Source organism: Lissotriton helveticus, chromosome 6 (genome assembly GCF_964261635.1).
Source record: "Lissotriton helveticus chromosome 6, aLisHel1.1, whole genome shotgun sequence".
Lineage (NCBI taxonomy): Eukaryota > Metazoa > Chordata > Amphibia > Caudata > Salamandridae > Lissotriton > Lissotriton helveticus.
Window position 1 is genome coordinate 1,487,954,702 of NC_136067.1, and position 72,089 is coordinate 1,488,026,790.

The following is a 72,089-nucleotide window of genomic DNA, read 5'->3' on the forward strand; positions in this document are numbered from 1 at the left end:
CAACATCGTGAAGGAGCTCTCCAACCCCCGATGACATCCCACCTTCGCAAGACCTTCGCGACTCCCTTGCCACCTTCTTCCATCGCAAGATCGCCTACATCTTCAATGCCACGACTGCCCCAGCAACCACTGAGACCTCCGCCCCATGACCACCAACCGCCTGCTCTCCTGGACCAACATCAACCACGAGGACACCATAAAAATCATGAACACCATCCACTCTGGATCACCGTCAGACCCATGCCCACACCACATCTTCAACAAAGCCAGCCCCACCATCGCACCCCATCTCCGTAAAACCATCAACATCTCATTCGAGACAGCAACCTTCCCGGAAAGCTGGAAGCACACCGAGATCAATGCCTTACTCAAGAAACCCAAGGCAGACCCCGAGGACATGAAAAACTTCTGACCTATCTCCCTGCTCCCGTTTCTGGCAAAGGTCATCAAGAAGGCCGTCAACAAACAACTTAGAAGCTACCGTGAGGAGAACAGCATCCTGGACCCATCCCAGTCCGGGTTCCGCAGCAACCACAGCACTTAAACTGCCCTCATCGCCACCACCAAAGACATCAGGATCATGCTAGACAATGGAGAAACCGCGGCCCTCATCCTCCTGGATCTGTCAGCCGCCTTCGACATGTTCTGCCACCGCACACTATGAACACGCCTTCACGACGCCGGGATCCAAGAGAAGGCCCTGAACTGGACCACCTCCTTTGTTTCCGGCAGAACACAGAGCGTCCGCCTCCCACCCTTCCGCTCCGAAGCCACCAAAATCATCTGCAGCATACCTCAGGGCTCATCCCTCAGCCCAACGCTGTTCAACATCTACATGGCACTGCTTGCCCACGTCGCCCGACTGCACGACCTCAACATCATCTCCTACCCCAATGACACCCAACTGATCTTCTCCCTCACCAAGGACCCCCAGGCTGCCAAAACCAACCTCCACAAAGGAATGAAGGCCGTCACCAAATGGATGAGAAACAGCCGACTGAAGCTGAACTCGGACAACACGGAGGTCCTCAGCCTTGGATCCACCCCCTCGGCCTGGGACGACTCCTGGTGGCCGACCGCGCTAGGAACAGCTCCAACACCCACCAACCACGCATGCAACCTAGGGGTGATCCTCGACTCCACCCTCTCCACGACAAAGCAGGTCAACACCCTCTCTTCCTCCTGCTTCAACACCCTCCCCATGCTCCGCAGGATCTACAAGTGGATTCCCACCAAAACAAGAAGGACGGTCACCCAGGCTCCCGTCAGCAGCAGACTGGACTACGGATAAGCCCTCTATGCAGGAGCCTCCGCCAAACTCCTGAAACGGCTCCAACGCATCCAGAACGCCTCCGCATACCTGATCCTCGACATCCCCCGCTGAAGCCACATCGCACCCCACCTGAGAGACCTGCGCTGGCTCCCCATCAACAAGAGGATAACCTTCAAGCTCCTCACCCAAGCACACAAGGCTCTCCACAACACCGGACCAGCATACCTTAATGGCTGACTTAGCTTGTACACCCCTACCAGCCAGCTCCGCTCCACCAACCATGCCCTCGCCACTGTCCCCCGCACACGAAGAGTGATCGCCGGTGGCAGATCATTCTCCCACATCGCCACCAAGACATGGAATACCCTCCCCACCCGCCTACTGCAGACCCAAGACCTACTGACCTTGAGAAGACTTCTCAAGACCTGGCTTTTCGAACAGTAGCAGCACTCCCCACCCCTTAGTGCCTTGAGACTCTCAACGGTAATTAGTGCGCTTTACAAATGCTTTGATTGATTGATTGTCCCCCTGCAATGTTCTGGAGAGATGCATGTTAACATAGGTTCCCATGTATGTTGACGCTTTGTAGATGTTGACATGCTGACTGCATGTCAATGCACATTGTGACTGTTTAGGTGGTGCTGGCTATTTGACGGCAGACAGTGGGTTTTCCGAGTACATGATGAATATGTGGTGGTACCCTTACATTGTCATCACACAGTGTAAGGCAATGCCAGATGTTAGTGGCCAGCTACTACTCACTAGCGGAACCTGTAGTGTTGTCTGTCCTGTGGTGCAGGTATTGCACTGTGTCCCACATTGCCGTCATTGGTGATGTTCTGTGGTTGCTATGTGTGTCTGCTGCATTGTGGGGTGAGTCGGCCATGCAGCTCAGATTTCGTGGACCCTTGTCCCTTTGAGGTGGTGTGCCTTTGAATTGTGTGCTTTTCGGGTGCTGGGATGTTTGCCACTTGGGTCATTTGTGCTATTGCACAGATTTGGTGGCCTTGTGCATTATATGTCTGCTGCCTGTATTGGACGGCATGGGTTGTATGTGGACATGGATGTGTCAGAGTGTGACCTGCTCCTTTACGGATGTGATCCACACTGGGACACGGCCATGTCGATCCGTGCACGAGTTCATTCATTTGGGTTGCTGCCATGCTATCAGTCATGCAGTGTCACTTGCTTTGTCAGTGTGGCTCACACAGATGCTGCTTGTCTGGTTTCTTCTCATGTGCATTGATTGGTGGTGTTGTTGGTTATTCGGATTGGACCCATCTGTGCACATGATGGATGGGGCCTACTTGGTGTTACTATGTATGCTGCTGTTTGCCAAGGGTATCAGGGACATGTTCTACTGTCATTGTGCATATACGGTGTTCTTCACATGATTGTGCATGTGTGCCATTGGGCCCATCTCCCCCGTCCCCCCAGTCCCTGGTCAGCACTCACCCTATTGCAGTTGGGTCAGGTCATATCCTGCTGTGTCCAGGTCCCTGACTCCTGCCACCTGCTTCACACTGTTGCCCGTGGCCACCATTTCCTCCAGCTCATCCAGATTGTACTGTGGTGCAGGCCTCCCACCTCCAGTCGCCGTTGCTGCCTTCCTGTTGGCGGCGAGTTTCTGTTTGGTCTGCTGCTGCACATCATGCCAGCGCCTCTTGAGCTCTTCCATGGACCTCCTCGCCACTCCGACTGAATTGACGTTGGTGACGATGGTCTGCCAGATTTCCGTTTGTGCTACCAGTGCCGCAGTGGAGATGACGAACAGTTGTTGGTAGTGTCCTATCACCTTCGTGACTATGATCTGGTCTTCCTGAAGACTGAACCCTGTCTTCCTCTTCTCCTTACCCTTCCCCCTCACACAGGGGTCCTGGCTGGTCCTCCGTGGGGCTCGGCTTTTCCTCTGAACTCCGTCCTGGTGCATCCATGGTCTACGCAGTTTGATTTGGTGTTGGCATGTTTTTTTGTTTTCCCGCATGACGCATGGGTATTGCAGGCCTGGTGCTGGGTTTCGCTGATTTTAGCATTGCGATTGGCCTCATTGCAGCTTTCTTTGCATTTGCGTTTCGATTTAATGTGGTATTGGTTTTAATGAGGCCAGTTGACGCGTTATCTGGTGACTATAGCATGGGTCCGGTTGCTGGTCTCTGCTTGCGCTGGGACGCCTCGTTGCTGAGGCAGCCATGCGCATTACAAACTCAAAAATAAATAAATAAATAAATAAATGGTACCACTGTGTTGAGAATGCTTGGTTGACACAGCGTAATTTTCCAGTGATAGACTGCGATGTTTGAAGTTGCGTTAAGTAACTTTTGCGATGGTTATCAAACTTCTTGAGAATATGCCCCATACCTCCTTAACTTGTAACACTTGTTGACTGCTTTTATCTGCCCTGGTTTCCTTTCCATTGGTAGTAACCACTGACGTGACCAATGTCCCTTAGGATGGCTCGTGCTGCAAGAAAAAAAAAACATTTAAGAGGCATTTAATGTGAAAAAAGGACAAATGCGACCTTTTAGCTTCAAAAATGGAAATTAATCTATTCTCTTACGCATAATTATATGACCCTTTGCATTATGCAAAGATGAAATATTGAACAGTACCTGACTCCTCGAAAGAAAGGTTTAGATTTCCTATATGCAAAAAAAAGGTGAAAATCCACGAAATGACAAATGATTGCCTTCATGGGACTATCTAGAAATATCTTTCCTAGGTCCCTAATGCAGGCCATCATTAGGGAAACATGGGCAACGACAGATATCAAAAATCTTAAACATCGAATAAGCTGTGTGAAGAATAATTGCACAATTCATGGTTGCTTCTTTTTACAATTATTTTCTGAAAATATGTACAACATCCATTGAGCATTAACTATGTAGATTTATTAACATCATTTGATTTAGTAGATAAATGATTTGTGTGATTTAAAATGGAACTCTTTGGAGTAACGGAACCTGAATTTTGGGACCAGTGTAAACCTTCCTCAGAAACTGTTAACCAGTTTAACGGGTGGAGACAGGGATGCATTCTTGCACCATTACTGTTTATAAAAAAATGCAGTAGCTAGTAAGGATGCCAGGGACCCTTGTGCAAGCATGCAAAAAGCCTCCACCTACATTAATAGTTAGTTAATGAATAGAGTAATTATTGGGGTGCAGAGCTACCCCACTGCACATGCTACACTATTAGTAGCTACACCCCTCAAAAATGTTTGGCCCAGCAAGGTTTTTCTTGCCTAAGCGTGTGAATCAAAAATCATATTACAAGGTCCATACAATTATGTTATTCTAATTCTTGCAACTCTCACTCAATAGTTTAATGTACAGTTTCAGTAAACACCCCCTAAAAATTAGTATTGGTAAGAAAAGGTGATGGTCTTTAAAAAAAAAAAGAGAACAATGCATAAGCATAAATGATAATTGCATAGCCATCAAAGCCAAACAGTAGCAGGAGCACTGTTTCAGAGAGATGCAAAAACGACCTGTAAATCCAAGAAAACACAATGGCCCTCACTACTCGCATCGTTTTTAACCACGATACGTTCTGTAAATCCTGGTACAGTGCATACTACAATTATGAGTTTTGAATTATGAGTTTTACTGGAGGGTCAAATCTGCCAATATTTGTCTGGGGGAAGAAATGCCCTATACTTACAGAAAATACGGATTTAGGTATGACAAGCACGAAAATCCACCTTATTCCCAAAAAGAACATAGAGGCATATTTACAAGGGGATTGCGCCACTGGGCCGTCACTTTTACTGACGTTCCAGTGGCGCAAGGCCCTTCACCATATTTACAAGTGCTGGTATACCACTTTGTGTGGCTTAATGCCGCTTTAAATATGGTACCGTTTGACACAGACATCTGCCTGGAAGGGGCATACAATGGGTGTTGCTGTGGGCATTCCACTGCAACGCCCATTGCTTTTTGATGCTGCAATGAGGAGAAATGCTTTGATGTCTCCTTGTTTTTGCTTTTTCTATGTGTGCTGCTTTGTGCACCTGCACTTAATTGGTTTCTGGTGCTTGGCACCAGCACTTAATTGTCAACACCACACTTATGACTGTCTACCACATGGTGGCGCTGCTCATCTAATTTAGAGAGGAGCAGAACAATGGTTGTTTATGAATACAATATATATAACATTTTACTAATACCTGCTTCCACACCCATTCCTTTAGCTTTGGGGACCTGGAATAATCTGAACTGTCGCACTTGCAGGCAGGAGAGATGGTTAATAGCTGTTTTGGTACCGACATTGCCAGCGTTGATGGGGCAATGGGTGGTGCAAGCTGCAGTGGCCTCCTGGTCAGGGCCCTGGCACTTATCATTTTACAAACTAAGCACTGCCTTTGGGTGCTTCCTTTGCAGGTATGATTGTTAAAAACAATTCTACGAGGCATTTTCCTCTTTGTATGTGTGCTGCAGAATGCAGCACGCATGTAAAGAGGAAAAAACAAGGACAAATTAATATATTTTTCCTCATTAAGCATCACTTGGGGAAGTGTACAGATTTTTTTACTTCTTCAGGTTTACATCTCTTTGTAAATCTGGGCAACGTCAAAATCCTTGGTTGTTGCATGGGAATACTGCAACACCCTTGGATTGCCTCCCATGCGCAGAATAAGGTGATGCAGCAATTTGTGCTGCGTCGCCTTACTCATGATTTATGAGGCCACTCAAAGCCATGCATGGTGGCTTTGCATGGCTTCGTGAATCTTTATGAGAGCCCTGTGTTATGCATGTACCACTTTGCGTGGTGCAAAAGTGACGCTTAAAGTTCTAGTCATCATAAAAGACGTTACTATTGATACATAATTAATTTCTAAAGAATAAAATAGTGAAAAAAATATTTTCAATTATATCACTATTTAGATCATTCATACTCCCTCCTCCACCCACCATATTACAGAATCCAAGTTTTGGATTCTGGAAGGCTAAGATGCACTTAGTTAGTTCGAGGGTATCCGGCGTTGTACATAAAAGTAGATTAAGGATACCTCACCGCAAAAAAACAGGCAATCAAGAGTGAAGTCAGACAACAATCAATCGAATCTAAATGAAATTGAGAAAGAGATATAGATAAACATGAATAGATAAGTTGAACACGTGAATAGGAGACAGATAGGAAAACATGGGGCCTTATTTATGAAGGCCTTGCGCCGCCGGTGCGACACTTTTAAAATGGGAAAAAGTGACGCACCGGTGGCGCAAGGCCATCATAAATAAGGCCCATGGAGAGCACAGTCTATTTTGAGAGGAGAACACAACAAGAAAGTGGAGGAATCGAGAAGAACGAAGAGGAGGACTAAAGCGGAAAGAAGGGAGGGCCACGAGGCATATGACAGCAGGTTACTCTTGTCATGATGAAAATAGGGAGCCAGAAATAAAAGAAAGACTGAATGTGGTGAACGTCTCTAAAGCGTTAGAAATAAGCTCAAAGGAGTATTAAGTCAGGCAGAGATGAAACAGGAACGTGTTCAATGTTCTTCAGAGGATCAGCAGGGATTCGCACTGTCTGAAGTTAATTGGAAGGGATTTCCATACGGATCAGGCAGCCCAAAAGGAAGATTGTGTAGTTGCTCTCTGGCTGTTAAACCTTTTAGTTTCCAAATTGGGTAAGACAGGTACTGTGCAAGGGAACATTGGCGCGATGCGAGAGAAAGGTGGCGGAGGGACGAGAGGTGCGTTGGGCCAAAATAGCACTATCAGTGCTGCATATCAGGGTTAATATTTGCACAGTGATTTAATTATTGATTAAATATAACAAATTATATTTCGATGTATTATATAATTTGATCATTTTGATGTGCTGCATGTCAAATGTTATTTTTAGAAATCAAAAATATGTTTATGTAAAAAAGGTTTATTAGGGATAGATTAAATATCTAGTCATAGCACCACTTGTTTCTCATCATGTATCTATTTTGCATTTGACGTAGGTCAGTTTTTATTCATAGCAGTCTCCTTTTTTCAAATAGATGACAGTTTGCCTGAGCTCAAACAGTAATTGATTTCTCAACCACGCGGATATTTAAACCGCTGTCTCCCAATCAGCGTACTAAACCATTTTGGGATACTTCATTACATTCACACATCTGTAGTAACAAATGGCAAACTTCATCTCCTTTACTTCATATGAGAAATAATATTCATAATCAGTTGAATCAAATGCACGGCCCAGAAGACTGAGCTATGTCACACACACCGTGAAACTAGCTTGTTCCGTGAAAAGAGTGAATGCTTCTTATTAGAACGGTGTCACAGCTTTCAACAATTAACTCTACAGGTCACATTGTTCCTGAACTCATTAATCATCTCTGGGCCTCCTTAATCATAAGACTTCATCAAATAAACTGTTATACTAAATCTGACCTCACCTGTTTAATTATGAGCAGGATTACTGAGAAGAGCACAGGTCTGGGTATCAATGTGTTCTTCTCATGCAAATATGTTCAGAGCAGGGAATTAAATTAAAATTCTGATTTTCTTGATCTGAAATCAGAAATTAGAATCTAATACACGGGAGTCTCCAATCCCCTTGCAAACGCCTTGCAGTCTTTTTATGGCGTCTCTAGTTACCTACAATAACGAAATGATGCAGCTATTCAACTATAATAGGTTATTACAGATGAGCTATGAAGTCGGAGTGCGGTCTGTCAGAGCTAGAAGTGAATGTGAAAGGTAAGTCACAGAACACAATTACAATTGTAGCTTAAACAATGAAAGGAGAGCTAGTTTTTACTTCTGATCCATTATTCTATCAGGAACACTGTTCAGTAAAAAGGAGATATTTATGGTAAAATGTTTATTTTTCCACACTATCTGTCATTACAGGAACAACAGAATCTCTCTGCATATTCTTACACATTCTGAGCTACAGCATGCTTTTACTCTAACTTGCATTAAGCTGATACTAATATATTTCTTGCCAGAAATTAAGAAATGTTTTTTGGCATATTTAATTGTGCTGCTTTTATTGTTCATGCCCGTACTATACTATCACTTTCATATGAAAGAGCAAGACATAAGGGGCCTCATTTATGAGGCCGTGCGTCACTTTTACGCTGCCGGTGCGTCACTTTTTGTGACACACCAGCAGCGTAAAAAATGTGCCTTGTTGCACCATATTCACAAAGTGACACATCTAGGTAGATGTGTCACTTTGTAAACCCCTGCGCTACATTATACCTACGCCAGTTATAATGTCTGCAGGGGGGACGTTCTGACGCAAGACAGGGTCATAGAAGTGACGCAGTGAAATCTATAAGATTTCACTGCGCCACTTTTAGGACTCAAATGCGTCAATTTCTTACGCCTGCCTCACAGCAGGCGTAAGACTGACGCAGGCACTTTCACATGGGGCTTGCCCCATGTGAAAGGACACATTGCTGGAGTTGCGTCACTTTTGTGACACACTCCAGCAATGCGTCACTTTTGCGCCATACAGATACGTCAGAAATACTGACGTATCTGTAACTCCTTGCGCCATGATGCATCATACTGTAAATATGACGCATCATTGGTCTCGCAAGGAGGGCGCAGTGAAAAGTGACGCATCGCTGTTTTCACGCAGCGATGCGTCACTTTTCATAAATGAGGCCCAAGGGATTTAAGTTGTTTTTGGGAAGGGTGATGGTAAGACTGTTTATTCTAAGGAATAAAATGCCCTCTTCCGTATATTGATCTCGGAGTTCCATGACCTTATAAAGAAATGTAGCCTTTGGCCTCAATACTCTATATAGGGTTTTGGAACTCCTTGGTGACTTGCAATATCCTTATTTTGTACAGCACAGAGATATTCTATCCCATACAATATCTTTAAAAATAGATCATAAGTGTAAGAGTCATTAACACCTGGCAATGGCAAGGAGCCATTAGATTCAAGAATGAGGTGTTGCAGCTACACAGCTCATAAGAAATTGCCGCTCAGGTCTTAATAATGAAAAATGAAGGTAAGATATACAGTTATTTCCCTCTGAAGACAAAACATATTTGTAAATTAGCAGCTAATGTTGAAAAATGTACTCAATGTGTAAGACACTAGTACATCAGAAACAAAAACAACTGAGTGATTTCATTAAGAAGACATGTGTGATCAAAATGAAAACTGCAAAGTAAATTGTTCCCTTCTTCATAGACTAACCCGCAATATTTCTGACCCACTGGTCACTTTCCAGAGGAAGCACAAAGTGTGCACAGTAAGAGAATGTGTTGCGTTCATGTATAGTATCCACCCAGAGGCAAACCCGAATCATGAAAACGATTGAAAGAGCTTTCAACAGAGCTGCTTCTTTTACCAATGTATACGCTTTCCACGAGACTCTCAAGGCAATTTAAACTATTGAAATAAAGGCAGATGAAAGAAATTGACCCTGATAAATTGCATAGTTATAGAATTATGAATTGTGCACTGTCCTGCCTTGCAATTTATAGCATTATTTGCCATTGTAAAAATGCTTATAGTGTTAATCAACAAAGATCTTCTGCAGGGATTTAATGTGTGATCTTCAGATGTACATCATAAATACCAACATCTATCAAACATTTTATTGTTACGACCATCTCACTCAATTTGAACATCTTTAGTCATTTTCTCCTTTAGTCTTGACGTCATGTTCGACTTTAATCCCTGCTTGGGCGAGTGCCTACCTAGGCACCCATCTAGAATCGATTAAAGTCCCCTGCCCAGACTATTGGAACCTCCACATATTGCAAGAGCTCAGTTTTCAGAGCCCCAAAGAATCCCCCATTGTATGTATTTTTTGCATACATGTATAGTAGGCACACTTCCATACTATTTAGTACTCCATGTAGCAGCACATATCTCCCCTCTATGTCCGATGTGTGGCTACATAGCTGAAATGGGGTCACATGTGCAACCGAGATAGAGAGACCCCTACCATATGAACAAGGAGTAGAGATACCCAACCCTCAATTTTCTCTGTAATTTCTGTGCCTCCTTGTCCATCAGTTGTCTCCTGTAACATTGCGATATGGACCCCTATCCACCTCAAGTAGGTATGTGTCCTGTATCATTTGATGAAGGCGTTAAGGACCCTCACATTCCATGTCAGGAAGCATGTGGGTCCCCCCTAACAGTCATCATGGATCTTTGTACCTGTCTCGGCTCCCACCCACATGCCTTCACCTCCCTCTATCACCCTGTCTCCGCTGTATCGTCAAGAGGAACAGGAGCTGCATAAAAATAAATCCCACCCAACAATCTCCTTCCTACCCCTCTCTCGGGTAAATGCATTGCAACCTAACTCATGTATCCCCATCCATGTCCTGTACCAACCCCACACTATGGGGTCGATTCCGATTCGGGAAAAAAAACGTCCGTACGATTTTTATCCGGAGCCCTCTCTGTACGAATCGTACCCGTCCGTCCGAGTCGCCAAGTACGATCCGCATTCCGTGAATCCGTCCGAATCGTCGCGATCCGTACGTATTGCAAGGCTGAAACTGTGAACCGTACGACTCGTACACATACCGTACGACTCGTACACATGCCGTACGACCCGACGAGTACGATCCGGACCGGAGTATGAGGACGCGATTCGTACGGTCCATGTCAGGTAAGGGCGAGTCATACGGAAAAGCACACAAATATATACACACCGTACGGTCCGTACCCCCCATGATCGCAGAGGTACGCACCGTACCCCTGCGATCATGGGGTGTACGAGCCGTACTCCATTGTACGATGGGTGTACGAGCCATACCCCCATTGTACAATGGGTGTACGAGCCGTACCCCCATTGTACGATCAGTGTATGTGCCGTACCCCATTGTACGATGGGTGTACGAGCCGTACCCCATTGTAGGATCGGTGTACGAGCCGTACACCGATCGTACGATGGGTGTACGAGCCGTACCCCATTGTACGATCGGTGTACGAGCCGTACACCGATCGTACGATGGGTGTACGAGCCGTACCCCATTGTACGATCGGTGTACGAGCCGTACACCCATCTTACGATGGGTGTACGGCCCGTACACCCATCGTACAATGGGGTACGGCACGTACACCCATCGTACAATGGGGTACGGCACGTACACCGATCGTACAGTGGGGGTACGGCTCGTACACCCCATGATCACAGGGGTACGGTGCATACCCCTGTGATCATGGGGGGTACGAGCCGTACCCGGTGGGCCGTTCCGTACCTGTTTCGGCGCGAACTCTGCTTTTACGGCTGTTTTCAGCTCCCGTAGAAAAAGGGTCGTACGGAGTGTCGTCAACACCGATCGTACTTCCTGGTTCGGAAATGGCTGCCAATTTACGTACGGACGTGGCATACAGCGTCGGCCGGAGTGAATCCGTATGTACTTTTTATTTGTACGGTGTTTGGTACGAGTCGTACGGAGTGGCGCTTTGGGTTAGGATCGTACTTGCTAGTTCGTACGGGGACGTTGTAGGTGTACGATTCGTACGGGAAAAAGGCTCCGTACGGCTAATCGGAGCACTTTTTACCGGATCGGAATCGACCCCTATGTGTAACTACAACAAACCTGTGACTGTACCTATGTGTGTGTCTGAACCCACTCCCCTCACAGCTATCCTGGGGTTGTGGTGTAGCTTGGGCTCAATTGTAGAGTAGCTACCAGAGTCACACTCCGACCCATGTATTTGTGCCTGTGGTCGCAATACATATTCCTCATACAATACAGTCACTGTGTCCCCTTACACAACCGCTTCAGGTCTGTGGCCCTTCCTGCACAAAAACAATCCTGCCTGTAATGCACACACTGTTACAGCATGGCACAAGCGTCCCTGCGTTGGTGCCTGGCAGCAGCAAGTGCACTAATAATAATAATCCTGTATTTGTAAAGCACACAGCTACCCGTAGTAGGTTTCCCGGCACTGGGGGCCGCCAGGAAGATTAAGCAACCTATTGCCCAGAGTCACATGGTGCTGGGCAGACCCCTCCCGCCGGGATCGAACCGTGATTCCCAGTGTCCAGCATCAGTCGCCCTGGCCGCTGCGCCACTCCTCTTCCCTAGCGCAGAATATGGCACAGTCCTGCTCTCTTCATTTGATGCAGTGCAGCAAGTTGTCTTGCAGAGTTGCATTGCGCAAATATTTATAAATATGGTCAAATGTTTTTAATGATATTGCTAAACCTCAAAATGCAAATCAATGAATCCAAAATTCTTCTTCTTTGCTGCTGCTAACTGTAATAAAGTCATGAATTTTAGCTTTAAAAAACAAATATTTACTTGAGCCATTCTCTGCAAAGCGCGCATTCATTTGCCTTTGGCTGTATATCAGGTTGGCTGCATCATATTATGCCTTTATGTATGTTGCATAGAACCTTGATTGAGTCCTTTGTGGGATATAGTTGACTTTAGCCAGGTTTTATGTCGGTGGACAACACTGACTGTTTTTTTAGCCTCACATGAGGATACTGGAGTAAATAAAACAATCTATAGAAACTATTACATCTGTGTAATGAAAGCTCTCTCTTTCAGAATTATTTTTCAAAGTATGCCTGTCAGTAACATGACTGATGAGTACTTGTATATACATGTTAATATAGTTAATTAAGCTGAGAGCAGTGAATATTCTATTTCTTGGCAATGGGTTTAAATGCCTTTACCCATTACAAGCAACGGTTACAGTTTTTTGAAGGCTTGGATGCCTTATGGGTCAAAACGTTGTCTAAGAACATAAAAACACATCAAAACGTTCAAAATATTGAGATCGACTTCTTAACAGTAAAGGGATGAAACTTTTCTGCTGGTCCATCATCTATCCATTTAGGGATTTTCCACAGTCATGGCCAGCTGAGCCACGTTTAAATCATGTGAATGTGGGTACATATACCTTTTGTTTGCTTGTGTACGTTGTTAAAACGATTTTTGGGGTTTCAGTCCTCATAATTCCCCTCCCCACATTGATCTTCTAGTCTGTTTAAAAGGTAAATCTGTAATTGTAAACCGAGTTTCTTGGGTGTGATTAATGTATCATGCTGTATGAGACGTTGCATTCCTCTATCACTTCGAGAAAAACTTGTGACTGCGGTTGGTACCCTTAGAGAGTTAGTTGTAGAATGATATTAACTTGCTTATTGAATTAAAATGAATAATTTTCTTAGTTACCAGGCATCCAATAGTAAAAAAACTGCGTGTTACATGGACACTGCCTAATATTTACCTAGTATACCATGACTACATAAGGCTTCAGAGTCTCCTACTGACTATATTCCCTTATCTCCAAAGAATGAAAGCACTTAAAAACAGTGCTATTAAAACCCTTTTTCGGACTTGTGGCAAGACTGGCAACCCAGTGGGGTGAACAGACAACCCCAATAGTCACTAGATGCTGGTCCTGTATATTTTACTCACAGAACCCTGATATTTGATATTTTATCCCAGTTTTGCTATGTTAAAAAAGTATTTTGGTAACACAAATTGCATTATAAATCTGTGAAGGGCTCCTAAATGTGACATTTCCCCACTGTGGCATCCCCTGAACCTCTCCATCACCCAAACCACAGCTGAAGTGCTGTGGACACTGTGCAACCAGAATATGTGGTTTTTAATCCCACCCTTCCCTTTTATCAAAGTGTGCGTTCCTCTGTAGTCATGTCCTTACCTAGACTCAAAACTTATTTCAGAAATGAAAATTATTGCACATAGAAAATCTAGAGACAGTGTTCAGTCTCAGGATATACTCACTAAAATGTCAAATAGTGGGAAAGATAGGGATCTTGAAAGGAGGAGTTCTGCGTTCCTGAAATTCTGAAATACGCAGTCCTTTATTGTGTATGTGTGTGTGTGTCTCTGAGTGTATATATATATATATATATATCCATACTAATATTATAAAGATAGAGCCCAAACCTTTGAGGCGGGTAATCTCAGTAACCACAGCACCAATCACAACACCCAATACAGCATTGGAAAGGGCAGTTGCAGCAGAAGGACATAGGCTATGCAGACGGCCACCATATACATTTTCTTTATTGTTTTTATTAACTTTTCAAGAAAAAGTGGTGTTCATCACAATCATACAGTGCAAGACATACAATTGTACCGTAGGACACCATATACATTTAAAAGGTAAAAGAACCATGCCAGCAAAGTAGTCCCTTGTGGGCGTGTCTCCGTTGTGCTGTGGGCGTGGGTTGGGGGCGTGACTAACGCTGGGGGCGTGTGGTACGGCCATCACATCGTGGGCTGTGGGCGTGTGCTGGGGGGGCGTGTGTCCGCCTTCATTTATTTATTTATTTATTTATTTAGAGGCTTATATAGTGCAAGACTTGACTCCCCGGAGGAGTATCTCTGTGCTTAGTTCACCCAACCAGAATAAAAAACAGTACTTCTCATGAGTGCGCTGAAAAAGGGTAGAATATTTAAAACAGAAAAGTCTTCAGTAGTTTCCTAAATTAGGTAGTTAGTGCAACATCTCAGGTTAAATGGTAGTTTATTCCAGAGACTGGGACCTAGAAACGAGAGGGCTCTGCCGCCCAGTCTCACCTTTCTAATGGGCGGGACCTGTAGCAGAAATTGATCGCTAGAACGGAGGGTGCATACAGGTTTATAAGGGATAAACTTTTCAGCCAGATACAGAGAGCCTGAGGCAAAAATGCTTTTGTGAATGACACAACACATTTTGAATTTAATCCGTTGTCGTATTGGCAACCAATGAAGTTCTTCCAAAAGAGGACGGGATGGAGTTCTGGATGGGGCATTAAGAACCAATCTTGCCGCGGTGTTCTGAGCCACCTGTAGCCTGCTCATCAAGTTGTCATTCGCTGATATGAGGAGTCCGTTACAGTAATCCAGGCGGCGAAGTATTAGAGCCTGGACAAGGGTTTTTCTGGAGGTGTCTGGCAGAAAAGGGAACACACGTCTCAGAAGTCCAATTACCCGAAAGCATGAACCAGCTGTTTGGTTGACGTGTTCCTTTAGGGACAGTCCTTGGTCCAGCCGGACCCCTAGGTTCTTCACCGTCTGCTTAGGACTAGGGACAGGGCCCAGGTCTAATGGCCACCAATCTGGCGACCACAGTAGCGGGGCCTCCCCGAATAACATGACCTTGGTCTTTCCTACATTACATTGCAGGAAATTCGAGGCCATCCATCGGGAGACCGCCCTCATGCCCTCGGAAAAAGAATGCTTGACAGCAGGAGTTAATGTCTGAAATGGGAATAACAGCTGAGTGTCGTCAGCATACGACACTGGGATAAATCCATAAGTTCTCATAAGGTCAGCTAGGGGGATGTATGACGTTACAACGCATACTTTTACAACGCCTACCTTTACAACGCATTTTTTACACCGCAACATCCATTACAATGCACACCATTACAACGCATACCATTACAACGAATTATTTAAAACTACCTTTACAACGCATTCCACTACAACGCATAGTACATTTACAAAGCATACCATTACAACGCATTACACTACATTGCATATAAGGTAAGTGTTGGATAGTGTAGGGGTTAAAATTACTATTCTAACTCCAGGGGGTGCAACAGTAGGGTAAGTGTTGGATAGTGTAGGGGTTAAAATTACTATTCTAACTCAAGGGGGTGCAACAGTAGGGTAAGTGTTGGATAGTAAGTTATGCATTGTAATGGTATGCGTTGTAATGACTGCGTTGTAATGGTATGCGTTGTAGTGGTGTGCGTTGTAGTGTCATGCGTTGTAATGACTGCGTTGTAAATGCATGCATTGTAATGGATTTTGTGTTGTAAAAGTTTAGTTGTAATGGTAGTGCGTTGTAAAAATTGCGTTGTAAACGTTGTATACCCAGCTAGGGGGGCCACATATATGTTGAAAAGAGTGGGGCTCAAGCGCAAGCCTTGTGGCACCCTCTTGGTGAGCTCCATAGGCGTAGAACGAAAGGAACCCAGGCTGACCCTTTGTGAGCGATCTGATAGAAAACTCTTCAACCAGGACAGAGCCGACCCCGACCTCCTGCAATTCTGATGGTATCGGTCACAGAGAGGAGCGCCAATTCTGTGCTATAGTTGGGCCTGAATCCTGATTGGGAGTGGTCTAAGCCTCCCGAAGGCTCAATGAAATTTGACAGATGGGTATTGATGTGCTTCTCCATCATCTTGCTCAGATAGGGTAAGAGAGATATAGGGCCGAGGTTGGAGCGGTCTGTCCATGGGAGAGCCAAGTTCTTACAGATAGGATTTACAAGAGCTTTCTTCCATTCCTGTGGTACTTGGCCTTCGTTGAGAGAAAGGTTCATCAGGGTCTGGATCATAGGGCAGAGTAGGTTGCCCAGAGAAATAATAATTTTGGCAGGCATGAGGTCTAGGGGAGATCCTGTTTTAATTTGACCCATCAAAGTATGGATATCAGTCTGACTGACTTCAGGAAAGGCAATGAGTGTTACAGTGTCACGTGTTGGGGGGTTGAGGGGTGTTATGGAGGATCTGCCCTTAAAATTAGTGGCCTTGATGATTTTATCACATATCATCTCTATTTTATTTAAAAAAAAGACAGAGATGTCATCACACAGTGATTGTGAGGAAGCATCCGCACTTTCACAAGCCACAGGTTTAATGAAGGCTTGTAGAATCCGGTATAGTGCTTTGGAGGAATTACCAGCTTCCGTCAGCTGAGAGGCGAGATGAGTTTTTCGAGCCAATCTAATATTTTTGTGATGAATTGACAAAGCATCAGAATTACATTTTTTGCTTTCATCAGAGTGCGTTTTCCTCCAGACTTTTTCTAATTTTCTACAAGCCTGTTTCTCCAATCTTAGTTGGTCAGTGAACCACGCCTCCTGGCGAGAGGTGGGACGCTGCTTGTACAATTTTAATGGGGTCAGAGAGTCGACCGCAGCTAGGATAGCAGAATTAAACTTAGATAGGGCTGACTCAATATTATCAGAAGCTGTGATGAGGGCCTGGACTAGTACCTTCTGGAGTTCATCCAGTGTCACTTTATGCCATTGATTGCGCAAAAATGAAGGAAGGGGGGCCGTATATTAGGTTTATCCAAACCTAAAAGAGAAAATTCAATTATGAAATGGTCTGTCCAGTTCACCTGAATCGAGGGTCGGCATGTAATCTTAGTGCAGTTGGAAAAGATCATGTCCAATGTATGACCTGCTAAATGTGTTGGGCCATTATTACGCTTTAAGAGTCCCAATAGTGGTCTCATGCTTATGTAATACAACACAACAAATAAATATAGACGAAATCGCTTCTATATTTTCAGAAGGACATGTCCAGCCGGACAGCGGTCTTCCAGGTTTACTTAATAAACACAATTCTTCAGAGAATAATTGTCAAGAATACCTTCCACAATGCCCCTGTGTGGTACACAAGCCTGTGCCCAGCACTAACGGGGTGAACACAGGTGAAAAAATAGGAAAGGTTCAAGGCAAAACAAACGTTTTTCTGTTATCATATAAATTTGTACAGAAAATATCAAGCTGCACCATTACATAAAATCAAGCAATCGGATTTGTATCGGGTGCATAAGCAAGTCGACGGCGTTTTGGTTTCAACAAGAAATCATAGAAACCATCATCAGGACAATTAAATACTTTGCCTTTACATTAAACCGCAATTTTGCCTATGAGAAGGAAATAAAAATATACTTTAGAAGCAGAATACATACAAGAATAAGTGAGGTGACTCTTTGTGCGCAGTGCACATGCTGATTCGTCAGGGAGTGATAATAGTCGTAACCTGGTTGTTGAGGCAGTGACAAAAATCACAAGTTTATAGCATGCGTTCACAGTTGCTATAATGTGCCTATAGGGCATTAGTGATTACAAAAGAATGTTGACCGCAGTGCCAGTGAACTAAATCGTGGTAATATTGTGTAATTAGCACTCGCCGACAAGTGAGGCTATTTCAGGATAATGGGTGCCCCGCACTGCTTACCGAGGCAGAGCGCGTGTGGGCACAGATAGTAATTACTTTCAAGAAGCCCGGACCAGTCACCCTGTAAAACGGAGGACGCATATTAGAGTAGGCCAGTGGTTTGGAACAGCCCGGCGGGCGGGAGGAAACAATAAAAGCAATCTTACCACAATAGAGCAACAGGTATTGCCGGTTTACACGATCGTAAACGGCCGACGCCAGGGCAAGCCTGAGAGGAAATAAAGTCTATTTAAAAACGGAACAGCAGACTAAAGCCGGAGTACCAACTAAGTCGCGGAAGTAAACTTACCGAGAGCTTCGGTCATGAAGTGTATCCCTGGCGTGCTCGTGTCCTGGAAACAGGAAGTGAAAAAGGGGTAGGGTGCGCTGTGATTGGAGCAGTGCACGGGAGTTAAGGGCATAAAAATAAAGGAAGGACTAAGTTCCAAGGGCCATATTGAGGTGAAACCTTATGTGAATACCATGCAGAGTGACAATAAAATATGGAATCATTTCAGAAATATGGAGTCATTCCAGGAAACAATAACAATTGAACATTCGTTTCTGAACAGCATGGAGAGGGGATTATTTCAGGAATTATGGATTTCAGGAAGCAATCACAATTGAACACTCGTTTTTGAACAGCGTGGAGAGGGGAAAAAAGGGTCAATTCAGATTAATGACGTCCAGTCCTCTTGCAGGTTCAGCCCGGAATTCAGGCTATCGGTCTTCAGTATCCACTTTAATTCCTCTTTGTTGAGCAACCGGCTCAGGTCACCACCTCTGGGTGGTACAATAATCTGTGCGATGACAGTCCAGCGGATATCATTCTCAGTGTGTCCCTTGTCCAAAAAGTGTTCAACCAAGGGAGCGTTAGGGGTTTTGCACCGAATGCGGCTGCGGTGCTGGGAAATCCGTAATTTGATCTTTTGTTTTGTCTGTCCAACATAGATGCAATCGCAAGGGCATAAAATCGCGTATACAAGATTACAGCTGTTACAATTAGTAAAGGTGCACAAATCATTTTTTACATCCCTATACACAAACTCTTTTCCCTCTATTGTGTAATCACAAACTACGCATGAACCACATCTAAAATGACCCCTCACGGGTGGTAATGACCAATGGTCATGCAGTGTAACATTCTTCCCAGATGTAGCAGGTAACGCTGCCCTCACTAATTGATCCTTCAAGCTCTTATTTTTCTTGAAGGCAAAGAGAGGGATTTCCCAGTCAAGGGGGCCCGAATTCAAAATGTGCCAGTTTTTCTTGATGCACTGCGTTACCCGGTGAGAAATGGCAGAGAAAGTGGTTACACAAACTGTTTTCACATCAGTAGTTTTCTGTTTAGGCTCTAACAGGGTGTCACGAGGACAATACCAGGCCCTTTTCATAGAGTTCTTAATCAGGCGTTTAGGGTACCCTCTAAACCTGAGTTTCTCTGATAAAGTATTTGCCTCTAGAAAATAGTCCTTTCCTGGATTTGAACATCCAACATCAGGAAGGGGCTTTATACACATCCCTATTTCGTAAACCCACAGAGAGGAATACCCTGCTCAGTTACAGGAGTTGTCACCCAAGAGCACTTAGGGACAGCCTTCCCTACTCACAGTTCCTAAGGCTTAGAAGGAACTGTTACAAGAAAGAGGACTATTGACTGGGAAATCCCTCTCTTTGCCTTCAAGAAAAATAAGAGCTTGAAGGATCAATTAGTGAGGGCAGCGTTACCTGCTACATCTGGGAAGAATGTTACACTGCATGACCATTGGTCATTACCACCCGTGAGGGGTCATTTTAGATGTGGTTCATGCGTAGTTTGTGATTACACAATAGAGGGAAAAGAGTTTGTGTATAGGGATGTAAAAAATGATTTGTGCACCTTTACTAATTGTAACAGCTGTAATCTTGTATACGCGATTTTATGCCCTTGCGATTGCATCTATGTTGGACAGACAAAACAAAAGATCAAATTACGGATTTCCCAGCACCGCAGCCGCATTCGGTGCAAAACCCCTAACGCTCCCTTGGTTGAACACTTTTTGGACAAGGGACACACTGAGAATGATATCCGCTGGACTGTCATCGCACAGATTATTGTACCACCCAGAGGTGGTGACCTGAGCCGGTTGCTCAACAAAGAGGAATTAAAGTGGATACTGAAGACCGATAGCCTGAATTCCGGGCTGAACCTGCAAGAGGACTGGACGTCATTAATCTGAATTGACCCTTTTTTCCCCTCTCCACGCTGTTCAAAAACGAGTGTTCAATTGTGATTGCTTCCTGAAATCCATAATTCCTGAAATAATCCCCTCTCCATGCTGTTCAGAAACGAATGTTCAATTGTTATTGTTTCCTGGAATGACTCCATATTTCTGAAATGATTCCATATTTTATTGTCACTCTGCATGGTATTCACATAAGGTTTCACCTCAATATGGCCCTTGGAACTTAGTCCTTCCTTTATTTTTATGCCCTTAACTCCCGTGCACTGCTCCAATCACAGCGCACCCTACCCCTTTTTCACTTCCTGTTTCCAGGACACGAGCACGCCAGGGATACACTTCATGACCGAAGCTCTCGGTAAGTTTACTTCCGCGACTTAGTTGGTACTCCGGCTTTAGTCTGCTGTTCCGTTTTTAAATAGACTTTATTTCCTCTCAGGCTTGCCCTGGCGTCGGCCGTTTACGATCGTGTAAACCGGCAATACCTGTTGCTCTATTGTGGTAAGATTGCTTTTATTGTTTCCTCCCGCCCGCCGGGCTGTTCCAAACCACTGGCCTACTCTAATATGCGTCCTCCGTTTTACAGGGTGACTGGTCCGGGCATCTTGAAAGTAATTACTATCTGTGCCCACACGCGCTCTGCCTCGGTAAGCAGTGCGGGGCGCCCATTATCCTGAAATAGCCTCACTTGTCGGCGAGTGCTAATTACACAATATTACCACGATTTAGTTCACTGGCACTGCGGTCAACATTCTTTTGTAATCACTAATGCCCTATAGGCACATTATAGCAACTGTGAACGCATGCTATAAACTTGTGATTTTTGTCACTGCCTCAACAACCAGGTTACGACTATTATCACTCCCTGACGAATCAGCATGTGCACTGCGCACAAAGAGTCAACTCACTTATTCTTGTATGTATTCTGCTTCTAAAGTATATTTTTATTTCCTTCTCATAGGCAAAATTGCGGTTTAATGTAAAGGCAAAGTATTTAATTGTCCTGATGATGGTTTCTATGATTTCTTGTTGAAACCGAAACGCCGTCGACTTGCTTATGCACCCGATACAAATCCGATTGCTTGATTTTATGTAATGGTGCAGCTTGATATTTTCTGTACAAATTTATATGATAACAGAAAAACGTTTGTTTTGCCTTGAACCTTTCCTATTTTTTCACCTGTGTTCACCCCGTTAGTGCTGGGCACAGGCTTGTGTACCACACAGGGGCATTGTGGAAGGTATTCTTGACAATTATTCTCTGAAGAATTGTGTTTATTAAGTAAACCTGGAAGACCGCTGTCCGGCTGGACATGTCCTTCTGAAAATATAGAAGCGATTTCGTCTATATTTATTTGTTGTGTTGTATTACATAAGCATGGGACCACTGTTGTTTCCATAAAACTGTTCCCCGAGGTCCCTGTTTGACTTGATTGGGGTCCCTTGTTGTTTAAAAGTTAAGAGTCCCAATAGCGAAAGATCAGATAGTAGAGATGAGGTCTCAGAATTGCTGGGGAGATCTCCATGTATGTTAAAATCTCCGAGAAGGAAGAAATCATCTCCAGCCTTAAAATGCGGGGCCAATAGTTCGATCAGGGAGAGTGTAAAACCAGCACTCGGCGCTGGAGGACAATAGACCAGGGCCCCCTTCCAGTGGGCTTTGGATGAAGTATTGATCCTGAAAATCATAATTTCGATTGAGGGGTTACTCTTTTGTTCCAGTATGGAAACATTCAGCCCCTCCTTATAAACAATAGCAATCCGCCCACCAGTTTTGACTGGACGGTCCAGCCTTAAAATGTTATATCCTACGGGGATGCCCAGGGTGATGGCAGTGACTGTGTGGGGTCTTTGTTTGGGACATGCTCTTGTTGTAATTTATTGTGTGGGGTTTCAGCCAAGTTTCGGTCAAAAAACATATTTCAGGCTGTACGGTAGAAATTAGGTCCCAAGTTTCAGTGTGATGTTTTGCTAGGGATCGGGTGTTATAGAGAATGCTCTCCCAGCCCGTTGGCAAATGTATTTCTCCTCTGTGGTATCCAATGGAGATGGAAGACTGGGAAGCCTGAAATCGGCAATATATGCATGCAATCGGACCTTCCAGGCATGGCCAGGAGTCCCGGGCACAGCGCGGAAGAGGCACTGATTGAAGATCCAGTAATTCCTGAGATGAATAGTTAATACGGTTTGTTACAATAGGATCTGTACTGACCTGGACAGAGGTCATGGCCCCTAGCCCCGTCCGGTCGCGGACGGGCACAGACGGGCTACTCTTCGTCGTATCTTTGGCGCTACCCTGCGTGCAAACGCTGCACGCTCGAAGTCAGGCAAGGGCTAAATAGCCCTGGTAATCCCACGACTAGAGCCTAGCTCTCCCTGACCCGCCCTCCATGCAACGGTACTGGCTACCGCGTCGGACCGGGGCGGGCAGGAGTTATGACTGAGCCCAGGCTTCCTGAGGATAAGCGGTGAATGCCAAGCCCCACTTACAATTCCCAAAATGGCACAGGTAGCGTTATTAGTAAAAGCAACACGTTGCAGTCACAGACCAGTCACTTTCTGGTTTTAAAATCTAAAATAAAGTTTGTTAAAATCACAGCGAAAGCAATGGGAGCACTGATTATTACCTGTGGCAAACAAAGCGGATCGAGCCATGTGAGTCGAACATACAAGCGGCAATTACATTGCTGCGCAACATCAAGGGGCATGCTGGGGGTGTGACACGCTGAGGGCGTGAGAAACACTGGGGCGTGTGTCCGGCCTTCATGCCATGTGAACGCAATTGCGCCGCATCAAGGGGCACACTGGGGGTGTGAGAAACGCTGGGGGAGTGTGCTACGTTCCGCCCTTCATGCCATGTGGGTCGTACATTAATCAGAAGATCGTCTGCTGTGGCCGTGTGCTGAGGGCATGACAAACGCGTTGAGCTGGAGGCCTGGTAAGTAACATTACTGCAGCCTCTCTTGCGCACTGTTACTGAACTCTCTCATTCAACGAAATTAGACGCGCCTGCTACCATCAACCAGGGCTCTAGCCGGGCTCAGGTGGTGGATCAGTACACTAATTACACTCGCCTGATAACATCAACCAGGGCTGCAGCTGGGCCTCAAGTGGGAGAACACGCGACTGCTAACATCAAACAGGCCTGCATCTGGGCCTCAAGCGGGGGAACACGCAAATGAGCGTGTCTGCGGGGACAATTACTGCAGCCTCTCCTACTCGCTGTCACTGAACTCTCTCATTAAACTGATTTACCCACGGCTGATAACTCTCTCATTCAACGACATTATACGCGCCTGCTAACATCAACCAGGGCTGTAGCCGGGCTCAGGTGGCGGATCACTACACCAATTACACGCGCCTGCTAACATCAACCAGGGCTGCAGCTGGCCCTTCTCCGTCCCTATTCTAATGAAACAAAAAGTTTTGTCTACCGCAAGATTTTAAAATAAATTGCCCTTGCCAAATACACACATTACACACATTCTATTTCATACCTGGACAACGTTGTGACGGGCTGCTAGTATATATATATATATATATATATATATATATATATATATATATATCTCAAAGCTCCAAGGTTCCCACCTGTTGGAGACGCACTCTGACATCCACTGCAGCAACCTTCATGAGGTAAAAGCCGGATCGGCGGGGGGATCCAGTTTACAGCATGCCTGTTGATTCACGCCGGACGCTTTTCGTGCTAATTGCACTCTTCCGCGGCGCGACAGTCATTTTGGCATAGAGGCCACACCTTCCACTTAAAAATATGAGCCCTCCAATGGGCGACTCGAATGAGTCTGCGTTGGTTTGTGGTTCTTGTAGTGTGTGGGTGGGAACCTTGGAGCTTTGATATATATATCAGAAAACCCGGTAATGCCTCATTTGTAATTAATACCTAAAGTGCACAAAATGAAAAGCCCTACACCTGGCAGACCGATAATTTCTGCCATCAAAAGTATAAGTGAGAATATTTCCTGCTACATCGATTTTTATTTACAGGATCTAGTGAAAAATTTGCCAAGTTATATCAAAGATACTGGTGACCTTTTGAACAAATTGAACCAAATTCAGTGGCCAGACAACTGGTGTATTATAACATTGGACATAGAGTCATTATACACGTGCATTGAACACTCCAAAGGAGTAGAAACCATCAAACACTATTTGGGACTTAGATCCTGTGAGTACTATGGCCACAACAAAATGCTATGTGATCTGGTAAATTGGTGTTTACATAATAATTTTTTCACATTTGGCAAGGAGATCTGGAAGCAGGTCAGTGGTGTGGCGATGGGATCCTGCTTCTCCCCCAGCTATGCGTGTTTACACGTTGGCTGGTGGGAGGAGCAGGATCTCAGCAACACCCCAGGTTTTAATCAGATTTTAATTCACTTAAATATTGGATGCGTTTTATTGACGACGTATTTTGTGTGTGGGAGGGAGATGCAGCAAGTGTTCGTATTTTTGTGAATGCACTCAATAATAATCAGTACAATCTTTTCTTTACTTTCAATATAAGTTGCGATATAGCTGAATTTCTGGATGTACAGATTAAAATTAAAAATAATACCATTGCCACATCTCTTTTTCGCAAACCCACTGCCGGCAACAGTATTTTACATGCAAGCAGTGGGCATCCTAAACATGAAATTGAAAGCATCCCACTTGGGGAATTACTGCGTTTGAAAAGAATATGCAGTACCCCTGAAAATGTTGAATTGGGAGCCAAACAAATGGTGGAGCGATTGAAATCCAGGGGTTACAGTGACTCCACATTATCAAGGGCCTTATTGAAAACCGAGGAGAAATCTAGGGAATCTTTGTTAGCACCCATATTATTGGAGGAGATGGAAAATAATGAAACTCCACGATTGATAATATCTTACAATAAGCAGGAGCGAATAATAAAATCCATCATAAAAAAGAATTGGCCGATCATAAAAACAGATGGTGTGTTGAGTAACAGAATCCCCAAAAATCCCACCATAACTTTTAGGAGAGCAAATAGTATGCACGGCAGGTTAGTGAAAGCTAGTCCGGAGCTAGGTAGTGGCAGTACCTGGCTAAGCAAAAAAGGATTCTACAAATGTTCCACCTGCCGGGCATGCAAATTTGGTATCAATACTACACATTTTGATGCTCCTTTTTCCAGTGTCAAAACTGCCATTAAAGGAAATTACAATTGTCGGACTGAGTATGCTGTATATGTCCTGACGTGCAGCTGCGGTTTGAACTATGTGGGTAGTACAAAGCTGGAGGTACATGTCAGGATATTGCAGCATCTCAGGGCAATCGTCAACAATGACGGGGCCTATCCAGTGGCACGCCACTTCCAAATGAAACACAGCAAAGATTTGTCGTGCCTTACCTATTATGTAATTGACGCAGTTGCCCCCCTCAGAAGAGGTGGAGACAGGGAAAAGTTATTAAGGAGGATGGAAACTAAATATATAGTCGAACTTGACAGTAAACACCCAAATGGGCTGAATACGACAGAAGACCTTCACAATTTCTTATGAAATTCTGTAGTAAAACTCTGTAGCAATTTGTAATACAGCATTCCTAAACTTTCCTGGGTACTGGGTTTCACATCTATTCCAGAATTTTGATTGTCCTGATTAGATTGATGTTTGTCGATGAGTTACATGAACAATTTAATAGTATTGATACCCATCGACCGAGTTATGTAAGAGCAGGGGGAAAAAACAAGATTTGAAGGTGTACACTAAGTATATGTACACATCATAAACAAACATATATATAAAAAAATAATAACAAACATATATAAAAAGGCCCTACCGATAATGAACATTGTATATATTCATGTATATAACAAAAAAAATTCCTTTTCTTTTCTTTTCTTTTTTCTTTTATATTTTGTTCTTTTTATCATTCATTAAATACGTAGGACATAAGTTTGAGGGTATCATGGTTTGATAACACTTATTTTAAAATACACATTGATGCTCCATTTTTATATTATTATCATTAGCATGCCGATAAAAATTTGAATGGTGAACTTAAATTGATAACATATAGACTAGAGGTAGTTTGGCCAGAAATAAATTATAGCCTAGATGACTTTTTAATTGGGTAAACTTTTTTTAGAGGTCACCAATGAGTTATGTACAGTGATAGCGTATGCTCTGATGACGTTTTACAATGAATGGTATACAAATGCGCAAATTGTAAATTGTATATAGGATATTTATTGGGATGTATACGGTCAATATATGAGAGCAATGCATTTATGCATGTATAGCACTCGTAACTTTACATATGTTTGATTATCTGCATTCATGCAGTTATGATTAATTTCTGAATTACAAAAACTATCAGTCACCAAATATTTTATTCACTATATGATGAATTTTTGGGAGAGCAAAAGTGCAATGGATTATTTGCTCGTTTGTCGTCTGAAGAACAGAAATATTTTAAGTACCATTTCTATGTTTATGGTTTAAGTCATGTGACTCACTACAGGAGGTGTAACTCACAGGAGGAGTCAAGAAAAAAAGCATTTAAAAAGAGAGCTGACACGTAAATGAGGTCTGTGATCAAGGGTACTGCGATACTCGAAACGCGTCGCTTGGAAGGTATTAAATAAATCATTGCCTTACCTGAAGCCGTGGAGTCCGTCTCTTCTTTTCGCCACAGCAGTGGAGGTTCGGAAGATTTGTGCTATATATATATATATATATATATATATATATATATATATATATATATATATATATATATATATATATATACATACATACATATATATATTACCCGCTGGCATTAGGTAGTTATAGTTAGGACCTAGTTTCCATAGGAAAGCCGCAACATCCTATTTGGAATAACTTTGGTGCCGGTCGACGAATCTTCACGAAATTCTCCAAGAAGATGGTACGCTCCGCTCCTGTCCTGAAAGTTTCAGGGTGATTCGTCAAGCGGGGGCGAGAAAAAAAGGGGGTACCAAAACGTGTTTTCCCATGCAATTTTCCATAGGGACATTTAGCTGCGGCTACAGCCCGAACTGCTGAACGGAATTACACCAAATTTAGCAAAAAGGTAGAGTTTGGTTCACAGTTCACGCTTTTTGTTAAATGGTGTAAATCCGTGCAGTAGTTCCTGAGAAAATCAAAAGTAAAATCATAGATATATCTATGGGCGCGTAGGGTACGTGTACCCTTACGAGCACGAGCTCCATGCTAATTGGCTGTCAACACTCCAAACCAGGAATTGTTGGCAGCTATCTTGTGTCTCGGTAGAACCGAGGTACGAGAAAACTGAAAAACAAGTGTGCAAAAGACGCAAAGGGGGCAGGGTAGAAACACCCTGACCTCCTAGGCCTGCTCAGGGGGTCCCACAAGGATTTTTTAAAATCGTGGGATGCGCATAGGATACGCGTATCCCGTGAAAAAAAAAAAGTTTGCTTTATTTGAAATTAGCCCCCGAGGGGGCGAAATCCCAGGGGCAATGTATTTAATTATAATGGGGGGCCCAGAGGGGCCCCCCAGCCCCGGGGACTGCCACCCCCTGGGGCTTTAATGCTACGTATGCAGGGGGACTCACGGCCCCCAGCAGCACCCGAGACCACCACCCCCGGGGCTTCTTCTTTTTTATAATAATAGGGGGCCCAGATCGCCACCCCCCCGGACTTTAACATTATGTATGCCGGGGGCACACGGCAGCCCCAGCGACCGCCACCCCGAGGCTTCTTTTTAAAAAAAATTTAATTAAAAAAGCTGTGTGGGGGCTTAAGCCCCCCACACGCCCCGGGGACCGCCAGCTCCCCAGGGCACTGCATTTTTATAATGGGGGGTCTGTGACAGACCCCCCAGCCCCAGGGACCACCACTCCCGGGGCTTTTTAAATTGCGGGATGCACATAGGATACGCGTATCCCGTGAAAAAAATAATGAAATTTGCTTTATTTGAAATTAGCCCCCGGGGGCGAAATCCCGGGGTCAATGTATTTAATTATAATGGGGGGCCCAGAGGGGCCCCCCAGCCCCGGGGACTGCCACCCCCTGGGGCTTTAATGCTACGTATGCAGGGGGACTCACGGCCCCCCGCAGCCCCTGAGACCACCACCCCCGGGGCTTCTTCTTTTTTCCAATAATAGGGGGCCCAGATCACCACCCCCCGGGACTTTAACATTATGTATGCCGGTGCTCACGGCCCCCCCCCCGCAGCCCCGGGCAACACCACTCCCAAGGCTTCTTTTTAAAAAAAATTAAATTAAAAAACCTGTGTGGGGGCTCAAGCCCCCCCACACGCCCCGGGGACCGCCACCTCCCCAGGGCACTACATTTTTAAATTGGGGGGTCTGTGACGGACCCCTAGCTCCGGGGACCACCACCCCCCGGTGCTTTTAAATGTTGGAAGGGGCCCCCTTCCTTTAGCCATGTGGTGGCCCTGGGGACTGCCAGTCCCCTGGGCTGGCTCCTGCAGTGTGCTGGGGTGCCTAACCCGGGACATTCCTAACTATAACGTGTGTGAAACCTATGGTTTTTTTCAGTGAATTTGCAAGGTTTTTTAAATGCTAATTTCTAACTATAACGTGTGTGAAACCTGTGGTTTTTTTCAGTGAATTTCAAAGGTTTTGTATATGATAATTATTAAATGTATTAATTATTATATGTCTTTCTTTTTATACTAATTTCCTACATTTTTATTATAAATATTTATATTTATTTTATTTTTATAATTATATTTCACATTCTTAAAGTAAAATAATAACAAAACTAAATTATTTTTTATTGATTACATTTTTAAATAGTATTTTAAAATTAAATTCTATATAATTCCTTTTTTATTGGTTTTTTTGTAATCTTACGGTACGCATATTGTGATCGCACCTTACTTTGTACAGCAAATCGTACTCTGCGCGTCCCCATGCATACGTTACAAATGCGCTGTGACGTTACTCGTCGTATCAACGCTTCCATGTGACGTCATGTACGGCGCCCCATGCGCCTACGGCACGAAAGTTTCTAATTGTTAAAAACATATATTTATGTATTTAATGTACATACTAAGGGAAGACATTATCTGGGATAATCATGAAAATACTTTTTTTAAACTTTAAATAAGCGTTTTTTAGTTTTGAAAGCAATTACAAAAGTCGCAATCGTACGTCATACGTACTCGCAGCGTAAACACACCGTAAATGCACCGTAAGCGTACGCAAAGCCATGTGACCATAAAAGGACATTTTTGATTGGTTCTTAATACTTCCTATTTCAACTGTTGAAAGACCCTTCCTATTATGATCATTCTACTTGGACTTTCTCAGGAAAAGCATCTATTCTGTGGAGCTGTAGTCCTTTAGAACCATACTGCACAATGGCTGCTCTTTTTGAGACTTCATCAGAACATTCCTCTGAGGAAGAATTTGTTGCTGAGCAACTTCAGAAAAAGAGAAAAGAACCTTTCATTTGGAAGTTTTTTACATATCCTGACGGACAGAAAAATGTAAATGCACCGAAAGTAACTTGCAAGATCTGTGAGGTTACTCTTTTCAGAAGTGATCCCACTAAAAAGTACTCTTGCGGTACAGCCAGCATGGTTCGCCAGGTAAAAAATTTGCATCCAAATAACTATGCAAGGATGGCAACACAAAGGTTGCAGGAGAATCCTCAAACTGCAGTTCCTAGTACCTCAACTGCACCACCACCTCCCCCAAGCAGTCCGCATCCTATTATTGTGCCACAGTTTGCGGATCTGAAATTTCTTTGTAAACATTGCAACAAATTACTTTGTTACGGTGATCAGTCTATTGATCTCATTGTGAAGAGGAAATAAGAGCACGGTTGTTCAATTTTATTTTTTACTATTTTGTTCCAGTTCCACAGTTTTTTTGTTTCCAGTACCATATTTTTGGTTTCTTTTAAAAAAACTTGTTGAAAAAAAAACAAAAATATAGAAAACAAAAAAAACAGTTCTTTTCAGAAAGTTTGTCAAAATGAATGTGTAGTTCATAAATGAATTAATGAATGCATTAGTACAGTTTGGTGAATGTGAAAGTGCCTAGTGAGAGTGAAAGTGACAGTGTCTGGCTGAATGTATAGCAGCTTCACTTATATACATAAACACATACTGTTGAATGACTCACTACAACATTGAAACAGTACTGTGAGAGTGTTTTGTGAAAGTCTAATGATACAGACTGGGGAATAGAAGCTATAAAAGACAAGTTTGCCGGTGCATAAACAAATACATATGTAGTCTATAAGGGTTTGAAGCAGTCTATACCCTAAGGCCCACTTTCCACCATGTGTACTTGGGTAGTAGCTGAATGATTACAATTCTGGAAGCAGAGTGTCTCAAAACATTATTATTATATAATAATACACTTATTCTTGTAACATTTCATAATTTTATACAGCTTCTAAAATATTTCATCAGGTATTTCATTTTCCTGGTTATCAATTTCAAAAGTTATCTGAATCTCAATCTCATCTAATGCTTCCACAAAAGCATCATCCAAGGTTTCATCAAGAAAATCACAGCTGATATCTCCAGCATTAATTTCTTCCACCTGATTAACGTTGCTCGTAAAAGATATGTTCATCTCTTCTATGACAGTGTTAGTATTTTCAAAATCATACTCCATATTGTTTTCTTGATTTTCCATTGTAAATTTGTTATGCTGAGGTCCTTCTACAAAAACATAAACACTTTATTTTATCATACTTCCTAATACAGAACACAAAACTAGCTTTAACAACTAATTTGCCCTTTAAAAAATATTACATAAATACCATTCTCAACTACTTTATAACATTATATAATTATAAATATTTATATGAACGTTCAGTTTTAAAATGTGTTACTTTATCAAACCAGTCACTCCTTATCACTATCGGAAAAATCCAGGCTGTTATTATAAAATGCAGTACTAAAAAAGTACAATATATCTATTCACCTTACCTGGTCCAAACTAGTAGATGTGTTGTAGTAAAATACAAACAATACTGAAACACTCAGTATATTTATATTTAAAAGTTTTCAAATGTATATGAAAGATACAAACCATTTTTGAACACTTATGTAGTTCATCCATGTTTTGTTATTTCACCTCTGTAGAAGCACACTCCATTGGCCATTCTTAACAGTTATTTATAGTTACCTTAAACATAATAAATATTAAATAATTATATATTATAAAATTAGCATCTGTGGAAAACAAAAAACTACAGTTACAATATATCCTTTACACCAAAAAATAATTTATAAAACGTTTCATTTGCCTTTTTTGCTGTTCTCAGAATATATTGAATTTCAATAGAAATAGTGAATTCAATAGTACTCATCACATAACAGCGGGCAAAAAATAGACAATCAACAAGATTATCTTTAAAAAAACAATCAACATTCTCAATAACAATGGAAAAAGTTGAAATAAAACATATGTTAAATGTTTTTTTCAAACAGCAATTTCTTACGTAACTATGAAATATCTCAAGGAATCTTCAAATACCAAAACACCATCATTAATTTTCAAACACTGTAAAGAAAGTTACTTTTCAATATATGCTGAGGAAATAGACAACAAATAGACAACAAATACTCCTTAATAGTTTTATACACGTTTCCTCATGGCTAAATAGTGTGTCTCAAATTCTTAGTAAAGAACTTCCTCAATAGTAATTCTCACAATCAGTCTCCCACCTTTCTGATGCAAAACTTCCGACATCATTTGCAACAACCCCCAGGGATCATTCTTCAACTTGTCGCTATTCAACATCTACATGGCACCCTTACACAAATGGCCCACCATCACAACCTCAACATTATCTGCTACGGCAACGACACCCAACTCATGTTCTCCCTCACCAAGGATCCACACACCACTGAAAGATGTAACCAAATGCATAAGGATCAACTCTCTAAATCTCAACTCGAACAAAGACCTACAACGAGTACAACGAATCCAAAACACCTCCATCCGACTGATCATCAAAGTCCGCTGCCGCAGGCACATCTCCCACCCACTCTACAACACCAGTCCAACCAATCTTAACAGCAGTATTCCTGAAAAGCCAAATTTTCTGCTTAAAATTTATGCTTTAAAAATATTAGGTAAGAATTTGGTATCTCTTTAGGCAAACGTGGTTTAAAAACCAATTGACTATCATTAAAAATGCATCCAACCTTTTAGACATTTTAAATAAACAGTGTAATGTCCACATGTTGTAGAAGGTCCATCAAGAAAAATAATTACAACAGCTACAAAAGTTCTTCCTGATATTGATACTTGACCAGCTACAACATTTTCAATTAAAGTTTCCAATTTTCTTCCATCAGCTCTACAACGTTGCAGCATTAAAATAGCATACTGTCCATATCTTTGTATAAATAATGTTGATGACATTTCTGATTTACATTGTCTACACTCCATGTTTTGACTTGCTCCTCTAATTAGATTGTTAAAAGACACTGATTCACAGTCAGGTAAAGTCAAATATATGAACCTTTCACTGTCAATGTTACTGCTGCATGTAAACAAACAATTTTCACAGTTATGTTCCCATGTATAAGAAAGGCCAAAAAGATTTTCAATATCTTTACCTTCATCTTGCAACACAACAAGCATATACATTAGAAATTCCGGACAATCTTGCTGAATATTCTGCATAAATTGAGTAGAACCAGAAAATATGTCCAAAACATTTCGAATATCAGAAACACTTTCTATTTTACTTTTATCACTACTACATTTCTCATAAACAGAATACAACAACGAACAGAATCATTCTTTCCGATTTTCAACAATTTGTTGTTGCAAACTTCCAAGAAAAAAAACAACATTAACAATTACATTAGCATAGCAGTTGACACCAGAACTATTTTCTCATAAACTTAAGACTCTGCATCGGTTCTTACTTGTGTAGGTACTAAAATCTCCCAATAAATACAAGGGCTCTTTTTAGAGCCACCCAACATGTAAACAGATACACTTGATAAATCTCTAAAAAATATTTTTATTTTTCTAGCTTACTTACGCTTTTGGGACGAATAACAGACTTGTTGTACGCAGGTGCTTAGTACGCGTACTCTAAATCGACCGTAAAAAAAGTAGCCTTCATCACTAATTTACATGCTGCTCTCACCCATTTAAAGATTATCCAGGTTCTCAACCTAAACACGTCACAAATCATCTCCATCACTTTGTCTTCTTTTTTACTGTATTGTATGATGTAGAGTGCGTGACCCTATGCCCAGAGCCGTCGAAGGTTCTGGAGACTGCCACACCTCAGGATCAGCTCCTGCAGTGTCCCGGAGCCGCGCGGCCCCTCTCCCAACATTTGAAAACCCCGGGGGGAGATGGTACATTAATCAAGACTGAATACCTTAGTACAGACCACTTTTATGCTACCAGGAAAACACAACAACAGTATAAGGCCCAGATTTCCATTGTACTAATTTCTTAGTTGCAGGTCTAGTTGTCAAATCGGCACACAAAATCCCTCATGGCTGGTACACACACACACCACACCCATCCAGCAAATTCATCTTTACACACGTGACCCTATGTATAAAAAAGACGGAGCGCACATGTTGTATGCTATTTTAGAGTTGTTCCCAAAGTATCGAACAAGGGGCCCACTACTACATGCGTGGCCTCTCTGGTCACTGAGTTAGTGGTGCCCGAAGCACTGAGCGGTTGAAGAACCTGCGATGATGATGATGGGAGCACGAGTATGTCGTTAGTCATAGAGATATCAAGACTCGGCACCATATATGAGACTTCTTTTTTGGAGATCGGGACTACATCATGCATAAGGTGCCTTTTCCACGAAAAGGTGAGCAGTGAGGCTTGAGTACGCATCGGAGAGAGTCATGGTTGTAGCAGACTAGATACAAAAACGCAACTTACCGTTTTAGACGAACGCACTCCTATATAGTGTATTAATTTACATGTATAATTTTTTTTACCAATAGCAGGAACGTTTCTAGAATTGCTTAAATGTCCGGAATATTACCAATACAAACAGTTCATAAAAATGTGAAAAGGAACGTGTATAAAAGCGCGATGTTATCTAACTCCAAATTAATATAGTCACAATTATCAATCATAACATCTTTCTTTTAATATCTTTTAGATGTAGTGCTTCACGATGCATTATGTAACAAGGACGACGGCAATGGCACAAGGTAAGCAAACCAGCTTGTTTCCGGAAGAACAACAAGTTATCTGTGAAACGAGAGAATGTGTAGTATGCAGCAGGCGCGCAAAACACACATTGGGCTAACGGGGCTTCAGCTAAGATCAGATACCTTCCTGTGCCCACAAACAGTGGCACCCGAGTACTTTACAGGTCTTTTTAAGACATTTTGCTTGTTAATGAGACTTTGATGTCCCCCCGCTTACAGCCCCTGCAGCTCCACTCTTCTTTTTGCTAGAAGTGAAGCCCCCCGAATTGTTTTTTAAGCCCCCCCCGATATTTTTGACTGTGGTTGCGCCTCTGTCTTCAGGCACCCCCCAATATTGTTTGTGTCTCTCCCACGTTTTAATGTCCTTTTTTCTCTCTTTCTCTTTCTTACTCTCTCACATCGTTTCTCTTCCTTTTTTAAAGTTTTGTACACTGCTATCTCCAGTCTACTATATACAACCTTATCTGAGTTGAAGTGGTGAACTCTCTTGATTACTGTGAAGGTTTCTTCAGCACGTAGAGCACCCTCTTTCAATCACGCCAATGGCACTAGGTGAGCAAAGAATTTTGTTTCCGAAACAACAACAAATTATTTGTTAAAAGAGAGTCTGAGTACTGTGCAGCAGCTTCACTATGTAGAAATATATAATTACCTCCGAGCAGTGACAACAGATAGGTTACAACATTCTGCGAAACATATCTACAACCTTATTGCGCCACTTTTGTGCCACTTTTAACATGGGAAAAGTGTCGCAAAGAGCTTGTAAATCTGTGTCTGACTTTTCAATGAAAAATCTCAACTCCAGACTCTGCAAGACAGTTTTAATGTTGTTTTCTCTCTCCTTCTCTCTCTCACTCTCTGTGACATCATGTCTCTTTCTCTTTCAAAGCTATAGACACTGCTGTCTACTTTGACGTGTAGAAGCAGAGGTGTATTGAAGTTGTGAACTCCGGTGGCCGCAGTGTTTGGCCGCAGTGAATAGACAAGGTAAGCACAGTGGCCTAGATATACAATGCCTCCATTGCAATGCACTAGAAATAAGTCGGCGTATTTACAATCCGTTGTACCACTTTTGTGTCAGTAACGCAGTAGGCACTTCCATATAGACACCACTTGAACGCGGGACTATAACAGAAGTGAAATGTACTAGACACACTGCACACGTAAAATCGTAGTGTTACCTTCACTTGTAATGCTCCACCTTATTTAGTCACATCTACATAACTTTAGACTCTTTTTTCTTTTTTGTTTTGCAGATTGCCTACCCACATCGCAAGTTTTATTAAAGTTATTTTTCTAGTTGTTTATTACATTATCTTTAAGGTACGCTTACAGTTATTGTTGTTTTAATAAAAGTTAATAAAAAAAAGTATGTACTTGTTTTATTTTTTTTTGGGGGGGGGACGGTGTGGAAAAGTAAATTTTGCCATGTTCTGTGTCCCTACGCGTCATCCATCATATGTTATCTGTGCATGATTAATATGCATATGTATTCCCTATGTTCGATTAAAGACGCAATTACAGTTGTGTCCACCTCTAGTATGTCAGTTTCCAGTTCTCGTGAATACTACGAATATCAGGCCCATGTGAAGTTACGTTGCCACGTTTCTCAGTGTGCACGTTATTCCATTGTAAAGTCCCCGTTTCTAGGCCTCAGAAGGTCCTGGACACCAGATTCAGTTCAGCTCCTGTCTCCTGTCTCCTGTCTCCTGAAGCCTCGCTGAGGAGCGATACAGCCCCCACCTGTATCCTCGACCCTTCACTTACTTCCTGCCTCGCAGTGCCCGGCTCAGCCTAGCTCTGCCTCTGAGTCTGCCAAGAGTATGTTATGATTCCAGCTATCAGTTCAGTCCTCCTTCTCTGCATTCCTAAAGCTACTGAATCACATCAATAGTTTCCGTCATTGTCTAGCCCTTACGTCTCCATGTAAGAGAAATACTGCATTTAATGGTCATTTAATATTCTTCATCACGCACTACATGTAGAATAATGCATGCTCCAGTCTTAGAGTCCGTTAGCCTCTCCCCTCCTGACTTATAGTTTATATCAACATGTTCTCTAAACATCAGATACTAGATACTGTTTAGGTACATGTCGCCCTGACTCTCCAGACTTCAGTCTCTGCTCCTAGCACAGAGTTCGAAGCCCCCAGCTTCTCCTAGTAACACGTCATTGCCAGTTTGCGCGCACCATCAGGTTAGAGGTCCCGGCTCCTCAGGTAGCCCCCTCCATGGTTTCCGCCCCATTTATGACATATTCTGTTACGTTTGCATCACATGTCTATGTATACGCCCTGTTACACCTCTTTTCACCCTTATCTTTCGCGACTGCTACGCGTCACGCCTATTGCTCCTCCCACTGCTACGCCTATTGCGATGTAATGCTATGTGTTTGCGTTATGTATATATGCTCATGTACTGTTATTAAAAAGTTATCCTTCCTAGCGCGCTCATCCCAGATCCAGCCCCAGCAGCTGCTGGGCCCTGCCATCCTATTCCTATGCAGGTTGTCCTGTTCCTGTCCTTTATGCTGTAATAAACCTGCAAAACTCCTACTACCTCGAATCTTGACTCTTATTTATTGAGCTATCTGTTATTCATTTATTCATCCAAAAATAGAGGTATTATTTATTTATTTACCACATAATGGCGCCCGAATAGGGACTTGCCCTTTCCCCACGCGTCGGTGAAGCCACGCCGACCCCCTGACCCTCTGCAGTCGTGACGGAACTCTTCTGCGCACCGGCAGATATTTCTGCTTCAAGTATCCCTCAGGCCCACGGAGGAGACGGAGGAGGCGGTCCAGCATCCAGACGAGACGGTGGAGGAACGCGGCGAGTCCCGACCAGAGCCCAAGCCAAGAGTCCAAGGTCCGAGGTATCCGGAGGCCCACCCGTAACAGAAGTCCGAAGTTCGTCCGTCCGGCGTCCAAGCAGTCCCGTCCAGTCTGAGGCCTTCCGTTCTTACTGCCCGGTGAGTACCGTTACTGGGGTAGTATCTAGACAGGGTCAATCTAATTGACTCTGGTCCGTGGGTTGGTGGTACACAGTCCCACAAACGAAGTGTCCACTTCGGTGGATGCGGGTCCTGACGTGTCTCTGTATGAGACCGGTAAGTTTCGTACTGTTTCAGCAGTGCATCTAGTTCCTGTTCTAGTCGGTTCTGTTCTCGAGAAAATTCATGTATTCTGTGTTCCGTATTCCAGGTAGTATTCTGTTCGAACTGTTATTTTAAATGTTCTTCATGTATTTTAATGTCGTGGTATGAATGGGGAATAAGTATCGTGTTCATTGTGTATTGTATTGTGTCTAGATTACAGTCCAGTCATGCCCTTGTTTCCTAAGTTACGTCAGTTAAGAACTAGAAAGGGTCTGCTGGAAGCAGCAGTTCCAGTTCCGCCTAGGGACAGTCCAGGTCATTTTATGTATCAGAAGCATGGCATAAGTGCCATATTATATCTAGATTTATGGGTAGAGTATACCAAACAGTTAGAAGAAAAGTATAGATGGCCCGTATCGGGTACATGGGATGCCGAGTGCATCAGGCGAGTAGAAGAAGCATTATGGAAAAAGAAAGCCAGACAGTCACAGAAAGATGCTATCGAGTTATGGCGCAAAGAATCTCATAAAAGAACCGAAAAAGAAATCAGAAAGTCAGAATTAAGTAGAGAATCCTTGGAACGAGCCCAAGAAAGGGAATTAATCGAGATTGGTGAACGAGTTAAAACCGAACAGTCAGACAGACAGAGGCATGCTCTTATTAAGGGTATGTATCCTCTTCTTGCCGAGGGCTTGCCAAAAGCGACCCCGGAGGCATCCAGTAACTTTCCGCCACCATTAGTTCCGACCAAGCTACGTCACAAACCGACCGCAGCTGATATTTTCATTTCGTCCTATTTGGACGACACAGTCCCAGAATATGCAAATCCTGTTCGCGCTCCGCCAGTCCCTGTAAATCAGGCACTCCCCGTTTCTCCAGACACCGGGGTACCCCTTGCAGTACCTGTTACGGTCCCCCCGGTCCAGCCCGCCATACCAGTTCAGCCCGCATTTCAATTTCCTGCCACACTAGTACGAAGAGGATCAGTCGACGATTCTAGTTTAGGGGCCGCAGGAGGAGGTCCTCCTCAGACCCCGCCGCCACACAAGCGTTTAACGTCAGCCGAATTACATGCACAAGCGTCACAGCGTACGCCCAGACATCAGTCTGTAGCAGAGATAAGAAAAGCCCTTAACGAATGTGGCTATGATCCAGTCCCAGGCGAGGATAATATGGTTTTATATTCATTACGTGTAAGAAAGGTGGCCGAGTATCTAGTCACCCTACCGAATATGAAAGAAGATCTAGACAGAATATATCGTTTCATCCGTACAGGGGATGATCCAGAAAGCATTGGCGAAGTCATGTCTCAAAGGAAAGCCGAGATCCAGCTCATGATACTAAAGTTTTTGATTAATTGTTTAATAAGAGAACAAGATTACCCGTCCAAAGATCAAGCCGAAATGAGAACCCTGACAAAGTGGAGTGATAATATAGCCGAGGGTAAGCACAGGACCATCAGTGCTATGGAAAGTATGTACAAGAAAATTCGTAAAGAAATAATAAGGTTACACGATCAACGTAAAGCAGCACAAGTAAGCGAGAAAGAAAGTAACTCTGATACTGAAGAGGTAGACGACGAGAATCCCGCCAGAATAGCGTATGTAGGAAAATCTAGATTTCCAGATCGCCATTTACGCCTAGAACACAAGTCAACTTTCCATCATCCAGCACCAGAACAAGGTTCTCTAGAACAAGTGTTTCAAGCTACCGATCACATTCTGAAATCACGAATCGGTTATAGTGAGTTAAGTACCATGCATGAACAAGAACTAGTCCGATCAGCAGTCTGATGGACTACTGATTCTACCACTTTTCCAGACGAAATAGTGGCACAAATGTTTCTGAAAATGCCCCCAGCCGAGCAACGACTGGCGGGTATGTATATGATTCAGCACCTCATTACATTGTATGAGGGTCAGCACTCTGATCCAGGTCCGTTACACGATGTCCTGAATGAGTTACTCCAGTATAAATGGAAAGGTTTAGGTACCGATTTAATTAGTGTCATTCTAGAACAGCGCCACAAATATAGAACGTTTTTGAACCCGCATTTTGTTCATGTCTCACCCCCAGAAAATAAACCATTTTACATAGAGAGACAGAATCCGTTACGAGAAGTCCACCCAGTTAGAGGAACGGGTGGCGAACTAGAACGAGTGTTTGTTTACACTCCGATTACAAAGATGGAACTCCTAGAGATGAAAAAATTAATCCCCTGTCATGATAAAGATCCAGCAGGGTTCCATCGAGAATTAAAGGACATGCTCCGTATGGGAGAATACACGTATCCAGACATAATTAAAATGTTAAAGGTTCTGTTGCCCGCAGGGGTGTATGAAAAGCTCAAGGAAAAAGAATGGGAGGTGGGGGAGAAAAAGATCGATTGGGCAGTTCTAGAAGCTGAAGACAAGGCACGAGTACCAGGTACCGGCCTTGGAGCGAAATGTAAAGAATTACCTGAATTATTGATTCAAGTTTTACCCAGATTGTTAACAACGAGAAAGGAAGACTGGGATGCAATCTCAGCCTGTAAACAGAAACAAGACGAAGACATTAGTGATTTTTATTCTAGATTTGAAAAATGTTTTAGCATCAACAGTGGCCTCAAGACGAGTAGCGAGTCATACCCTCACCTTTTTGTTACTAAATTAGTCGAGAATTCAAGTTCACCAATTAAAAATCGAGTTTTGAAAGTCGAAAGTACCTGGCAAGCTAATACCCCGTCCCAGATGTTACAGATGCTCCAATACCACCAGAATAGAATCAGAGAAGAGCAAGAACACGAGAGAAAACGTATGAAAGACACGAAAATGAAAGTACTAGTTGCACAATCTGTTCCTCAAGACAGTCAGAAGAGGGGTCCGAATCAGGTCAGTCATCCTGCAGCTCCCGTTAAAGGAAACTGCAATTATTGTAAACAGCCAGGTCATTTTATAAACGAGTGTGCAGTTCTGAAACACAACATAGCTACCGGTAAGACTAAAGAAAGACCACGTCCGCCTAGACAAGAACAAGTTTCACAGATTTCTCAGCCACAGAATGCACCACAGACAGTTACAGCACCGCAGCCCATCGCTGCAACACAGCACGTTACACAGCAGATGTACCAGTATGCACAGTCTGAGTATCCAGAGTATCAGCCATATTCATGAAACAGCCTAGAGAGGGAGGTAGGCTTGCCTCTCATCGAGATACCTGTAGATCAAGAAGGTCCCTATGTTCACAGTCAAGTATTGGGGAAAGACAGAAAGTTTTTGATTGATACAGGGGCAAGTAGGACCACAATTAGCCACGCCGAAGTTCCAGGGGCTCCGCTCTCAGGCTCAAGAAATGTTTCCCTTGGATTTTCAGGAAAACCCATTGTAAATGAAATATCAAAGCCAGTTACTCTAGAAGTAGGTCCATTGTCCCGTACTACTGACCTGTTACTTACTAAGTCATGTCCAGAGAATCTATTAGGTATTAAAACACTGAAAGAGTTAGGTGCAGTTATATGCTGTTCCCCAGAGGGAATACGATTGTTCCTACGTGACTTCAAGGGTCACTATGTATTACGAGATTTTGATCCCAGATTGTCTAATGTTCCGCAGCATTTATGGGCGCAAGGTCCAACTGATGTAGGTTACATGCAAATCACACCCCATCGTGTGACTCTCAAGCCAGGTGTAGTGTTACCACGAATCAGACAGTACAGATTGCCACCTGAGGCTGTAGCAGCCTTATCCAAAATTATTGACGAGCTCATCGCTCAAGGAGTGGTTGTAGAAACTGACTCCAATGTATGCAATTCTCCGATCATTCCAGTCATGAAACGTACTGATCCAAATGCACCCCCAGTATATCGATTAGTGATTGACCTACGAGAGCTTAATAAATGTATTATTCCTCAGTACCCAGTTGTCCCAGACATCTCTTCCCTATTGACAGCCATCGATTCCGAAGCCACGTTCTTTACTGTAATTGACCTCAAGAACGCGTTTTTCAGTGTTCCCATTCATCCAGACAGTCAGTTCCTTTTCGGATTTTGTTTAAATGGAAGGAGCTATATGTTCACACGAGCTCCTCAAGGTTTCACAGAAAGTCCTAGTATTTACAGTCAAGCACTTAAGAGACAACTAGACAACATTCACATGCCAACTGACACTGCCCTGCTCCAGTATGTCGATGATCTACTGGTCACAGCCCGTTCTGAACGTGCTTGCGAGCGAGCATCCCTCACAGTTCTGTATTTCCTTGCCGAGATGGGGCACAAGGTGTCCCCTTCGAAGCTTCAATTCTGTGTCCAGCAAGTGGTCTACTTAGGACACTTACTGTCCAAGTGGGGTAGGCAGTTGACACCAGACCGTATCCAGTTAATAGCGAGTCTTCCTCAACCCAAGACCCAGAAGGAGGTACGTGCTTTTATTGGCCTTACTTCTTATTGCAGACAATGGATTCCTCAGTATGCATTTCTAGCTAAACCACTGATACAATTAACGACACAGGAGGCAGCCGTATCGACTGTCCTCCCTTGGACATCTGAACATACACTCAGTTTCAATGAGTTAAAGAAAGCCCTATGTCAAGCTCCAGTTCTAGCTACACCAAAGTACAGTAAGCCTTTTACACTTTTCGTCACTGAACGCGAAGGTACAGCATTATCTGTTCTCACACAAGATCAAGCAGGACAATACAAGCCATGTGCTTATTTTTCGAGCACATTAGATCCTGTAGCCCAGGCTCTGCCTGTGTGCCTCAAGTCAGTTGCAGCCACAGCACTAGCTATCAGACAAAGTGATTCCATAGTCTTAGGACATTCCTTGACAGTACAAGTTCCACACTCCGTGGAAGTTCTTTTAAACCGAACACAAACTCAGCACTTGACAATTGCACGTTTAACAGGTTATGAATTGACACTGTTCCAGCCACACATAGAAATCAGACGCTGCAACGTTTTGAATCCTGCTACACTGTTACCGTCAGTTAATCCAAACCCTGCCACACATGACTGTGTGGAAGTAGTCAACATTACGACAAAGCCAAGACAAGACCTGACCGATATTCCATTACCAGATCCAGACCTGACACTTTATGTGGATGGTTCATGTATGAGAACAAGTACAGGAGAACTAGTAGCCGCGTATGCAGTGACTACTGACACTGAAGTTATTGAGACACACCGTATTGATACCCTGTCCGCTCAAGCAGCAGAGCTAGTTGCTCTGACTCAAGCCTGCATACACGCCAAGAACCTGAAAGTTAATGTTTACACAGATTCGCGCTACGCATTTGGAGTCGTACACGATTTTGGAGTGCTCTGGCAGGAGAGAGGTTTTATGACTTCTCATGGAACCAAGATTCAGCATGGTCTCCTCATTCAAGCTCTGTTAGATGCAATACATTTACCGACATCCATTGCTATCATGAAATGCAAAGCACACACGAAAGTTACTGACATTATTTCCCAGGGTAACGATCTAGCAGATCGCACAGCCAAGCTTACAGCACAGACTCCAGACATTCCAGTTAACATGACACACACTCCAGATCCGATTACATGCATGACAGTTAAAGACCCTACTCAAGATGTCATAGATATCCAGTTACATGCTACTCCCGATGAAATCAAGAAATGGTCCGAACAAGGAGGGGTCCAGACAGATCAAGGATGGTTAACGAAGGGTAGAGCCACATGGTTTCTCCCCGACTCTATGGTTCAAGTCATTATCAATACCGCACATAGTCCAGCACATTTAGGAGAAAAAGCCATGTTAGACAGTATCCAGAACCTTTGGTTCAACAAGCATTTACGAGCTGCAGCCAAGCAGAAAGTCCGTACCTGTATGATATGTTGCCAGTTTAATCCAGGTAAAAGTGTCCCGGTGGAACAAGGTGGATTCCAACCCCCTGACCACCCTTTTGAAGTCCTCCAGATGGATTATATTCAGATGGAGCGATGTCGAGGTTTCAAGTATGTCCTTGTAGTTGTATGCGCTTTGTCCAGGTGGACAGAAGCATATCCAGTCCCAGATTACACAGCCGCGACCACTGCCAAGCAGTTGGTTCGTGAGTTCTTCCCCCGTTATGGACTCCCTAGGGTCGTATATTCTGATAACGGCCAGCCATTCTCCTCAGAGTTAATGAAACATGTTTCCCTTTTGTTAGGGTACCAGTGGAAGTTCCATTGTGTACGCCATCCTGAAGCAGCCGGTCTCGTAGAGAGACATAACCAGACTTTGAAAATCCGTATCGCAAAAGTTTGTCAAGAGAAAGGCGTAGACTGGCTAGTAGCTCTGCCAGTTGCTCTATTTTATATGCGCATGGTCGCACATTCCAGATCAGGTCTGTCCCCGTATGAGGTCGTTTTCGGCCGCCCCCCTAACATGTGGGGTACACCCAGACCCCGAAGTATTACCGATGTTTCAAGTAATATGCTGACAGATTACCTAGCTTCCTTGATGTCTGCCCTCAACTCTTGTCGTTCACAGGTTGCCGCCGCATTTCCAGACAATACCGAGGTGGCACCGCATGAAATCGTTCCAGGATCCATGGTCCTGGTGCGAAATTTCGATCGCTCAAGTCCGCTGGAGCCTCGCTGGAAGGAGCCCCGACAGGTCCTCCTCGCCACCCGTACAGCCGTGAAGTTGGAGGGACGCAAAGGCTGGGTGCACCTTTCGCACGTAAAGAAATTTTATGGACTGAAACCCGTCTCAAAGAACATTTCCCAGGATTTGAAGGATTGCCAAAGTACTATTCTCAAGGACTGTCCCGCAAAGAACAATGATACTGCACCCTCCCCGTTAGAGAAAACTCCGCAACAGGAGTATAAGTTGAAACTCCGGTCTAGTAAAATAAGTCAGCCAGTTTGATTGTCTAAGTCCTCCCCTAGGTGAAACGGTTAGACTGTTTCTGACATGTATAAAATAGACCCCCATAGTGAGAGAGTTAGTCAAAACTCAATCCGATGTATCGTTTTTCTATGTTTCATATTATTTCTCAGCATTATGATTTCCTGCACCAGTTATGCATTCTACCTGTATTTTCCAGTTTCTCATGTAAATAAGTCTTCCAATGCTACAGTAGAGCACACGTTTAGTGATCTACCTCCTCATGAACTCTCTTACCGCCTTGCTATGCGAAATAATTCTTTCATCCGCATGTTACATTATTCACACCAGACCAGCAATGCCACTAATTGTTGGGTGTGTGGTCGACTCCCCCCTTTCCAGACACCGAAGGGAGTTCTGCCACTCTTTCCTTATCCATTTTCACATAATGGTTCGTGTGGAGCATGGTCCACGTTAACGTCATCCTCAACAGATATGTCTTTTCTTAACAGTACATGTTTCTCAGACAAGCAAGGTCTTCCCCACAGAACAGGGTTAGATCTAGAAAATGAAGTATACAATTTAGGTAATTATTCTTCGAATTTCATGGTCCTGAATGTTCAGTCTGATACTACTCCAGACTTACCTGCTATTTCAGTACTACCAGTCAAAGGCGAATTATGTGTCCGAAATAATGGTTCCATACATGTAGGACATAGTGATTGTACTACTATTGTCAAGTATAGTGACAGTGGGAAATCTATTTTCAATGCTTCACGCCATTCTTATTTTATTTGTGGTCAAACTGCATATATTCGTCTGCCCTTCGATTGGGAGGGAACCTGTTACATTGCCTTCCTACTGCCACCAGTTTTCCTAGCCCCATCTGATTATCATAGAAATACACATCTAGTACACATTAGACATAGAAGGGAGTCCCCCATTGTCGATTATACTGAAACTGGTCTAGAACAGTATACAGATTTCAATAGAGGTTTCTTTTTCTTTATAGGACCTATCCAGAATAGTAAGCTAATCCGTAGGTTAACCAGAACCCTTGAAGCTGTAGTCAATGAGACTGCCTCTGCTCTAGGTAACTTAACCGAAGAGCAATCTGCTATGAGATTTGTCGTTTTACAGAATCGTCTCGTCCTTGACGTCATATTGGCCGATAGGGGCGGGGCCTGTAGAGTCATTGGATCTAGTTGCTGCATTTTCATTCCAAATAACGCGCCGTCTGTTTATTCAGCTATAACCAGACTCCATAAAATTGCCCATCTGTTACACCAAGATCCAGGCACCTGGACATGGTCCGGTTGGTTCTGGAATATATTTTCCGCCTGGGGATGGAAAGTCTTGTCCTTTCTAGGTATTGCAGTAGCGATCATATTCAGCTGCTGCCTCTGTATACAATGTGGCCCTGCGATTTGCGGCATTTGTGCTACATCATGTATTCCTAGTCCCAAGCCCCGTTCTAAAACACGTTCCCAGAAAATTCGAGACGAGCAAATGATACTGTATGAAATGATAGATGGTATCATGAATATTGATGTTTCCTGATGGAAACGTAGTGACAAGGAGGGAATGTGGAAAAGTAAATTTTGCCATGTTCTGTGTCCCTACGCGTCATCCATCATATGTTATCTGTGCATGATTAATATGCATATGTATTCCCTATGTTCGATTAAAGACGCAATTACAGTTGTGTCCACCTCTAGTATGTCAGTTTCCAGTTCTCGTGAATACTACGAATATCAGGCCCATGTGAAGTTACGTTGCCACGTTTCTCAGTGTGCACGTTATTCCATTGTAAAGTCCCCGTTTCTAGGCCTCAGAAGGGCCTGGACACCAGATTCAGTTCAGCTCCTGTCTCCTGTCTCCTGTCTCCTGAAGCCTCGCTGAGGAGCGATACAGCCCCCACCTGTATCCTCGACCCTTCACTTACTTCCTGCCTCGCAGTGCCCGGCTCAGCCTAGCTCTGCCTCTGAGTCTGCCAAGAGTATGTTATGATTCCAGCTATCAGTTCAGTCCTCCTTCTCTGCATTCCTAAAGCTACTGAATCACATCAATAGTTTCCGTCATTGTCTAGCCCTTACGTCTCCATGTAAGAGAAATACTGCATTTAATGGTCATTTAATATTCTTCATCACGCACTACATGTAGAATAATGCATGCTCCAGTCTTAGAGTCCGTTAGCCTCTCCCCTCCTGACTTATAGTTTATATCAACATGTTCTCTAAACATCAGATACTAGATACTGTTTAGGTACATGTCGCCCTGACTCTCCAGACTTCAGTCTCTGCTACTAGCACAGAGTTCGAAGCCCCCAGCTTCTCCTAGTAACACGTCATTGCCAGTTTGCGCGCACCATCAGGTTAGAGGTCCCGGCTCCTCAGGTAGCCCCCTCCATGGTTTCCGCCCCATTTATGACATATTCTGTTACGTTTGCATCACATGTCTATGTATACGCCCTGTTACACCTCTTTTCACCCTTATCTTTCGCGACTGCTACGCGTCACGCCTATTGCTCCTCCCACTGCTACGCCTATTGCGATGTAATGCTATGTGTTTGCGTTATGTATATATGCTCATGTACTGTTATTAAAAAGTTATCCTTCCTAGCGCGCTCATCCCAGATCCAGCCCCAGCAGCTGCTGGGCCCTGCCATCCTATTCCTATGCAGGTTGTCCTGTTCCTGTCCTTTATGCTGTAATAAACCTGCAAAACTCCTACTACCTCGAATCTTGACTCTTATTTATTGAGCTATCTATTATTCATTTATTCATCCAAAAATAGAGGTATTATTTATTTATTTACCACAACGGTCCACAATAAAAATATTTATAATTTGAAATACTATAGTAAGATGTTTGACAGTAGGGTTGAAAAGTACTAGCTGTACAATAACTTATATTTTCTCTGAATGGACTACAACATACAAAGGAAATCAAAGTAAAACAATGTGTACCACATTTACAAACCTCTTGCGAAATTTTTGCGTGCAAACTAACCCCCCTACAAAATTAACTAAGTGGGCCTCAATGACGCCCCTCAAAACACGAAAATGACCACCCCCTGGAGATTTCTATATAGTGTGAGGGAGGCTGCGTGGCCCACTGCATAATGCCCTGGAGTTCGCCACACCTAGACCCGGTTCCTGCAGTATCCTGGGGGAAAACAGCCGTTACAACGCTGTCATAACCACGCGTGATCGTCACCATGAATTCATTAGCACGCATATGGCTTTACCAAGCATGCCTTTACCAAGCATGCTTTTACAACTAGTATACATTTACCACGCATGAAAAAGCCATAAGCATGATAATGGCTTTGTGGTGACGGATACGTGTTATAATGGCTTTGGCTTACGTGCTTCAAATTAGTTTTTAGGTATGCATGTGACCAAGTCTGATAACATCACAGGCCAAGGACAAACACCGTGGTTTCTGTGGTAGGAAATCTCATCAATCACAGAGAAGATAGTCGGAAGGTAAAATGAAAGTAACAGGTACAATAAAAATAACGGAGGAAAACTACTAAAATGGCAGTGGCCGGAGTATGTAATCAACGTTTGGTGCCTCGGCAATACATTTCAAATAAATATAGATAGAATATAATAATTAATATATTACAAAAGTAAAGTATAGAGCGGATGACACACGGCCCAGGAAAAGAAAACGGCATATTTAATACCTGAAATGAGGAGAGGTTTGCTTGGCGAACTTGAAGAAAAAGAAAGAAACGTGGGCTTGGAAACGAGGCTGCGCATGCGTAGAGAGTGCAACTAGTGCACAAAAAAACCTGAAAGTTTTACATACTATCATAGAAATATAGCTCTAGTTGTTCCCTTTACTACCACGTACGATACACGTACCCCACTATTTCTTATTTAAAAAAAATATATATTTTGGGCCTAAAGATCCATGTGGGACCCCCTGAGCAGGCCTAGAGGGTCAGGTTGTTTCTACCCTGCCCCCTTTCCTTATTTTTCAACTTTGTTTTACTGTTTTCTTGTGACTCGGTTCTACCAAGGCACAAGATGGCTGCCAACACTTCCTGGTTTGGAGTGTTGACAGACAGTTGACATCCAATCAGCATGCAGCTCGTGCTCGTAATTGAACGGATCTCCGTACGCGAGCAGTACTTCGTCTATAGATAGCACTATGAATTTACTTTTCATTTTCTCAGGAACTACTGAACGGATTTACACCATTTACCAAAAAGCACAATCTGTGAACCGACCTCTACCTCTCTGCCAAATTTGGTGTAATTCCGTTCCGCCGTTTGGGCTGTAGCCCTGGCTAAAGGTCCCTATGGAAAATTGCATGGGGAAAACACGTTTTGGGACCCCCCCTTATTTCTCGGCCCCCACTTGATGAATCACCCCCAAACTTTAAGAAAAGGAGCGGAGCCAAGCAGGCCATTTTCTTGGAGAAATTCACGAAGATTCGTCCACCGGCGCCAAAGTTATTCCAAATAGAATGTTGTGGATTTCCTATGGAAAGTCGGTCCTAACTATAACTACCTACTGGCAACCGCCCATAGGTAATATATATATATATATATATATATATATATATATATATATATATATATATATATATATATATATATATATATATATATATACACACACACACACACAAAGTGATCCTCATTACCGACGCACGCAGCCAGCAGGTGCTCTGCGTATGGGCCGGATCCAGGCCCTGAAAATTCACTTTATTCAAACAATGACGCGGCACTCTTGAAGGGTTATATTTTAAAAATGTGTTTATTTAACAAAGCTCAACCAGAATATATAAAAATATGTATATACATATATATGTATATGTACAAACATGTCTACACATATATATATACACATACATACATACATACTTATACATACATGTATATATAATCTATATATTTGTTACATTGTATAATTTATGTAAATATTTTAAAACTAAAAATATTAAATTGACATTGTAAATTGCATTTTGTTAAAACATTTACCAGTTAAAAGCAATAACAAAATTGATTTAAAACAGTTCCTCTCCTATTACCCTAAGATTCCAGCTCTAACAAAAGAAATGAAACAAGATTTTTTTTTTTACAATACACATTTTTAACAAATATTAACACTATAAATTCAAATATTATATACAGAACTTAAAACATGGGATAATCAATTAATATAGAAAATATTAAAATGATTGAATAATTTACAAACTCAATTATATAATGAAACAATCAATAATTTAAAAAAATATTGCCTTTCTTAAACAACCTTCCAATAAAAGTACATTTCTATTAATTCAATTAAATATATTAGCAAATCAAACAATGAAGCAGACTATAATATTATAATATTATTGCACATACTCAACATTAAAATAATGACAACTTATAACATAAAAACTAACAAAACTCAACAAAAAAATTAAACAGCTATATGATGGACAAATATATATCATCTGAACCAAAGGAAGACAATATAGGACCATTTTGCACATGTTACTCATCAGAGATTTCTTTCTATTGTATGATTTATTAACTGATTCTAGTACTTTTTAGAAAGAATTAGGGCATTTAGGCCTTTAAGAAAGTACCCATTATGGATGGTCAGTCCCCAACTTTCTACTCTGGATGCTGTGGTAATTGATCTGAAAGTGCACTGGGACCTGATAACAAGGCCCCAGCGTCAGTTCTCTTTTCCCTCAAAGGTAATGTGAAATTGTACAGCCAATTGGCAGAATACTTTACCCCCCTGTAAGTCCCGCATACATGGTAACAGTGGTACCCAGGGCAAGGATGGTAAAGGGGTCATCAGTGTAGTGTAGTTTCTATACCCTTTATAGTCTCTGTGTATTGGAATAATATACACTATAGTTTTAACATTGGACTGAGGTCAGTATGCCTCTATCGAGTATATTAAACTTAATTACTTATGTGTGTGTGCCAGCTAGCTCAGAGGACACTAGAAACTTCTCGAATGAACAAGAAGGGATTAGTCTCTGACAACCACATAAACATGACAACTTTGTTTCCCTTAGAATTGGAACATTTCTCAGAATCGTGGAAACAATAGATACAGTTTCACTCAGTCAATAGCGCATGCTTCGTTTCTACAGAGATACCCAAAAATAGGTGGATGGGAATTTCAATAAAAAGGGTTTATTGAACAGTCTTATGTCTCGTGCAAGAGATATGAACTGCATCAATCGTAAGACAGAATGCGAAGTATAATAAAGTAAGATAAAATAATACTGCAATAGCATGGTTTGTAGCTATGACATATATTCATAAAATAAATACCTAAATAACACAGGCTAAAATGTGAATATTCATCTGGCTCTTCTAAATAGTTCTGCCCCAGTGTACCTAACCTAACAGTAATACGAGGTAAGAAGTAGGTGCTGTTTTTCTATAGTCTAGTTTAGCTATAGTTAGTATTTGTCCCTCTAGGTTGTAGTCTGCTCCATACCTTAGAATAAGAGTGGTTGGAATCTCTTTCCGGGTCTCGATCTCTAACACCCCGCGAAGCGAGTCAGAAACACTGGAGCTGATTTCTCTGCGAGGAGGATGACAGCGTCTGGTCAGTGCGTCAGGTGGGTGCTCGAATTCCTTCCGAACTAGCCGTGGCGAGCCGTGTTGAGCTGTGCAGCCGAGCCATTGTTTGCCATGGTAACTGAAAGTATATTTATACCTTGAAGGTGTTTAATAATGCAAGTATTGGCATAAAATTCGGGCAGAGGAACGTCATGAATGTACCCCTAATTAATAGATGTTCATGCATAATAAATGAGTTATTGGAGATATCAATAATCCAAGCAGGGGAAGTCCTAAAGGCTTAAGAGTCTGGTTTTCCAAGAAATCGTTGTGACGTGCAATGGACGGATGTAGGTGACCATGCCTGTATTTGGTTTGCATGGGCAATGCCTAAATAAGGACTGGAATCTTATGCCTATATATGGGCAATGAGAGTTGTGCCTATATAAGGGCATGATTCGGGAAACCTATATACGGGTATCTAAATCGAAACACAACACCAGGGCTGCAGCGCTATTTTGCCACCCTGAGTAAACGGAGTAAAAGCAATAGACTTCAGGTCTGCTATCACAGCCTACACAAGCGGCTGGCCTGCTCAAGCTCAACTCTGCACACACCATGTCTAACATGATCCTCTCACTGCCATTTATGTACATGAGTCACCGCTAAGGTAGGCCTCCTTTAGCCCAGGAGGCAGGGGGCAGTATTTTAATGGTGCAAGCATATATTTCTCCACAGTAACCTTGCCATTCAAGATTACTATGAGATTACTGTCAGTGAACGGCGGTCCATAGAATAACATAGGCTGCCTACCCATAGGACCTGAAAAAGCCAGCTCATTTATGATACCATAGAATTCTGTGCTGTTTGGTATCAAACATCATGCTTTATCACCCCTGACACGATTCTCATATCATGGGTGAACTGGCATGCACCCTGGTGGCATCCTTAAATGTAATCACAGAGATGCCTCAGTCTTCTGGTGCCTTAGCTGGCTTTTTGAGCTGATTGTCACCAAGATAGTCAATCAATCAACCAATCAAGAAATTTTCAACTGCGCCACTCATCTGTGAGGACCTCAAGGCACTGGGGGGGGGGGGTACAAGCAGCTCTGGTCAGTTGAAGAGCCGGGTCTTGAGTGTCTTCGTGAAGATGTGTAGAGAGGGGGCGCATTTGATGTTGATCGGGAGCTCGTTCCAGGTCTTGGTTGTGATGTAGGAGAAGGCCCATCCACCGATTCTGCGTGTGTTTCAGTGAGGTCGGCGGGTCAGAGGATTCTCTTGGGTACGTGGAAGGAGATTCTCTCGTTGAGGTATTGGGGCCTGAAGTTGTGGAGGCATTTGTAGGCGTGGGTGATTGTCTTGAAGGTTACCCTCTTCTCGACGGGGAGCCAATGGAGGTCTCGAAGGTGCCGGCGCCGTGGAGTCTGAAGGTGAGTATGAATGGGAGACGTGGTTGTAGGCTGCTGCGAGGCCAAGTAGGATCAGGCCCTCGGTGTGGCCTTTGTTGAGGAGGGTGCGGATGTTGTCTGTGGCAGCGAGGATAGCGGTCTTTGTACTGTGGTTGCTGCAGAATCCAGATTGGGATGGGTCAAGGATGGAGATAGAAGTCTGACCTCCTCTTGGGAACTGCTATCACTCCCAAAGGATGAAGACAAAAGGCCTGGTCAGAAAGTAAGTAACAACTCGGCCTACCTAGGGTGGCTACTGAATGGAACATTGAGATATTGAGCTTCACAGGTTATGCCTCTGATATGCAAGTGACTTGTCCCCCAGCACAGACAAAGACCCCACCCACTTCCAGTCACTCATGTTTACAAGCAGGTGGAAAATTAGCCAGTCAGGGTGTGCTCACTCCCTAAAGGCTAGCCATACCTCCAGGATGGGTTACCTGGACTGTACCGCTGAAAATAGGTAGTGCCATCTTGAAAAGTCCCAAAAAGAAGGTGAAACCCTCTGCAAACAAAAGACATCACCAAAACTCCCACGGACTAGAGGTAGTACTACCCTGCAGTTGGCAGACACACACCATACTTCCAAGGACCAAAGAAGGACTGCTGCTGGGATCCGTTGAGGACAAGACCAAACGTAACTGCCCAGGTGCCTTCTGAGAAGCGTAGTCCTGAACCTCAGTGAGTCTCAGCCTCTCACAGAATTCCCAGGACCTCTGGAATAAGATTTGCTCCAACACTGCATTTGCCACAGCTAATGTTTGTTGGTGGTTTGTCTAGCTACAGACTACTTTACCCAAAGCTCCAAGAGGAAGGAAGTATCCTGCATCATCAGCCCTTTGCTTCTGTGGCACAGCTGTTGAACATTTGCATCCCAAACCTGAATGTGTTGGCACACCTACTAAACAGCCCCTGCAGCTCCCATTCAGCACCATGACTAGGCAGGCACACTTCTTCACCAAAGACGCTGGAGCTTGGCAGAGCTGTTCTACCTGGTGTTTGCTGGTCAAGGGGCACCTCCAAGCTTCACCCCCTAGGGGCTCCCCTGAACTCATCATGCAAGTGACGGAGTGTCATAAGTGTGCTTTGTCAGTAACCGCCGCTCCCTGTTCAGCACTAAGGACAGCCAAATCACCTCTGCATCCGGCCTCCACAGGCAAGGTAAAACTGTTCTGACTGTCAAGGTTTGGTCTGTGGACCCAGAAGACCTTAACTCCAAGTGGGTTCTGTGGAATTCACCCTGCAAGTGTCAACTTGTGTTTTCTCCATTGACCGCAATGGTAAAGTTTGACAGCTCTGCAACGTACTGATTTAATTCTCACAGTAAAATCTATCACTCTGGTTTTGAAAACTGTATTTACTTCATTTTGTTGTCTACATTTATATACAAATTAGCACTATTTTTATAAATTTGTGTCAGATTTTTTTCGAGTTGTGTAAATCACTTATCGGCCATGTTGTTGCTCTGAAATGCTTAACACATGTTCCTCTCAGTAAGCCTGACTGCTCTTAGCCACTTTACTAGGACTGAGCTAAGGATAACTAGTACAAATACGAGGTCCACTTTAGGGTACTGTGTTATTATTGCATAGTAAGGCTCCCTAGTCATATTGCATAATAGTTCCACCTTCATACAGGCCTAGATATGTTAAGGTTTTAACTTCGTTTTCCTTCATACAAGGGAATGGAGGGCAAGACAAAACCTAGAATGAGATTTACCAAGCCATGCAAGGTACCTTGCTTGACCCTGCATGGATTGGAAAATCAGGAACAAACCGTGGCAGCACAACTCACTGCCTTGCGTTCCTCTGCATGGTGGAGGCGTGACATGGGTAGAGCGTGGCTGTTGACATGCATCCACCAATGCCTACTGAAGCATTCCCAGATTTACCAAAACTGGTGGACCTGGAAATTCATCAGACTTTTACTCCTTCCCACCAGAGTTGCACACAGTCCCCCTCCCCAAGCCATTTGTGACCGTGGGGCCCAACATTATTTAAAAGGAGGGGTGAACGTGGCCCCTCTCCCTGATCCATTTTCATCCCAGGAACCCCATACCACATCCTCTTGACTCAAAGTATTTTTAAGGGGAGGGGGCACAATACCCCCCCTTCTGGAGCCATTTTTGGCACCAAGGACCTCATCCCCTGGGACCCACAGTATTTTTCACGGGGGCAGCATGAACCGCCTTTCAGAGGTTTAAAAAATCCATGATGACCCCATTCCTCAGGGCTATAACTTTACCTTAAAAGGAGGGGGGCCCTCCCTGAGTCATTATTGGCCCCAGGGGCCCCATCCTTGAGGGTGGGCTCACTTGTTTTGTCCTAGGGAGCCCACCTAGGGACACATTATTTTCCCTGCCTGCATTGGCATGGGCAGGGAAACATGTGTGGGCTCCTGCCTGGAGGGAGCATTTTCAAATCTCCAGTTAAATGGGAGCGAGTACAAAGTCTTCTACCAGCAGGCAGGAGCTTCTAAAATGCTAGGAGCAGACTTGAGATCTGTTTCCCTGCCCACACTGACATGGGCAAGGAAACAGAACAACACATTGCTTCCGCCTTAAAGGTGCAGCATAAATAGCTGTTCCCTCTGGGCCAGAGCAATGCCATCTCCCGCACAATGCGGGGAGCTGGCTGGGACCACAGAGGCCCTGGAGCTCCCCTGTGGCCCCCAATGTGTGCTTTTTGGGTGCCCCAGGTGGGCACTGGGACACCCATCTATTTAAAATGGAGGCCCAGGGGATGGCGTCCCTGGGTCTGAAGAGGCTTGGAATGGGGCACTTCCCCTTTAATTTACATTTTGGCCTGGTGCATGGGGTCTCCATGTCCTAAATAGGCTCAGGGAGGGGGCTGCACTCCCTCTCCCTTTATTAATTACTCGGCCAAGGCTATGGGAGGTTGCAGTGCTCCCCCTTCCTTTTTTATTAAATTTGTTCATGGTGGATGGGGTCCCCGGGTCCAAAGGGGCTTCTGGAGGGGGCGCATGCCCCCTCCCTTTTTTAATTGGCCTTGGCCCCAGGGGATGGGGTCCCCTAGCCCTGATAAGGGTCAGGGATGGGAGCGGTGTACCTGCCTCTCTTTAAAACATAAAATGACTCTACACGGTGTGGGTACCTGAGGTGTATGACGGATCAGGGAGGGAGGCCTGGGGGATGGTGTCCCCAGGGGTTAAAAAAGCTTGGGGAGAGGGCCACCTCCCACTTTTTTAAAAGTATAACTGCCCTGGGGATGGTGTCCCAGGGGTCCAATAAGGTTAAGGAGGGGGAATGTGTTCCCCCATCCCTTACATTTTTGGAACGAAGGGATGGGGCCCAAGGGGGGCAAAGAAGGCTTGGGGACTGGACTAAATACGCTTCATCACCTCTTTAATTGTATTTGGTCCCAAAGATGGGGTGCCCTGGGCCAATTAAGGTTCAGGAGTGGGCTCACGTCTTCCTCCCACTTAATATATATATTTTGGATTCAGGGGATGGGGCCCCTGGGGCCCCAAGGCCACCCTACGCTGTGAACGCTAAAACCTGTACACGGTGTAGGGTTGGCAGCCTGCTGGGGGTTTGGACACAGGGCATGGTGGCAGGCCTGTGGCCAACCCTCTACTAAGCACAGGCAAAGGCTGTGCGCAGCATGGAGTTTGCTGCCTGCAGTGAGTTGGAAGTAGGGCCTGGCAGCAGGACAGGCCCTGTGGCTAACGCCATGCAATGCATGCCCATAGGTTGTGTGGGCAGAGGGCTGCCTGCCTCTGAGTGGCTGCCTCAGGGAGTTGGATGTAGGGCCTGGGTGGAAGCCAGGCCCTGTGTCCAACCACAGGTCATGTGTGATGAAAGGTTGTGTGTAGCATGGGCTTGGCTGTCTGCAGGGGCGTTGGCTTCCTCTGGGTGGGTTGGCCATGGTGCCTGGCAGTAGCCTTGTTGTGCTCTGTCAAAGGTCTTGTGCAGTATACAGTTGACAGCCTGTGGGGGGTTTGCTGTGGAGCCAGGTTGCAGGCCCTGCACCCCCACCACGCACAGTCAAAGGCCATGCATAGCGGGGGTGCACTTTATGGATGGTAATAAAATATTACTTAATGAGAAAAAAAACTAGAGATTCACTGTAAAAAACAAAGGTTAAACAATGTTATAATTAGGTGTGATAAAAAAATCTTTTTTTGTTTATAAGAACATATGAAATTCACTGAAAAAAACAAAGGTTAAAATATCATTATAGTTAGGTGAATATTCAGTGACAACATTAACATTTTGAATTTTATAAAAACACAGAAATTCACCAGTGATACCATGCAGAGCAAACTATAACTTGCTCCCCGCCATGCACTGCTTAGGACCTCCCATATTACATCACTCATGGCATGTTCTATGATATAATTTATGACATCACTAATGACATCTCAAATGGCATCATTGATGACATTATCCAAGCTTCTTTTGTACACATTACTCCATAAATGTGTACGGCATTAAAAGCACACAACTCTGTACAAAATAGCTCACAATAATATGAAGCAACCTTATTGCCATCACAAATACAACTCCCTTAGGTGTAGCAAGCATGTGTCATGTGCAACATTGACCCTATACTAACCCTGGATGTAGTTCGCGTAGTAGTGTTACGCGTAGCTACGCGAAGTGCACTTCGCACTACGCGAGCTACGCGAACTGCGTAGTGCACTGTGCAAAATGCTGTTCACACTGATTGCACAGTGCCGGATGCTTGCCGCACTGTGCAATCAGTGCAAACCGCATCTTGCACAGTGCAAGCGGTCATTTTCTGCCGCTCGAGTAGATTTCTACTCGAGCTGCAGCTTTCTCAATGCGGACTGGTAGTTTCTCATCACGAGCGGCCACGAGCATATGAGACCACTCGCAATGAAAAACCTGACCTCCCCACGTTGAGAATCTCGCCAGGTGGTTTATTTTCCACGCTCGCGATCGGCAACTTGATGTTGCTGATCGCGAATGAGGAAAAAGTCTCGCTGGGATGTCATTTTACTCGCTCGCGGTCGCCAACTTGATGTTGAGGACCGCGAGCAAGCACTGTGCTATGTGCAATTCGCATAGTGCGAAGTAGCGCAAACTTCGCAAACTACGCAAGAGTAGCGTAGTACTTCACCCAGGGTTAACCTATACCATACACTCAAGGGTTAGCTTAGTTCACATTAACAATCAACTACAGATATATGGGAAAGCCTCAGTGCACACGGTGTCCAATATGTATTCAACTGTTTGGAGAAAGCCAAGTTCTTTAAGATGCTCACTTACTGTTCCAAAATTAATGCCCTACTACAGACAGTTTTTATCTGTATCAAACCCCTCATAGTCATTGAACTTACAATGAGTTGATATGAGTAGAAACGTGGGTACTGTTAACATTGTTTACTCTATGGAGAGAGTTTTTTCTGTACCACACTGTTTGCAGACAGTGAAACTCTCATGTGAAATACACCACAGAGTATTAAAAAGTATCTACTAGGAACAGTCTACAATGTAAGCAACACTTGTAAAAAAAAAGACTCTATTTTCTTTAAAAAACCAAGGTCTGAAGGTTGCAAAGATCACACTACCTACAGCCTTTATCCAATTCTGAAGCAAAAGAAACATTCACATAGGTTAGTACCTGGGGCACATAGTCTTCTATGTTAATTAGAAATTGTCATGCTGAAACGATTATGTCTCATAACTCAAGGCTACTTACGATACTTAGTATCTACCACGTAGAATCTTTGCTCTGTTGGAAACTTCTTCCACTGAGCCAAAAGACTTGTTTGGAACATCCTGGGCACAAGTCATCAACTGTCATCCTCACACAGAGTTACTCTTCAATTCTAAGGTTTAAAAATTGTTCAATACCTATACACACCAATGATGCATTAGAAGCAAAAGCGTTCTGTAAACTCTTACACCCATTAGCTAGACCAATGGTGTTAAAAATTTGGTAGAAAATTAATATGGTACTTACCCGGCACTATGTAAACTATAAAACAAACTAACTACCTCATTGGATGATGTCACCAGTGATGTCATCAATGGTGTCATTTGAGATGTCATCAGTGATGTAATATGGAAGGTCATGAGCAGGCATTGTATGCGGGTGCACAAGTTATAGTTAGCTCTGCTAACTATAACTGGTGAATTTCTCTGATTTTCTTCTGAGTTCAAAACATTAATTTTGTAACTGACATATTCACCTAATATATATACATATATATATTGACATTGACAAAGGCCAGGGGGCGGAACGTGTTAGTCAGTAACCTTATTACTTATGGCTAAATATACAAAATTTGTTTATAATGGAGTGCGCCACTTTATCCGCTGGATGTGCATATATACATATATATATATATATATATATATATATATATTTTTTTTTTATTTTTTTTTTAACAAAGTTTAGCTGCACACAACAATTCTTCTGAGTTCCAAGTTTTTATTTTGTAAACAGAGCCAGTCTGTCAACCGACGCGTTTCGGCCTTACGGCCTTGGTCACGGTAGGGATACACTACTTTCAACATCAATTTAAGTACTTCCTGTTAAAAACAACCCAATTGCATTATGGAGTTGTAGTTGTTAACAATTTTCTCCAAAAGGACAGACAACACATCATTATTTTATGTGATGCTTGTGTGGCTATTGCATTGCGTGTTATTACAGACATATCTTTGTTATGCTGTACATGAAAATCTTCCAATGGGATACAAACCATTACCATTTCGTAATTGATTCATTGTAATTATTATGATTAGTATCAAGATATTACATATTTCATATCAGTTCTTAGTAGAAAATTTTCTTTGGTATCCTCCTTTTTAGGTGTCCCATTTGGGGGTCTTTACATATTAACACTCATATGTATAGTACATATTTTGTTCCGCAGTTTTGATTTTCTATCAGTTTAGTGTCCATTTTCATGCAATTTCTGAGTTCAAAACAATATTTTGTCACTGACATATTCACCTAATATATATACATATATATATTGACATTGACAAAGGCCAGGGGGGCCGGAACGTGTTAGTCGGTAACCTTATTACTTATGGCTAAATATACAAAATTTGTGCGCCACTTTATCCGCTGGATGTGCATATATATATATATATATATATATATATATATATATATATATATATATATATATATATATATATATATATATATATATATATCCAACAATACCAGACCCCAAAATTGAAGAAGGCCAGCCTGAAGATTGATATCAAAGCAAAAGGTTTATTTGCAGCGTGCTGGTGGCAAGTAGGCTCAGGAACACAACTTCTAAAATCACATCGCCAGACGCGTTTCGGGAGGAACCAACTCCCTTCTTCTGTGGCGCTTAGTGCAAAACAGACGAACTTGCTGCAGTCTTATTAAATGCAAAGTCCCTGCCCCTGGGGAGGGGCGTGGCCGTAGAACAGCCTTCTGGGTATTGTAGTGCCGTTTATTATCCCATGTGGGTGCGCAGTTCAGTCCCAATGAGCATAGTGTAAAATCCTTTGTGGGTTTAAGGGGTAACTGGCCTCATGTCACCCTGCTTTATCGGTGCAAAAACGTGCCGAAGTGAGCACTCACATAGTTAAATAAAAAACCTACTGCTTAATTTGTGCCGGGGTCTACCAGTGCGCACATGGGCACTTAATCATTAGCACTTACTCTTTGAGCGTGCTGTGTAACAGACTCATTAGGGAATATGCTGTTTATAATTTATAACACCCAAATTGGTGTGTAATGATGCAAAGGCACAAGCCCACATGGACGGACAGCTCAGTGGGAAGAGAGCCTGCTGAAGAGATCACGTGTTCTAGCGCTCAGCCTTTCATTTTTTTGGAGTAGGCAACCATGCTGCTATATCAGTTTGGCAATTTTAGACTTTAAACTGCTGCTTAATTTGTGCCGGGGTTTACCAGTGCACACATGGGCACTTAATCATTAGCTCTTGCTCTTTGGGCGTGCTGTGTAACAGACTCATTAGGGAATATGCTGTTTCTCTTTTATAACGCACAACACACAAACCGGCAAGTGTAATGATGCTAAGGCACAAAACCCACATGGATGGACAGCTCAGTTTGACGAGAGTCTGCTGCAGAGACCATGTGTTCTAGCGCTCAGCCTTTCATCTTTTAGGAGCAGGCAACCATGCTGCTACATCAGTTTTGAATTTTAGACTTTAAACTATTGCTTAATTTGAGCCAGGGTCTATCACTGCGCACATGGGCACTTAATCATTAGCTCTTGCTCTTTGGGCGTGCTGTGTAACAGACTCGTTAGGGAATATGCTTTCCTCTTTTATAACACACAACACACAAACCGGCGAGTGTGATGATGCTGAGGCACAAGCCCACATGGACGGACAGCTCATTGTGAAGAGAGCCTGCTCCAGAGACCATGTGTTCTAGCACTTAGCCTTTCATCTTTAAGGAGCAGGCAACCATGCTGGTACATCAGTTTGGCAATTTTAGACTTTAAACTACTGCTTAATTTGCGCCTGGGTCTACCAGTGCGCACAAGGGCACTTAATCATTAGCACTTGATCTTTGGGCGTGCTGTGTAACAGACTCATTAGGGAATATGCTATTTCTGTTTTATAACACACAACACACAAACTGGGGAGTGTGATGATGCTAAGGCACAAGCCCACATGGACTTACAGCTCAGTGTGAAGAGACCCTGCTGCAGAGACCACGTATTCTAGCGCTCAGCTACCAATATTATTATTATTAAAACCATTTATTAAGCGCCTGGTTACCCAAAACAGTGTGTCCCCGCGCTGAACACTGCACAAAAAGCTAAGAGGACGAGGCAGAGGGAAACATATGAGGAGCGGAAGAGGCACATAGGTTAGACCTGCAGGAAGAGAAAAGTTTTAAGCTTTCTTCGGAACATACTCTCGGAGGGCTCCATCCGGAGGCCAAGCGGGAGCTCGTTCCAACATTTAGCCGCTAGAAATCTGAACGAGCGTCCGCCCATCCTGGCTTTGGTAATTTTCGGAAGTTTAAAGATCATCCTGCCGGCTGATCTAAGATCTCTGGTGGGGCGGTGTATCGTCAGTAGATTTTGAAGATAGGCTGAGCCTTTGCCTTGAGCTATAAGATGAGCGAAACAAAGGGACTTAAATTTGATGCGCTCTCTTATCGGTAGCCAATGGAGTTTGGATAAAGCAGATTTATCTGATGCTTTGCGGGGAAGTTTAAGTACTAGGCGAGCTGCGGCATTCTGCGCACATTGAAGTTGGTGTAATCCTTTTTGCTCAACCCTAGAAGCAAAGCATTTCCGAAGTCAAAGTGGGGGGTTACCAAGGCGTGGACAATGGTCTTTCTCGAATCGATAGGTAAGAGGTCCAGAATCTTACGGAGAACCTTCAGTATACCGAAGCACTTGGTTGTAAATTTGTTCACATGGGTTTTATAGGAGAGATCAGAATCTAAAGTGATGCCCAAATTGCGCACCGATTCTACTGGGCAAGGGGGGCTGCCCAGTTCCTTAGGCCACCACATGTGTGACCATGCTGAAGCTGATTTCCCTACTACCAGCAGCTCGGTTTTTTCGCCATTAAGGCAAAGACAGTTGTGGTCCATCCAAGCTGCTACCGATGTAAGGCAGCTCGAGAAGTTGATGGCATCTTCTCTACACTCTGGCGTGAGTTTGAGCAGCAGTTGAGTGTCGTCGGCGTAGCTGACAATGCCCACCCCAAAACTCTCAACTATGCAGGCCAGGCGTGCCATATAAATGTTAAACAAAGTAGGGCTCAGGCTCGAGCCCTGTGGAACCCCATGGCCTACATTTCTGCGAGAGGATTTAAAGGGGGGGCAGTGCATTTGGAAGCTCCTGTTAGTCAAGAAAGACTCTACCCAAGCCAGGGCCCGTCCCTTCACTCCGATGTCCGCCAGCCGAGACAGCAGCGTTGAGTGCAGCACGGTGTCAAAAGCTGCACTAAGATCTAATAAAACCAACGCTGCTGTCTCTCCATCATCCACTATGCTCCTCAAACCTTCGGTGGAAAAAAGTAGGGCTGATTCTGTAGAGTGACCCCCTCTAAAGCCCGATTGAGTGGGATGCAGGAGAGAATGTTCTTCCAAGTAGCTCATGAGATGCTTATTCACCACCCTTCTCCACGATTTTGGCGCAGAAAGGGAGAAGGGAGATGGGGCGGAGGTTCTGAAACTGGGTGATGTGAAAATTGTTTTTTTTAGAGAGATTACCAATCAATAGCTATAAACTTATCCAATCACTCTGTTAATACGCATGCACTATCCTTGCACTCCTCCAGTGACACAGGCAGTACTCATGCACTCCTGCAATCACCCAGATACTAACCATGCACTCATACAATTATCCAGGCATTACCCATAAACTAATGCAATCAGTCAAGTATTAGCAATGTAGTCTTCCAAACACCCAGACATTACCCATACACTTATGCAATCACCCATGCAGTACCCATGCAATCCTCCAATCACCCAGTTACTATCCAAGCACTCATGCAGTCACTCTGCCACTACCCAAGCACTTACAAAATCACCCATGCAGTACCCATGCACTCCTCCATTCACCCAGGCACTACCCATGCATTCATGCAATCACCCAGGCACTATGTATACACTCATGCAATCATCCAGATATTACCTATAAACTCATGCAATCACCCAAGCATTACACATGCACTTACAAAATTAATGAGGCATTATGAAAGCACTCTTCCAATTACCCAGGCACTACTCATCCACTGATACAATATGCAGGCACTACCTATGCACTCCTGCAATAACCCACGCACTACCCATGCACTCCTGGAAACAACCAGCTAGTAACCAGAGACTTATCCAAGCATTCCACCAATACCCAAGCACTTATAAAATCACCACACACTACTCTTTCACTCTTGCAATCACCTTGACACAACCTATGCAATCGTCCAGACATTACCAATAAATTAATGCAATCAGTCATGCATTACTCATGTACTCTTCCAATCTTCTATACATTACCTCCATATTCATACAATCACCGAGACATTAACCAAGCAGTTAGAAAATCACCCAAGCATTCCTCAGATCACTCAGGCACTACTCATCCACCCATGCAATAACTCAGGTACTACTCATGCACTGCTCCAATCAACCAGGCACTACCTATGTATTCTTCTAATCACCCAGACACTACTCATTCACTCCTTCAATTAACCAGCCAGTAGACATGCACTCCTCCAATCACCCTGGCACTAGTCATGCATTTATGCAATCACCCAGGCATTACCTCCGCAATCATGCAATCACTCAGGCACTACCCATGCACTCATGCAACCACCCAGGCACTACCCATATACTCATGCAATCATCCAGGTATTACACATAAACTCATGCAATCACCCAGGCATTACCCATGCACTTACAAAAACACCCAGGCATTACAAAAGCACTGTTCAAATCAGCCAGGCACTATTCATGTACTGATGTAACATCTCATGGACTAAAGGTAAGTAAAAGAAACAACTCTCTTGGGTGAATTGTAAGTTGTACTAAAATCCAGATTTTGTTATCTCATACTTTCACACTCATCCACGTACATTCGAATACTCTCAGACCCTACTCGTCAATCAACACATATATGATGAAAATAGCAAAGAAATTCATAAAAAGGTTGTTTTATTTAGAATTCAGTTTCTATATCAAATTTTTTCAGATAAAAACACTTCAAGTACCTGAGTAATAACATTAAAAACAGTGCATCAATATAAAAAACACACAATATAAAAGAACTAGGAGAGACAGCAAAAATTCAGTGTAAACAAATAATCACATCAATAGTAAAGTTGTTTCCTATGAAATTTATCTGCTCAAGTGTGTTGGAGTCAACAGCCCTCTATATTCTACTAGACCGCCACACATTCCTTGGATACAACCCAATACTGTGAACGAATGCGTCGAAGCGTTTCGGTGGTGTTATTCTTATTGTGACCACCTTCTTCAAGACAAAATGTGATATACAGTCTCCCTTGAAAAAGTCCCTATAAATATAAAAAGGTGTATATAAATATATATGTAAACAAAAAGGAGGAGTATCACCAAAGAGCCGGGTAATGGTCCTAATGGAGATGGGGGAATGGATGAAGACACAAGGAAGATGTTCCTTGTTTAGAAGACCCCTCACTCACCAATCTGGTTGGTGACATGCTTCATCATCGGGGTCCAACCCAGATAGCCGAGTGCCATCCGGGTGTGCTGCGACACCTGAATTACAGTGGAGCAGGTAATTTTTTAGTGTAGTGCAAAAAGTGATATTAAAAATTGGCGCAGTATATCTTCAATAAAATTTTAATCTGAAGGTACTGGACAATATTAAAAACAAAGTCAATATATCAAATTGGGTTAAATTGACCGACTATAACTATGTGAAAAGTGCTTGGGTCTACATGTTTCAACCTGTGTAAGGGATTTCCAGGTTTTCGTCAGGACCAAAAAGTGATAAGAAAGAAGAACCTGGGCGGTATGCACTCGCTAACTTGCACCCAACCCTCGGCCCTCAAAACCAGGTTGTAAACTCACAGTCAGGCTGGTAGACTTCCAGGGTCTGGAGTCAGCGAAAAAAATAACCTGTGAAAGGAAACAACAAGAAAAACAAACATTCTAATACGTGCCTGTAATGTGGTTCCAAGGTATCTGGTGCTTCATGCTAGCCCCCATTAGGAGAAATGATTCTGGTGAACTGGGAATCCAATCACTGTATTAGATTGCATTATTCTTATGTGAGCAATGGTGTGCAAATATGAGTGTATATTTGTTGTGCACAGTGCTATCAATTTTATATGCAATTCGGAGCAAAATGTGCTATATATGAGACACGTGCCACATGTACACTATCAATAGCACCTGTGTAATTATTTTAAGCATACCACTGACACGCATTCACATGCAGTGGAGACTGCTCACAAATCAATGGTGAGCTGTATTAAAGTAGTTAATCTGATCAGAGCATAAACTTATCATTAAAAATAGCGATCGCTATGGAGAAATCAAGGAAAAGAGCTTACTCGAGTAGACTTTGCCTCATAGGAAAACGGGGACAGGCTGGATTTCCAAGTCTGTTGCGACCGGAATACAGAAAAGCCGGTTAACCTAACCGCTGTCCATCGGGTCCTCGAGGACAGCCCCGTCGGCAAACAAAACCAGAGAAATTCGCCCGCTATAGTTAGTTGAGCTAACTACAACTTGCATCCCCGCAATGCACTGCTGATGACATCACATAGTACATTACTCATGACATGTTCAGTGAAATCACTGTTGACATCACTAATGACATCTCAAATGACATCACTAATGGACCGCCACCTCCCCGGGGTTATGCTCATTTTGTGCGGGGGGCATGCGGCACAAAATGGCAACATTGATTTACCTACCAGTACAAAAGATGTTGTTCACTGGAAAGATGCCATTTTCCCAACACCAAATCAAGTTTTTGCTGTACAAACTCAATTAGTTGTCACTGGGGACACATTAGCATATACATTCATAGGATTTGACACAAAGCCAGATCAACTAAAATAGCCTTCCCAGACTTTGCATTAAAAATTAACAGGTAGTGGAAACCGGCACACAGAACGGTGCCTCCATTACAATCACCAAGACATCGATGCACTGTATGTGTGCTCCAGTGCACAACACATTTCTAAAGTCTTTGACCATTTTGGGGCTGACTACACTTGGATATTTGTATTCAAAGGGATAGTGTCCTCCCTAGCTTGGGTACCTGCAAATGACTACACCACAGATGAAGCTTAGTATTACACGTCTTTTTTTTTGCTCTTAACTGCAAAATCAACAATTTAAATCAGCCTTCACTGTATTCCACACTAATGCTTATGTCACAACTCTACGGAGTCCATTTGGACCCAAAAGTGTTCCTTTATTGCTAACTCGCAAGACACTACCTATCCTCCTCTGTTAAATGAAAAATTATAATTTTTTACAAAATATATATATTAACACTTACATCTCTTCAATTAATCTGTCTGCCACTTTGATTGTGCTGCCTCATGTCCTCAGAAACTGGGAACTGTCATCAACAATGTCCAGGATCTGCGTTGACGTTGGAGAGGCAACAGCAGTCACTGTTGTTTCAGAACCAGTCTCTCTTTCAACATGTAGATCTGACGAACAATGAATTAGACACCAAAAGTGAGAAGAGTCTCTGGTAATAAACTTCCCAGAGTGCTGGGCAGTCAGTCGGTCAGGCAGGGGAGCTGCAAGGCGGTCAATCAGACTTTGCTTTTTGGTGCCTGAGGACTGCAGGGGAGTAGCTCCTCTACTCCAAAGCAGACTGTAGATGATTTTCAAAGTACTGGCAAGCTCGCTAAGGCTTAGTAGTTCTCCAGCTTGCTGGACAAGTCACTCTGTTGTGATTGTAGAGAGAGGGCAGAGGAAGGGCAGGATTTTGCATCACAAAGTCCACAGTTCAGCTTCAGTTCTCTCCAGTCAGTGATACTTCTTCATCCTTCTTCTCTTGATCTGTTGAATCTGAGTTGTTGGGTTCTTGGGTTCAGGGGTGCCACCGAAATACTTAATATGGGGGCATTTAAGGGGAGTGACAGGTAGAAGCCAATGGGCTACCTACCTTTAGGTTGTCAACACCCTCTGCATGACCATTTCCTGTGTGAAGTGGGCATAGCCCTGACCCTAGAATGTTAAATCAGTCCAAACCAAGAGGGAGGAATCTGAAAAGTGGGGTCCACATCAGCTGGCTCACCCTAAGGGTGGGGTTGGCTGAATGTGGGCATACCTTCTAATCTTACTAATTTTCCCATATGTCTTGTCACCAAACGTGGGCGCAGGACAGTGGATGGGTATCTCCACTATGTGGTGAGGCCGGGATTGCATAACAAAGGCGGCAGGACCTTTGAAGTTTCCTGCCCTTGAATGCACATCCTGCATGCAGAAGGTGTGAGTGAACACCTCCGCACAGAGCAGTGTTTGTTCCTGTCCTCCGAGAGCAAAGACTGTCACTTCAGGTCAGAAACCTGTTTATGTTGGCTGGCGAGTCTGTAGGTTTTCAGGGGGAACCTTTAAAAGGTTTGGCATGAAATGGAACATCAGATTTTCTTTTCTGCATCTGGCGTGTGAGCCCTCGATCTCCTTTCTTAAAGACGATGTTCTTCACATGTCATCTTTTGTCAGCATATGCTTTCATCTTTTGTTTATGAACCAAGTCCTTTTCACGAGTTCCTTTCTTATTTTTTTCTCTTTGATTGGTCCACTGAGTTGTCTTGCTTGTCATTGCTCTCCCGAACATTAGTGTCACAGGATTTGCGCCCATGGTTGAGTGCGGTGTTCACCAATTAGCTCTTAAGGAAGAATCTAACACAGTTTTTAAATCGAGCTTCTCAAGAGTAGCACGCTGCACTTCTTTCTTTAGTGTACTCAGAAAGCATTCAACAAGTCTGTTGGGCTATGGTTACAGAGGCATGCTCTTCTGATGCTTTATATTCAGATGCTCTAAGAAATGTCTGCACTTGCAACTGTTAAAAGGTGGCCCTGTGTCAGATTTCAATATGGCTGGAACTCACCATATCCCAAATATGCCATCTAGTCTCTCAATGACTCGGTCTTGAGTGGTAGATGAGAGATCCTCAATTAACTGAAATTGTGAGTATTAGTCCCCAAACATCATCAGGTGATGTCCATTGTCAAGTTGACCAAAAAAGGCAATGACTACTCTCTCAGGCATGCTTTCAGAGTTCTGACATGTTTATGGTGTGTTGAGTAACTTTTGGGGAAAGGCAGTTGCTTAGATGATAGGCTTTTTTCTACCCGCTCATTGAGATACGGAAACCAGACTCAATCTCAGAAACCTAATTTTGTGGCAACGATTTCACAATGTCCTTTGTGAGCCACTTCAATAATTTTTTGCCGCAGACTCTCTGGAATCAGAATTCTTGACCTTCGCAGTATAACTACTTCCTGAGTTATGAACAGTTCATCTTTCACATTTTTATATTTTTGATATTCATCATCATTGGTGAGAGGTCGAGGGTGTTGGTTCCATGACTGATGTGTGATTATATCTTTCAACTTTAGCATGTCACTATCATATCTCATGGCAGTGATAATCTGGGCTAACAAAATGGCAGCTGGTGTGTTTGATTTTAAGATGAAAGTGATATAGGCTTAAGCCTTCTTGGATGGAGTACTTTGTCATTGTGTAAGTACTCCGAAAAAGTAGTCATCAGGGTTCTGATCCTTCCCTGGACAATGCACAATGTTATGATTTTACTCTTGTAATTGCGTCCCAATCGTTCAATGCCAGGTGGCATCTTGGCATTTGGATTGTCAAATATAGTTAGTAAAGCTTGATGATCAATTAACAACATAAAAGGCTTTCCATACAGGAATGCATGGAAATGTTCACAAACTTATACTACAGCTAGTCATTCTTTTTCAGGTTGTGAATAAACATGTTCTGTTTGGTCCAAACTCCTACTTGCATAATCCATTATGGCTTTGAGCATTCAGGTGACCTATGTGCTGAGCAGGGATAGCACTTAACCCAACTGGGCTAGCATCAACAGCAACCTCAGTATGAAGCTTCAGATTGAAATAAGCCATTTCAGTAGCATTCTCAATGGCTTGTTTGATTTTCTTAAAACTCTTTTCACATTCAGGTGATCGATGAAATGAAACATTGTTTTCATCCACTCTCTCAATGGAGCACTTACAGTGACAAAGTCTTGTGTATATCTGAAACAGTAGTTGGCCATGCCAAGAAATGAATGCATCATAGAAGCATCTTGTGGAGGAGCAGCATTTGACAGCACTTTAGCAGGATCGGGTGTCATACCCCCATCAGAGAAGAAATGGCCAAAGATTTTTACCTTTGTCTTTTGGAGCTCACACTTATCGACATTCAAAGTCAAACCTGCATCAGCCAGTAAACAACATATTTGTGTGAGAGTGTGAGAGCCTTATCATGCTCTTTTTTTGTAGCCACAAAAAACAATATGTCATCACTACATCGCATTCATAACTGACTATATGACACGTCAAATTACTTCTGTAAAAGATTCTGCAGCTGATGACACACCAAAACGTAGGGTTGTGTATTGAAGCAGACCTATATGTGTAAAAAAGGTTGTAATGTACCTGCAATTTTCTTCGAGTTCCAACTGATGATAACCTTTATTCAAATCATGGCAAGAGAAGACCTTAACACAATTTAATTGCGTTATCATGTCAGCAATGCATAGACCTGGATGTCGTTCTCGTTCAATTGCCTTGTTGTCTGACACGTGTCAATGCATATGCATACAGCTCCTTCACTTTCCTTTTTGGGCACTACCACTATGGGAGAAACCCAAGGTGTGGGACCAGTAGAATGTTCATTGATATTATGCTTAAGTAACAATTCAAGTTTCTTTTCAATAGCATCTGGTAAATGAAATGCAATTCATCTATGTTTTTGAGCAACAGGACGGAGGTCCTCATTAATATGCAGCTTTACTTTCATAGTCTTAAGCTTTCCTAAACCATGAAACAATAAAGGGAATTGACGTACTATTTTATGGTGGGCAGTCATGTTGTAATTTACGGAAATCAATCCCACATCAGCAGTCGTGCTGAAACTGAGCAGACAGGCACTTGACGCTGTACCTTGAAGCTTATGGATGGGTGCTTACACCTTTGTTTTCATGTGTTTCATCATCACTACAAATGACCCTTGAATTTTTAGGGGCATTGATGCAGCACATGTGTACACTTTGGTTTTCGATGGAGTAAGTGGTGGTAAGAGAGACAATTTATTATATTTCTCCTCAGGCATAATGTTTATCGAAGCAGCACTGTCAATGATGAACGATATCGAACAACCATTTACTTTCAGTGTAATCTTTGGACAATATTTTAATTACTTTGATGCTTTGTCATGTCAACTTGGCTTTGACTGGAATTTTTCTTCACATGTGGCCAGTCCAACATGCGCACGCATTTCTGAGGTAAACATCGACATGCAACAACCATCTTCTTCACTCTCACTTGATACTAATATAGAAGAACTGTTTGACGATGATTTAGAAAACATTCAACTTCGTTCAGTGTCAATTTATCTTAACGATGTCACCAATTGCCCTTGTGGGAGCATGTCGAATGTTGCTTCTAGAACGTCGTGGTGGCCATTTTGTCTTTGCGCCATGATGCACTTGCTTTTTCCTCTACTTTGCAAACAGTCACAAAAATGGTTCTCCTTCCCACAATCTTTGCATATTTGTCAAATGGTGGGGCATTTACCTTCATGTGGAAACGAAAATGCCAATCTAAAATACGACTTCTTTTTACGTGTAAACATCTTGTGTCCTTCAGGCGTTTGCTTTGCTTTACTTTTCAAACTCATGACTGATTTATTCTGGGCACCTCCAGCCTCCATGTAAGCGACTTGTGTGTCGGTATGGTCTTCAGCTCTGGCAGCCATTAACACTCACAACAGACTAAGAGTTTCTCTCAGCATTCGGCGTCTGAATGAATCTGACAAGCATTCATCAGTGTTTGACAAGTGTGTAGAGTCTCTCCACAAATTAATTGATGGTTTAACCAACTTTCTTTTGTTCCTGACGAAAAATGTGTCTTTCGTAATTTACATTAGGCATTGGATTAAACTTGAGAGTTACATTTTCTTTAATCTGACGGTATGTGATTTCTACGTCAGTTTGCATCTTCATTATGACTTCTTTTACACCATCACCAGCAAGATTTTTCAGGTTTTTGATCATCTTTTTGTTATCATTCTCCTCAAGTGCCTCAATGAAATCATCAAATGTCTCTATCCATACACTCCATCTTTTGCCAATGATTTGGTATTTGGCTGTATCGAATGGTGGTGGTGGTTTCAGGAAAGCAGCAGCATTGTAACCCTATGTGAAAGTGGCTAACATTGAGGGTGGAGCTTGTTCAGAGATTGTCAGCTATACATTAGGACCTGCGTCATCTGCAGTTTCTCTGAGGCCCTGCTAATGGCTCGGCCTCTGGAACGTCCTGGACAGTCTGTGGTATGGTGACCTCCTTCTTGTTCTACATTTGAGCCCCTCACTTTCTGGAGACCTCTGGATTTGTTCTGAGCTGCGACTAGGCAACTTTGGTGTTCTTCCACTCCAGGTACTGGAAAAATCAGTAAGCACAACCCTTGTGCTTCTTCTGGGGTCTCTCTGCCCAGTGCTGAGGTAGTAGAGTTCCAATTACCAAGGCTCCGGTAAGTACAATGGCAGTATGCTTTCTTGTTACTTGTCTCGTCAGCCATAGCTTTATGTCTTTAATTCATATTTGACTACTGTAGTCTTTAACACTTCATTTCTGGTTTGTGTGTATCCCTCTTTAACAGTAATGCTCCCTTCAACGTATGACTTTATCTTGCATGAAAGCGCAGTACCTTTATGTATGGCCTGACCAGCAGGATTTCGGACAACGATGTGTAGATTCTCTGCCATGCTTTTGTAGACTTCAACTGCTTCAAAGCGGCTGGAGTTGCGCATTGACTCCACTTGCATTAAGCATTGATTCTGGATTTCAATGACAGCACACATGGCATGCACGAGCAGTTTGCTTGGCGCATGGCAAAAATTCTGGGAAAGCACTGTCGATCTTTGGGTTACTTATCCCATATCTGGTCATCGATTTTAGTGTCCTCAGAAGCCTGGGTACCCAACAATGACCATGCCACACAA